The 71,453-nt window shown below is 49.2% G+C and overlaps 2 long non-coding RNA genes across 2 annotated transcripts; both read left to right on the forward strand.

Annotated features, from left to right (window-relative positions):
- The first annotated feature begins 7,497 nt into the window (after window positions 1–7,497).
- Window positions 7,498–26,746, forward strand: LOC140848757 (uncharacterized). The gene is made up of 3 exons (XR_012129873.1): window positions 7,498–7,587; window positions 7,927–8,056; window positions 26,539–26,746. It is a non-coding gene; the product is annotated as an uncharacterized lncRNA (long non-coding RNA).
- Window positions 26,747–27,858: 1,112 nt separating this feature from the next.
- LOC140848758 (uncharacterized) lies at window positions 27,859–32,889 on the forward strand. Its single transcript, XR_012129874.1, has 5 exons — window positions 27,859–28,167; window positions 28,253–29,129; window positions 29,236–29,337; window positions 30,694–30,947; window positions 32,634–32,889. It is a non-coding gene; the product is annotated as an uncharacterized lncRNA (long non-coding RNA).
- Window positions 32,890–71,453: the final 38,564 nt, after the last annotated feature.

The following is a 71,453-nucleotide window of genomic DNA, read 5'->3' on the forward strand; positions in this document are numbered from 1 at the left end:
CCCTCATGAGATCAGGTGTTTTTGGGGGCCTGGTGCCACGCATCTTGATCCCCACATAGGAACAGAGTATCTGCTCATCTAATCTCCATATCCAGTCTAGGTCCTACCACTACCCTTTGCTCATGCCTAGAACCTCGGCATCACTTATATTGCTCTTTCTCTCACCTCACATACACCCCCACAAACACCAAGCCATCAATTTAACCTCCAAAATATTCCAACAATCCTTCCACTTCTCTCCCTTTCCACTGCTACTAATTCAGCCCAAGCTACCATTACTTTTTACCTGGATTCTTGCAATAACTTTCTAACTGATGTGTCTGCATTCACTCTAGAACTCTGTATCATGTAGAATTAGGTTACAGCATGAGTAACAGGGACCCAAAATTACATGGAAAAGTCTGTAGGTGAGCAGTTAAAGGCTAGTGTGGTAGCTCTGCTCCATGGCATTGTTGGACACTGGAGCTCTTTTTTATTTTAGTCTTCTGCTGTTTTTACCTTGCCACCTCATGGACCAAGAGGGCTGCTCCAGCTCCAGCTATTAAATCTGCAGTCCAGCCAGCAAGGAGGAGGACATTCCCTCTGAGGATATTTCCTGGATGGTGCACCCACCACTTCCACTCACATATCATTGGTTAAAACGAGTCATCTGGCCACACCTAGTTACAAAAGGGACTTGGGCTGGAGTCATGTGTCCATTGACATATCAAAAGCACTGAGGAAGAAGGTGAGTGGTGCTACTGAGGGATAATTAGTGGCTTCTTCTACAAAGCTCAACAACAAATTCCTCCTTTCACTCCTCTGCTTAAAACTCCTCAGGGGCTTTCAAATTCTTTCAGGGTAAAATACAAAATTGTAACAAAGGCTACATACAAGATTCTTTATGACCAGATCCTATGTCTTTTGCCTCCTCAGGCCCTTCCCCAAACCCTTTGTGCTCTAACCATGTTGTCTCTCACCTTTAGTCTTTTTCACATGCTGGTCCTGCTGGTCAGGAACATTCTTTGTTGCAAATGTTTTCTTTGGTCTCATTTTCATGCCCTTTCATCCCAGCTGATTGCAGTGCTGCTCTCAAGGACTCTTCCTTGCAGCCCTTTACTGCCCCCCTCAAATCACAGGCTTCATTGTTTCCTGTTCCCTGCTGTTGGGCTTTCTCCAAAGCTATGGAAATCACTGACCTGTGCGTATGCACAGTCTGGAAGGGTAGGGAAGGTTATGGCTGTGGGGACACCAATAGGGGCTAAGGGTCAGTAAACCAATATCCCCAACCTCTGTCCCTAGCAAAACAATTCTAAAGATTCTGAAGTGCATTCCACATGGTTTTTTGCAGGATTCCAGCAAGAGTGAGCTCCAGTTGCCCCCAGTGTAACCAGCTCAACCATGTACCTTTACTGGTTTTTCTCCTTATTTTCTCATTCCTATTCCTTAACTGTGGTTTCCTGGAATGATCTTCCAAGTAAACTACCTGCACCCAAAACCTTGCCTCAGAGTCTGCTTTATGGGCACCCCAAGCTTGAAAATTAATACTAGAAGTAGCCCTAGAAAATACACTCTCCACCATAGGATTCTGGAACATCCCTTACCAGTTAGATGGCAATAGGGACTCTATTGCAGGTGGCTAGTCGGGGTGTGATAACTTCTGATGTATGTAAGCATCCCAATTACTAAGACCTTCACTTAGTGGATTGGGTGAGGTACAGTTAGAGGGCAGACAGTGCCGAAACCCAGGCCCAGGAGTTAATGAGAAGGCAAGCAAAGATGCAAAGGAGACCGAATGTGCACACTCCACAGGTCTGCTAGGGTCAAGTCAGGTCTCTGATAGAGAAGGAATGGGACCCCAAGACCAAGATGGGGACATTTGGTGATGCACCTGAGGATATTGAACTCCTAGGTTCCCCTGAAGCCTCTTGGCTGGCAGCAGCAGTCCCTGGGCCTTGTTAGAGCAGATCAGCATCTCCTTGTCTGAAGATGATGCAGAAACCTCTCCTGAGATTACTGCCTTACAAGGTGATGATTGTCTAACCTCAAGATCTTCCCCCTACCTCCCGCCCAGATCAATAACTAGAGTCAGGTCTGAGCTTAGCTCAAGGGAAGAAGAATAGTCCCTGTTACTAGAGGAAATGACTTACTCACTGAAAGAGTTGCAGGAGGATATGGCTAATATATGATAGTAGGAACTGGGAAATCTGTATCGGAGCAGAATTTGAATGATTAGACATGGATGGGGTGGAATACAGGCTGGAAACTGATTTATTGATGTGGGGACCCTCTCCCTTGACTCAGGATTTACTGTTTTGGCAACGCCTTCTGGAGCCAGTCCTGACCTGCTGCAGGGACAGCTCCTTCAAGGGCTCAGAGCGGCCAGCCCTGAGGAAGGGGTCAGAAGGCTCAGAGAGGTGGGTGTATGAGAATGGGTTTATCACGTGAAACCAGGAAGCCCACCACCTACATCTGTATACCCTGAGAGAGCCTTGCGTGGAACTGATAAGGAATATACTAATGAGGGAGGCTCTTGCGTCATCAAGCAGCCTTGCGGGTGGTGGCTGTCCTCTGCAGGCCAGGGCTGATGGTAAGAGACGCAACCGTGGAACTGGTTTCCTTATGTCAGTGGGGATGAGAAGATTCTGCACTAGCAGGAGTCTGGTGGTGGCATTCATCATCAGAAGCAAGAGGAACATTATTATCATAGTGAGAAACAAGACCAGAGGGGTCCCCAGGGTGCCTTGACCCACTGGAAGCTGTAGTGATGCTTAGCACATTATGATGTTCCTAGGGACTAGATAGATAGGTGGCTAACTAGGGTATTCCATGACTTGTATAACCTGGAAAAAAAGCAGGTTACCTAATTGCTAATATCAGCCACTGCATTAGAAAATCATGATTCCTCACACACCTTCCAGATCTGAGCTAGTTCTCAGATCCAGTGCCCATCAATTGATGAAAGACTAGGTCCTCTTGAGGAAGAACCTGCAGTGCCACAAGTATACGCAGGAAATGTTCCTTTAGTCCTTTCCTGAAGGGACTTATGACCATTCACCAAAGAAACAGGAATAACCAAACCTTCTGAGGGCTGTTGGGATATGGGGTCTGATCTATCATCGTTGCTAGAGGACCTGTAATGCCATCAAAGTTCCCCAGTTAGACTGCGGGTATGAAGACCAGGGGACAAATGAAGTCCTGCCTGTGTTCACCTCACAGTACATCTAATAGGTCTATAGACTTTTCTTGTGGTCATTTCTCTAGCCTTTGCATACATTACTGGGATGGATATACTTAGACATTAGCAGAATCCTCACATTGGTGTTTTCACATGCAGAATAAGTTTTTATGCTAAGAAGAGCCAAGTAGAATCTCCTGAAACTTCTCCATCTCTAGCCAAGATTCGAAAGCTATCCAGGTGGAATTTCAGAGATTAGTGCCACCCTCAGAGATCTAAAGGATGCAGGGTGGTCTCCATCATATCTCTATTCAATTCACCTGTTTGGCCTTTATTGTCCTAGGTTCTGTTTACAGTGCCTCTGTTAGTATTGCTATCTGAAGGATCAAAGCATGCCTGATTCATCGGTGTGGGATCACACGAAAGCATCATCTCAGACCAAGAGACTCATTTCATGGTGAAGGAGGTCATTGTGATCATGAGACATGTAATTCACAGGTCGTACTGTATAATACAGCGTCTGGAAGCACGTGGTCCAATAGAATGCTGGAATAGTCAATTAAAGGCTTAGAGAAAGTGCCAGTTTGTGAGGAACACATTGCAGGCTTGTGGCGCTGACCTCTAGGATATGATATATATATTGGATCAATCCCTAGTGTGTGCCATGCTGTGTCCTCAATAACTAGAATGCACATGTCTGGGAAACAGGGATAGAAGTAGGATCGGGTCTACTCATCATCCTTTCTCGTAACCTCTGTGGAGAGTGTGTGCTTTCTTCACCATAGCTCTAAGCTCCAGTGGAGTACAGGTTCCTCTTGGGAACATGTCCACCAAGAGATAACCTAGGGTTCTGCTGTGTGTGACACCGAGGGTGCCTGCTTACTTTGTGTTCTTCATGGCAGTGGACGAGCAGGCAAAGAAAAGGTACGGGTAATCAAATGTAATTTTCATAAGGAGCTGGGGTTTCTGTTACCTAATGAGGGCAAGAAAGACGGTCTGGAGCACAGAGGTTCACTGCGACATATGTTTCCGTGCCTCATAATAGTGAATGGACTGTTGCAGCAATTGTAGCCTAATTAGGGCAAAGCACCCAAAGGCTTACAACCCCTCAGGGAACAAGCAAGCCAGGCCAGCCGAAGTACTGACTGAGGGTGAAGGAAATATAGTATAAGTGGCAAAGAATATAGATTATGAGTATCAGTGGTCGCCTCAGGACATGCTATAGCAGTTGGTACTATACCTCTACCTGCTTTCCTGCCTGAAGAATTTTTTTTTCTCTTTGGTGGTTAAGGCCAGCTACATCTTGAAAATTCAGTGACAAAGTGTACTTATTTTGGGTCACAAGCAGATATGAGCCCTACAGCGGGTGGACTGTAGCAGAAACTTTCTGTGCCCCATGTCACAGTCTCTCAGCTAACCTGGTTTCAGTGCAAGTCTGGTGAACAATTCTCGGCATGCTGCCAACATCTTAAGCCTGCAGAATGGTGTCTGCTTTTCTGACTCAGGGCTTTCTCTGAAGCCATGACAGGCTGCTCGGCCTGCCCATGTGCAGTGTGGAAGCAAAGGAAAATGGATACCTCTGGGGGACCACCCTCAAACAATGAGCATGGGAGTCAGAGGTGAATGCCCCAGCCTCCTTTTATTAAAAGGATTATTCTGAGGCTCATTCTTCATAGTTATTCAGAGGGTCCCGCGTTACAAGTAACTAGTTCAATAATCTGCCCTTTATTGGTTCTCCTCCTCCCTTGATTCACCCCTCCCCCACCCTCTTGCTCTGGATTCCTTTTATCCTCTTCCAAGTAAATTACCTGCCCCCAAAACCTTGTTTCATGCTTTGTCTTGAGAGCAACTGTAATTAAGACACTCATTTTCTCCTTTGAGCTTGTATAGTTCCTGTTCAGATATTCACTTATGTTCCTTCCTCCCTAATTCTTTCCAGACCACCAGGCCTAGGTGAGGGACCTTTCTTATTATGGCTAACCTCCCAGTACCTAATAGAGCGCCTGGTCTGTAAAAGGCTCTACATAAATGTTTGTTGAACAAGCGGCTCCCGAGGGAACTCTTCCTGGCAGGAGAGGAGTTACCGAGGACAGCTGTGAGTCTTGCAACCCTTCGGAATGTCGCTGAAATCCCCGATTACACCAGTGCCGGCTCCCTGTGTGGGACGGAAGTCCATTATCTGCTCAGATCAGACTCTCATACACCTCAGCAAGGGGCCTCGGTAACTAGGCTGGCTGAGTGCTGCGCAGAGCGCATCCCCGCTCCTTGGCCTCCTCTTCTGCTCCCCTCCCCCGTGCCAGCCGCATTAAGCGAGTAAGTAATGAGTGGCTAGAAATTGAATTGTACGAAAAAGTAATCTGCAGCTTAGAGAACAAGCAGGGAGGAAGGGGGAGAGGTTTGATGAGATGGGGGAGATGATTTTAAGGGCCATCAAAGGGAGCGAAGGAACATGGGAGCCAACGAGGAGAGTCATTCAATTAGGGAGGCTGAGACAGCCGCGGGATTTTGTCCCCCCTTCCTCTGTTCTGTTCTTTTTTTCTCCATCCTTTTCATCTCATCAATGGGTATTTTGTTTTCGTGTTCACGGGGCAGAGGGGAGAAGTACTAAGAGACAACAAGAGGGGAAGCAGAAGATGCTCAGGCCGCAGAATAAATCACTCCGACTGCAATTCAGAGAATACTGGGGAGGCATGGGGCTGGAGGGGGTGCAGGGGAGTATGGGGACACGGAGTGCTAGCATGGCCGGGACCCACCCCATCCCGTTTTGGACTCCGAGCTGGCCTCGCTGGCAGTCTTGGGCCAATCATAATGGGTGAGCCACAGCTGGACACGGTGTCTTCAAAGTAGGGAGCGGGCAAGGCTATGTACTTGTTACCGGGAGGAGAGCATGTTTGTCAGGCATTCTACGGTGTGTGAGCCCCTCACTGGGTGTGTATATGAGTGATCACATTACATCCTGACAGCAACTTTATAAGCTTTCCATTGTCAGGATAAGTAAAGTAAGGACTATAGAGATTAGATGAATTCCTGAGAACTCACAGCTGGTGACGTGATCAGTCCACTGATGGAAAACAGAGCTACCTGGATATACAGAAGCTGTACCAAAGCCTGTGCTGACCAGTGTTTATGCTTGTGATGAGAATGTGGGGAGGGCAGACCTGTGCCCTCGGTGCCTTGCTTACAGTTCACCAGCCTTACATGCCTACACACACCTCCTCTACCTTCCAAACAGCCTCCCTACATTTGTGTCTTCTCAGCTCCCCCCCTACATCCCCCGCCTCCCTCGCTGGGATTCAGGCTTCTCACTCACACACCCACATGGCCCCTACTCCCTATCGCCATTTGCAAACAGCTAAGTGGAGCGCAGCTTGAGTGTGATGCTTGGTGATGATGAGTTTCCCAGCAGGGGAAGGGTTTGCTTTGCAGAGACAAAGACCAAAGCAGCAGCATTAAATCTTCCTGCTAGTCCACACTCAGAGCGGCAAGGAGGCCCAGACAGCCTCTTTGGGAAGGCAGCAGTGGGGTAGAGCCAGAGCAAACAGAAACTCCAGGGGGTTAAATGCAGCAATAGACATGCCCAAGTAGGGCTGATGGGATAATGGAAGTGGGTCTGTGCATGGCCATTAACAGGCAGATGAAATAACAGAAACAGAGAGAAAAGGTCACAGGGAGAGGAGACTAGCCTGGGAAGCAGGGGGCTGGGTTCTAGCCCTGCTCTGCCACCCAATCATGGAATGATTTTATGCTTGAGTCTTAATTCAACTTGTTTTCTTTTCTTCTTTTTATGGGAGGGGAGGAGTGGATTACTTTTAACTCCAGCTAACCTGGAGTTTAACCAAAAAAACCTGAGTTACTCTAGGAAAGGGACTATATTTCAGTGCAGTTACTGCAGACAGAAGGGCCTCAGTGATTTACTCAACAACTGTAGAACTGGGCCTTATGCTAGAGCCTGGATACACAGTGTGGAGCAAAACTGCCTCCTCGATCTCCTGTTCCAATGGGAAAGGAGATGTTAATTAATAATCACACAAATAGCTATCTCATTACAATCACAATTCCTTCTCTGAAGGAAAGGGGTAAGGTGATATGAGATAGCATTATATGGGGATTTAATCTGGGCTCTAAGTTTAGGGCAGCCCTCCCTGAAAGTGAAGCTGAGATCTGAAGAAAGAACAAGAGTTAGCCCTGTAGAAAATAGGAGGATAAAACTTCAGGGATGGAACCAGAAGTACCCTGAGATGGGAGGGTTGTCTGGCTGGAGGAATGGACACAAGACCTGTGTGACTGAAGCAAAGGAATGCGGGGCCACTGCAGAGGAGAAGGCTGGGAGGTAGGTGGCACGGGGAGTGGCTGGGCCTGGTTGGCCGCCCTGAGGATCTCTGGGGAAATGGGTGGAACTGTCCGAAGTGCTGATTGGGAAATGTGCTAAGGTGCCAGGGAGACCGTGGGTGTGATGAGAGCGGGACGCTTTGGGTGGCTGCAGCGTCATGAAAGTGGGGGTGGGCCCCTCTCCCTACAACCGCCCAAATCACTCTTTTCCTGACTTTTGTGTAATATGACACTTCACAGGTCCCTGATATTTATCACTTGGAATATTTTATATACTTACCTCTTGTCACCATTCCCTGAGGGAACTAGGGGCAGGGAAGATTGCTGCTGCTGTAGTAAGGCAGAAAATTGAACAACTTAGTGATTTTTCTCATAAGGAAAATGAGGGGCTTGGAACCCATTAGGCAATCATTTCCATCTGTTTATTCATTCATTTGCAGGCTCTGGAATCAAAGGACATAGGGAAGCTCACGCCAGGTTATGAAAGAGAAACCTAAAGGCCCCTAGGAACGTAACAGAAATGAGTGAAGTGGGTCATGTGTATGAAAACTGAAGGAACACTAGGGAGAGGTGAGGTCTGGGGCAAACTGAAGTGACTATATCTAAAGGAGCTGTTGTTATGCAGCACCACATGGTTGCTGCTGTGGAGGGATGTGGGCTCAGTGTTGTCCCATCTTCTAATTTTTAAAGAGGCCTGACATTTCGATTTTTAGATGAAATTTCCTATTGTATAAATATGAAAAATAGAATTAAAAAAATACTAGTCTTGTGAGCCATATAACCCCATCTGTGGGGCCAGTGGGCCTCCAGTTTGCAACCTCTGTTGTGGTCTACTTTCCTTATTTGACAGATGGGTGTGTGGGTCTAGAGGGAGGACACAATTTGCTCAAGGTATCAGGGAATGTGTGTTTTCATGGACTAGTATGTACCGGTTCTAAGCTGGGGTGTCTACTACGTGCTAGGCCCAGTGGACACAAAGATGTGTTCATCATGATCCCAGCCCTGGGCAAGCTCATGGTTTGGTTGGGATGGGTGGTAAGTAGGCCCATCCCCTCCAGGACATGGCATGATAGCTGTTAGAGGTCGGCACTAAGGAAACACAGAAGAGGCACCCAGAACTTTCTGGCATGTTCTAAATATAATGAGGTAGAGCTCTTCAAGGAACTTTATAGTTTCCTGCAGCCCTAACAGGCAAAAAGCTTTCTGGTGCTCAGGAGCCCAGCCTCCGGTGGGGGTTTTGCCAGCAGATAGTTCCTGAGGCCAAGGACCACTCAACATTGGAGCCTAGGACACAGGAGTGTAGGCAGAAGCATAGCTGCACCCACAATTTACAGCCCACTCTCTGCTGCCTAATTGCACCATCAGCACTTGATGTCGCAGGGCCTGGGAGAGGATGGATGCGCCGCAGTTAGGGGCCTAATGGCTGCAGTAAAGCGTGGTATTTACAGTGTTAAATAGCCTGGCCCACCCATGTTTGGGGGCCTACCCTCCAGCTCCATGTTGGGGCCAGGAGCTCAGAGCATCTGGCTGGGTTTTGAGGGTGGCTTGAGAAGGGGCTCCCCGTGAACCCACTCTATCCCCTGCATCTCCCCTCTAATCTAGGCAGCAGAGCTCTGTGTTGGGAATATGGGCCTGGTAGCTGCCCTTTTCTGCTCCTCATTCTGGGTCTCTGAACCAACCGGCAACTCCCTAAGGGTAAGGGCATTGCCTTTACTAATGGATTGCGGCCCCCCAAGGCAAGAGCTATGTTTCTCTGACAAGATGCAGGACTCCCCCTGGGCCAGATTTTATACTCCTCATCCTATTTGGGGCTTTATCTTCTTAAGTGGACTGGGGCTGCATGAATACGGCGTATATCCCTCCGCTCCGCCAGCGGACTGATCTCTCTAAAAGAATGTGTTCTGTCTCCCCACCAGAGTCCTTGGAGATGAGGACTCCATTCTTTGGTGCTTTACCTCTCCAAGTCTCAGCTTTCTCATGTGTAAAATGGACTCTTGACAACCTTCTGGAGATTTTTTTTTTTTAAGTGGGGATTCAGTCTTGTTTCTCAAAGCATGGTCTCCAGACCAGCAGCACTGACATCACCTGGGGGCTTGTTAGAAATGCAGAATCTCAGGTCCCAACTCAGACCTACTGAATCAGGATCTGATTTTAACAAAATCCCAGGTAACTGTTCTGCACACTAAAGTCTGAGAGCTGCTGATTGACAGGGCACTTTAGACAATGCTTGACATACAGCAGGCCTCCATACGTTTTCATTCTCTCCTTCCTCACTTTTGGTTTCCAATGGCAATGTAGAGGCATTGCAGCTGCCATGAGTTGGTAGAGATGGGGAACCAATCTCAGGGGATGATGCACAGTAAGTACTCAATAAATACTTGTTGAATGCAAGAAGGGCCATTAAATCTAGCTCTCCAAGTCATTTACCCTGGCCACTGGACTTCGGCTTCTGTCCTGTCTCTGTTTCTCTCCAGAGTTTTCCCCCTCCTGCTAGCTATGGAAAGGAAGGGCTAAAATCTAAGAGCCAGAAAAAATCTGTGTCATGCTGAATGGTGCCTGTTCAGGCCACATCACTTGGGAATATGACAGAGGAAAGGTAGTGGACAGGCATCACATGCTGCCTTCGGAAAAAGGGCCCCCAAGTCCTTGGACACAGCCTCAGTCCACTCTGGGGATATTCCTAGGTATCCTTTCACATTCTTGTGTGGACTTGCTGTGCAGCTCAGGGTAAGAGATTATCTGTCTCTCTGGAAAGGGAGACCAGCCCCTCTAAAATATGTGGGCTCAGAGGTTGAGCTTCCTGACCTCACATTCAGTTCAAGAGCCCCCTCTGTAGGGCCGCTGATGAGGAAATGCTGGTCTCTGCTTTAACATTTTCAATACTGGGCATCCTGGCCTCACAGGGCAGCTTCTCCATGGGGACTGCTCTCATGGTTTCCAGGAGGGGCCCACATTACAGCCTCCCTGTATTTCAAGTCAGTTTGACCCAAAAAACAGAATTATAGCATGGGGTTAGGCTCTGAGAGGATAAGACACTGTCTCTGCTTTCAAGGAGTGTTCAGGGAGGTGGGGCAAATTAGACTCCTCTAGAACAGGGCAGAATGTGATTATGAGCTCGGTAAGAGAGGTCAGTGGTGTGGGGATACAGAGCAAGAAGACCATCGTTGTTGTGGATGTGGAGGAAATCAGGGAAGCTGCATGGAGGAGGGGTATTTGAATTGGGCTTTGGAGACTGGGCATGACTTCAGTGGACGTGTTGACTATTCTTGCATGTCTCTCAAATCTACCCTCCTCTCCGTGTTCCCTGCCTCTTCCTTGGGTCCAGCCTCGGCCACTTTCATCTGGTCTGGCGGCCTCACCACTCCCTCTCTCGTCTCACCTCCTCTAGCCATCCCTCCCTCAGCTGCCAAAGCAAGTGTTTGTTCACAGCTGCCGGTGAACAAACCCCTTGACACTTGTTCACAGCCCCCTCGACACTATGAGACCCTGAGATTCTGTGTCTCCCCACTATTCCCCTACTCTTTGCAATCCAGCAATCACAAACTGCTCCTCTGTGTTCCTTGTGACTCTGAGCCATTGTACATGTTATTCTCTGTTTGAAACACCTTTCCCCCAGCCTTTGTATCTACCTGCTAAATTTCTCTTTATCGTTCAGGATAAAGTTGCTGCAGGTGTCCTTGGTAGCTCTCTCTACCATTGCAAACAGCACATTGTATTTTAATTCTTTTTGGTGAGATGGTCTTCCCCTTTTATATCAGGCAGGGGCTTGCTGATCTCATATTATTCAGGATTTTATTAGTAGTGCCAACCGGAGATACTTAATGCATGTGAAAGGAACAGATGACCGAGTTACTAAGTGGCATTCCAGGCAGAGAACACAGCCTGGGCACAGGCATGGAGGAGGGACAACACGGCTGGAATGGGAAGTGAGGAAGGAGGTGGGGTACAGGTGGAGATGGCAGCCCTCAGGGTCCTCATCCTCCCCTCTGCAGAGGGATCTTCAAGCCCTGGGTCCTCAGCTGGGAGCCTGCGCAGGACCTGCCAGCCTCCTCCAGCTTTGCCTGCCCTGAGATTCCTCCCCAGAGAAGAGGGGGCGGGGAGATGACTTAGGCGCGGCAGCTCTCAGATGCACCCTCATCCAGCACAGGGCGCCCGCCAGCTGCCCGTTTATCAGGGGCTGTGTCGTCTTGTTGCTTTCTGGAAAGGGAAGTGGGAGAGATAATTGTGTCTCCTTGGGAAAAATACTGGTGCAGGCAGCATCATCTTTCTGTCAGCTTTGGGCAAAGAGATATCTACTCAGCATCCTTCCCCAGAGTTGGGTGGGGCGGGGAGAAGTGTTTAACACTTTGCCCTTAAATGCTCTTTGCAGAATCAGTTTCCAAAGGTGAATACAGCCTAAGGAATTTAGAGTCATTCAAAGATGTAGTTGGGAAGAGCCCTTGGGGTTAGGAGGGCAGAGAGCTGGTGGGAGACCATGGAGCTCAACGGGACAGCTGGCGGTTCTGGAACAAATATCAATTTAGAGAGTGCCTTTAATGCTTATTTTGGTCTTCCCGTCTATCCCAATATCTGTCTCTGTAGATTCTCCTATTCCACCCAGCCTGGGCTTCTCCAGGCATCTCCTTCCTGTTTCACCCACCCGGCGTCTGAGCCCTGGTCCAAGGAGGGGCTCTTGCTGCAGGCCAGTCAGGCCTCCCTCTCTGTCACTCGATTAACTTGATTTCCAAATGAGCTTAATCATGCCATCCTTCTTTATGGCCCAATCTGCAATTTCCACTAATTAATGATTACAAATTGCTAAGTAACAAACCACTCGATGGTGCTGCTATTATTAATAACTGGGGGTGGACCTAGATCAGACTGTGGGAGGAAGGGTCATTAGCCTTGTGTTGAGGGATGTGTGCTGGGGACAGGGCCAGTGGCCCACGGGAGGGCAGAGTGAGGCTGTGACAACCCCTGGGTCCTATCTGTTCTTCACCAGCTGGGGGCTAAATGACACACCCTGGTAGCAGCCCCAGGATCCTGATTGAGAGGATCGGGGACTGAGGGAGGTGGTGCTCAGAGCTATCTCTAGACAAGGCAAATTGGGAAATTGCACGGGCCTGCTGGAGTAGTGAGTGATCCAGCAAGCTGCCTGGGGAGGGCTGTGGGGAGGAAGGCTGGGCCAGCGGCACATGCTGAGCACCGACTCCGGGGGTTAGAGGCGTCCCAGCCATTCATGAAACATCCACAAAGGGCTGGGCTCCAAGGCAGCCTGCAAGACATGCTTAGAAGGGCCGTGACTATAGGCCTCTAGGGCTCGAGGGGATGGAATCATTTATTCTGCCCTGGAGAAGGTTGGAAGTCTCATGGAGAAAGCACTATTTGGGTAGGAACTCTGAGGATGGGAAAGACCGAACCAGTGGGGAGGGAGGGAAGGGCATTTCAGGAAGAGCTTCAGCAGAGCAAATGCTAGCATGTTCTGGAAGCAGTGAGTGCTCCAACATAGCTGTGTGTGTGTGTGTGTGTATGTGCACGTGCTCGACACACATGTGGGATAGCTGATGAGGAGTGAGACATGAGAAGGCCAGCTTGTGCAGGTGGCAGCAGCCAGCTTGGAGCTGCACCCTGCGGTGGTGATGGGTACTGGACGCTCGGGACGCAGACCCATATAGGTTTGAACCAAGCTCTTCCACTTATGGGCTATGCTCTGGACATGTTGCTGAACTTCTCTGAGCCTCATTTTCCTCATATATCCTCCAAATGAGGGTAAAAGCAGTACCCATCTTACAATAAAAAGATCAAATTGCTGTGAGGATCAAATGAATTAATACATCTAAAGTATTAAAGTATTACATGTACTTATGTGTATAAGTATTACATATAAAGAATGGTGCCTGTAATATAGAAGGTGCTCCATGGAGGTTAGCCATTATTATTATAATTCTTCTGTAAGAAACAGCACCATTGCAAGATTTTCTGAGGGAGAAAGACTTGGTCAGAAGAACTGGGGACAGAGTGCCCAGAAGGCATCCAGAAATGGGGTGTTTTGGGTTTTCACAATGACGGGACACCCTTGCTGGTATTAGGAGGGGGCAGAGGGGCTAAATATCTTCTCAGGAACAGGACATCCCAACCAATGAAGTACCACATCCTCCAATATGCCAGTGGTGCCCTGTGGGGAATTCAGCATGGATGGCTAGCTCTGGCTCTGGGGTCAGGTGGCTCGGAGAGGATGGCCGCTGCAGCGCCTGGTGCACGACTGTGTGCTGGGCTGGCTGTCTAGCCACAAGCTTGTCCACATCCCTCCTTCATTCTTCTTTCCTTTCTTTCCGTCTTTTCTTCCCTCCCTCCCTGCTTGATTTCCCTTCCCTCCCCACCCCTTTCCTTCCTTCTTCCTAATACAGTCAAATTCTGAGGGTAAAATTGTGAGCAGGTCAGCATCATGTGGAGCTTAGAGCCGAGAAGGGGAGACAGACAGGCTGTGGTGGGGAAATGTAACAAGGCATTTAACCCAGTTCTGGGCTGTGTTTAAACCTTTGGATTATAAGGAACAGAGACATTTACTTGAGTTTCTTCAATGACTTATTGGAAGGCTGCAGTAACAGGGTCGGCAGGAATCCCATGGGAAGTACAGAATCCAGGCATCACAGACATTGAATCTGGGAAAACACTAAGGGTCCAGGGCAGCTACTGGATCTGGTTTTCCTGCTTCCCCAGCAGCTTTGAGCATACTCATGAGATCATGAATATGCTCAGCTCTGCCCGGCATAGTGGCTTCTCTCTGGGTCTGTCTGCTTCCTCTGCTGTCCACACCTTCCTTCTCTTTCCCCAACATCTGTTTCTACTTACTTGTAGCTTTAATTCATTCCAGGCAGCCTCCTGGCCTTTCCAACTTTGTGTATGTTTCAATTCAAATTCTGCAAAGAGAATATGACTATACCATCCTAGTCCTTTTAGGGGAGGGCTTGCTCAGGATGGCCACCTCTCAGGAGCCCGCACTTGGTCTAATCGGTTGTGACCTGGTTGAGTGGCCTGGGCCCATGTCAGCACAGTGGGCTTCACCGGCTTGTCTAAGATGTTGGACCTTGTGATTCAGATCCGTACACGTGGTGGTGAGGGTGTTGCCTCTCTCTCCAAGAAAGATAATGACCCAAATTGTAACCATAAGCAGAGGGGAGTTCAGACAGCCACTTTCAGAGCTCCCCTCCAAAAGATTCTTTTTCCCTACAACTTGTCTAATTCCTGCTGTCCCTGGTGGCGAAACTCTGGATTTTCATTCTGGCTGTATTTAGCCTTCATTCAGCCGCACAAAGGCCTGGAGAAGTGGGACATATCACGATTTTCCAAGACCCTGCTCATCCCTGGTGAGATTCTTGCATTTCCTGGAATACAGGATGGTAGAAAATACAAACTTTGGGATCAGACAGTGGCTCTTTCTTTCCCAGGTGACCTCGTCCAAGTCAAATAAGCCTTCTTGAGTCCAGTTTCTCCATCTGTAAAGTGGATATCACAGTACCAGCATCACTGATGACTCCTGAGTGGCCAGCTGATAGTGCTGCCCTGTAGGTTATTGCTCTCTCCTCTGCTTAAGGCCAGGGTCCTCATCAGTTGACATGGTGGAGGTGGTGATGTGACCAAAAACCCTTGGATGATATGATCCCACCAGGCTCCCAGCCATGAATTTTGGACTGGTTAAGTTGGGAGGAAGGAGTTGAGGGGACTTAACGGGATGGACTTCTCTCTACCTCAGAGCTTCCCCCAGTCCTTTTCCCCCTGTTCTTGTGTATGCCTCACGCAGCTCAACCAAGTACCTGTCACCTGCTCCAATGCCACTGTAAACGCAGTGCCTCTGCTTGGCTCTGCAGGCTGCATCTCTCTGCTTACAACAGCTCCCTCTGCATGCGCCCGGACCAACTACGCCTCTTATTTTCCCCAAATGCACTCCCATGAGGCTTAATACTCCCCAGCACCTTCCCAGTTCCTCTGTCTCACTGTCTCTTCATTTCTTTGTGTGTTGTTCTCCGCCTCTTTCTTACTTTTGGTTCTGTTTCTGTTGGAATACATGGCTGAGATGCTTCTTCAGAGCCTATTCTCACTTTTGCTAAAATCTCAAGGATGGATAGACATGTGGAAGGACGTACTGACATCACATGTCACCAAAGCAGTTTGTTGACCTTTCTTCTGAAAAGATAGTTTGAGGGAGACAAATGCTGATCTGCACATGTCTCAGGGGATCTGGGGTCATGGGAGGGGAGCTGAGTGGGATTTAGGACTCTGCTTGGTGGATTTGAATGCAATATTGTTCTCTGATCATTAATTCTTCTCCATTACTGTTGGACAAATTAAAAATCTTAAAAAAAAAATCTGACACTAAACACTCTCAGGGAGAAAAGCCCACCCCAATGAACAATAAGCCATTTTATGTCTTCTCATCCCCTCCAGGTTTGTTAATGCACACACTCATTTTGTTTGGTTGTAACCAATGTGTGAAAATGCTTCTGCTTTTTCCACTTAACAGTATTTTACCTAAACGTTCCTATTGTATGCACTTCATCTACAGAGCTGTCATTTTTAATAACTACAACACATAAATATGACCACAGTTTGCTTGCTGCTATTGTTGGGCATTTGGGTGGCGGCCAAATTTTCAGTCTTGCAGTGTTGCCACGAACATCTTTGTCAAGCTTTTATTTTTTTTTCTCTGCCTTTGGATTATTTCCCATGGGTTGATTCCCACAAGGAGAACTACCAGGTCAAAGGGCACGAACAGTATCACAGCTCCTAATCCACACTGCAGGTTGTTTTTCCAGAGAACAGACTTGTGTTGTAGCATGACCACCAGCAGGCACAGGAATGGAACTGTCCAGTGGGGACAAGGGCTGCTGCCTCCACCCTCCTGTGTGACCTTGGGCAAGTTGGTTCTCCTCTCTGGACCTAAGTTTTCATAATAAAAGGAAGGAGTTGGAGGAGGTGATATGTGATGGGGACATACTAGGCTTCTTGACTGCAGGCTGGTTTGATTGGCAGACCCTGGGATCTCAGGCTACCGGGTTTGAGTACCTTTCCTTGGCAGTGAACACAATGCCAGGATGATTTGCTGTTTGTATTTCAGATGGATTGTGTTGTGTGTATGTGGGATGGGGGCTGTGCTGGGCTCTGGGGAATGCAGTGTGGTGATCCCATCTGTGGATGCCTGGTGCCCAGTTGTTTAGCTGTACTGGCTGTTTACACTCTGTCTCTTCTGCTTGGCTGACATCCATGCTGTGCTGGTCATTGAGTGTTTTGAATTTCAGTCCTGGATATTCAGGAAATGTTTGGGAGTCAGAACTGAGTTTGAATCCAACCTTGGCACTTATTGCTTTTGTGAGATTTGAGCAGATGATTAATATCTTGGAAACTCGGTTAACATACCTATAAAATGGGAATAAAAATGCTCACCTTATATAGATTGCTCCAGAAAGTTAAGTAAGGTAATGCATGTAAAATACTGTGACAGTGACTGATTCGTTGGAACATTCTATATTAGTATTATTTTCCAAGGACCTTGTGCCTCCCCAGTCTGGCATGATACTTCTCAAGTAGGATGTACACCACCCAAGTTATTTCTGCTTCCTGTCCTCTGAGGAAGAATAAATTGAGCAGGGTCCTGAAGGGTACCAGGGAAGAAGGGCCTTATCTTCCTTGGGGCTAGTCCAGCCCTGGCCTTTTCTGGATTCTGTTCACGATGAGCCCACATTAGGTGGACCCTCCTGCCAACCTCCCTTCCCTCCACACACACTGACCCCTTGCAGAGCTGCTCAGCTCCAAGGCAGAGACTCCCAGAGCCCAGTCAGCACAAAGGCAGCCCGTGCTGGGTTCTGTCTGTCTCCAGCTCTGATTCTGGCCTTCGATCCACACCTCTGCCTTGTCCTGGAGCATTTCTCACAACCGTGGGCTCTCAGAATTAGGACCATTTGGAACTCTCTCCAACTTCTTGAAGAGCCTGGAGCTCATGCTCAGAGCCAGGGCCCTGCTGCTTGCGACTTGGCTCTCCCGTCCGCCTTTGCAGGCAGCCAGGCTCTGCTGGACCCAGCTGCTTGGACTCCCCCTCATTCCTCATGGTCTGCGAGCTCCACAGAGTGCTTGCCTGGCCAGCACCTCTCTCCCCACCTGGCCCTGCCATGGCATTGTCTGTCTGGGGGGAGGAACTGGTAGGAGAACCTCCCAGGGGCAGCCCACCCACTGGGAGGTCAAGCCAGGGCCCCAGGCCAAGAAGCCTTCAGAACAGCAGGTTGGTCAAGGGTGGTAGCACCACCACGGAAGGTGTTGGGAAGGGGAGTGGGGAGGACAGGGGGACTTCTGGATCAGGGGCCCATAGAGGACTTTACCTACCCTGGGACAAGTTCCCTCCTACACTGTGCTAATGCCCAGATAGGAGGAAGATCTGGCCCCATATTCCAGGAACTATGCTAAGTTCACGGATAGGGAACATGAGAGGCCCCATGCCTGTCCTCCTGGAGCTGAGAGTCTAAGATTCAAGTCCCCACCTTCCTTCCCATGTGTTCACCATCAAGCCCTCTTTTCTTTGCATCCTGCTTCTCACCGAGCAGGACTTCCTAAATGCCCACCTGCTAGGAACGGGGGACTGAAAGGAGGCAGCGTCCTGGGGTTTCCCCATACCAGGGGTCCCAGAGCTATGGCCTGTGGACAGATCCGGTCCACCACCTGCTTTTGTACATAAACTTTGGAATGCAGCCATGCCCATTGGTTCCCACATTGTCCATGGCTCTGTTCCCTCTACATGGCAGAAGTGTGTGGTTGTGACAGAAACTGTATGGTCTGCAAGTTGTGAAATATGTGCTACTGGCTTTTTGGTGTCTGTGCTATTTGGGGAGTGATTAGAGCCCCCCTCACCTTCAGGGCCTTGCTATAGACTAGCTGTAAGGGTCTTAGGGCAGCATGACCCCAGGTGGGCCAGGCTGGGACTAGCAGCCCCAGGGCTGACTCTGTTTGTCGGGCAGACCCCAGGGTGTGGGGTGGCAGCCCTAGGCAAGGACATTGTCCACTCGGAGGTTTTTTTCACTCTCTGCTGGAGCCTCGGGCCATCTCCCCCTCTTTGCACACACTTCCCCCTTCCTGAGTGGAGATAACTTTGGGTAAGAAAGTGCCCTAGTCCCACCCTATCCTCGCCACCCTCCTTGTTGGATTCATCATAGACAGGAATACTGGAAAAACTGAAGCTGCCAAGCTGCTAAATCATTGTGTCCTTTTTTGGTTTCAATTTGTCCATCTGTCCATGGGTCAAGAAGACCTGGGTTGTTGGCTCTCCCTGAGAAGAATGCAGACCTTCACTCTGCAGTCAGGATAGCTGCTATTGCAGTTCTCTGGTCAGGGAGGGGAGGGAGCAGGGCCTCCACACCCACAGACCCACGGGTTTTCCTACAGTGAGCCCAAGGCAGTAAACTACCATTCCTAAAAAGTGTCTTCACAAGTCATGGAAACAATGCAATTAGCAGCCTCTTTGTTCAGGGTGTTAATTAACTTGTTTTTTTTTCTGAATCCACCTTCTTCTAGGTACAGCCCATCATCTCTGGGGTGCTGGCAGGGGGAAGGCAATTAGATCCTTGTTACTGTGCAATTAATTATGGTTTGAAAACTGCTTGAGGAGGCTGGGAGGAATTCCTAGACAGCACAAGTCCCAGGAAGAGGCCTGGCTTAGGAGTAGGTGCTGAGCTGAGCCTACTTTGAGGGACTGGAGAAAAGGCTATGGAGCGCAGCTCAGGGCATTGCAGAAAGGCAGATCTGGGCACATCACTCCTCTGCTCAAGAACTTTCAGTGGCTCCCTAGTCCTACCCACTTAAGACTAAACACCCTATTTGAACTTTCAAGTCATCTGTCATCTGGCCTAGAGCCATCTTCCCAGAGTTATCGTCCACTGCAGATACACAGTCTATTTCCCCAGCAAACCCAGGGCTCATATTATTTGATGTGCTTTCCCTGTTTGTGCTCACACTGTTCCCTCACTTCGGAGTTCCCCTTCATCTTTGCTGAATGGCAAGATCACTGTTGCAAGTACCTGTTCCTCCCTGGAGTCTTCCTGAGGGCAAGAAGACTCTTAGAAAGGGTAAGGGCTTTGGATGCAGATGAACTTGAACTTAAGTAATTAACCTCCTACAGCTTTATTACCTCCCTTCCATTGCCTCCAGTGCAAAGGGGACTCTAAGACCTGCCTCAAAGATATTGCATGCCAGTGTCCAGCTTGGATGAGTCCCCTCTGAACCCCCTCAGTGCTCAAGCCATGGCCACTAGCATTTGCCTCCGCAGCAATCACTGCAGCTAACTGGGCCATAGGCTCTGCTGTTTTCAAACTAGTCCATCCTTTGTCTCCTGTGTCCTTCACCTCAGTCCCCCGAGGTGGGCAGCTGCATTCTGCACACAGCCTCAGAGGGTCTGAGGTAGTGGTTCTCAATGAGGTCAGTACCGCCCCCTGGAGGCATTTTGGACCACCACCATGATTTGAGGGTGCCCTGGAGTTTGGTGGGCAGGACTAAGGATGTTACAAGTCCCGCTGGATGTCAAAAAACACCTGTATATTTGTCTGAGGCTAGAGCTTAGCTCTGTGGTTGCTATGTTTTCAGTATTTTGCAGCATGATTTGTATATTTATAAATGCATATTTAGTGTGTGTGTATACATATATAGACACATAAAGATATATATAAACATATATATATATAAACATATATATATATACACACACATATATATATACACACACACACACATATATATATATATGTTTGGACTCAGATAAACTTGGACTTAGGTAATTAACCTATACATGTGAACAATTTCCAGGAATGTAATGACCAAGTAAATTGAAGGAAGATTGGATTTCGTTTTGATGAAGATTTTATGAAGGTTTAGCAGTTGGAAAACCACATCCTGGTTGGTAGATGGCAGTGTTCTCATGGTGTCTCAAACCTGAAAAGAACCCACCTAATCCATCAGCATTTGTAGGCTTTCTGTCATTGAGGCATTCAGGTGCAAGTGTTTGACTCTGGTGTGTCTTGTGGGTGGTTGTGCTCAAGCTTTCACGTACTGAAATACATATTACTGTATTATAATCTCCCCCCCCCCACTTAGTTCTCCTTTATATTACAATTAGGGCATTAAAATTTACATATAGAAGTAGGTTATACGCTGATGGACAGTGACTGCAATGGGGTATGGGTGGGGACTTGATAATATGGGTGAATGTAGTAACCACATTGTTTTTCAGGTGAAACATTCATAAGAGTGTATAACAATAATACCTTAATTATAAAAAGAAGAAGTAGGTTATATGCTCTATTAATATCATTTCATTTTTAGAGGGCATCCAACATGTTTGTTCCGAGCAGGATGATGATAAACCTGAGATGATTCCAGTCTGAAAAAATTCTTGTTTGGGCCCCATCCCTGCTTGGTCAGGGACAGGGACCAGGTGGCAGTTCTGGGAGCCTGTCGCTGCTTTGAGTCCCCTCCTCCCCCACCCCCTGCGCCTCCGCTGCTCTGTGTGTGTGTGTGTGTGTGTGTGTGTGTGTATGGGTATGACTGTCACCTGTGGGCTTTTCAGGGTGTACGCCCGAGGGTGAGCTAGGCTGACTGTGCTCCTGAGCAGCAGAAGTATGTCTATGTATGGCAGAGTGGGCCTGTGAAGACACATGCCCGCCCCCACAGCACACCTGCTTCCCGTGTACCTGAGGGAGTCTGGCCATCAGCAGCTGTAGCCTTCGGTCTTTCAAACAAGAGGGGAACAGTTGTTCCACTTCAGGGGGATCCTGCCTCACAGCCCTCCTGGTCTTGGCCTGAGAAGTGACAGCCATTCCAGCTAAGGGGAGGCCTCCGTCTTGGCAGCCCTGCTCTTCCCCAGGCCACCTGGCCCAGTTTCCAGTTCCTGTCACGCCCCTCCGCTCCCACCTCCTCCCTGGGGAAGTCCTCTAGCCAGATAAGGAATCATCAAGCTTAATTTAAGTTTAGCTAAACCAGGAGGAGCTCCAGTTCCCCACTGGATTTGGGCAGCTCCTTTCCCCTTGATGGGCCTTAGTTCTCCATCTGCACAGTCCAGGTGTTCCTTCTGCACTCATGTTTCTCTAGTCTATGACTGTTTTTCCGTCTCAGATCTTCCCCCAACATCCTTCACCCCTTCCTTGCATTCCCAGACTGGGCTCCCTGCAGTGTATGAAGTGATACCCAAAGAGTTAATAAAGGGCTTCCAGAGGTATATTGCATCTTCTCCCATCCCAGGCCAGCCCCTACCCTGCCAGTCCTTCCAGGCTGTGTTTGTGTTTGCAGTGGAAAGTAACTCCTAATAGGAAGCTAATGCCCCAGTAACAGCAATGCCCACCTCTCAGGAATGCACAGCTCTCCTTATCCTACAGTTGATTAGCAGATAGCTTTGGGGGATGTGGTAGGGGGAGGGGGACTGGCAGCCTCATTACTTGTAAATTTTCAATCTCCAAAGGAAGTATCTGTCCCCGGACTTGGGAGAGCAGGGAGTTGAGGTATGCTGTAAAGTGCTGGAAATATTAGCACATGTGTGTCTGGGTGTGCACACACAAGTGTCTGTTTTTGTGTGTGTATGTGTATATGTGTTTAGGGATGGGCTGTGGGATGAGAGGGATATATGTAATTGCCTGTGGGATAATTGTCTTGAGCTCCTTCTCAGGTTTTTGTCTGGATGGGGTAAGTGTCCTGCTCTGTGACCCACCATTTGGGGTTGGACCAGCCAACTTCGAGGCCCAGAACTCCTGGGCCTGGGTCTGCCAGTTCCAGGTCCTTATGGTCTGTAACCTGGCAGCCTTGTCTTCATCAGCTGATCTCCCCCTCCCATCCTCTTACTCTCTGAAGAATGGGAGCCCTGCTCTGCTGCTGTGGCTGTGGGACCTGGGGTGGTAGTCTGGGTTGGTGGGGTGCTTTGAGGTGGTGGAAGCAATGGCTGGGTCACTGGAAGCTGGTGCTACAGACTGCTGGAAGCTGGTGCCCTGGCCCTCCTTTGCAGATGGTCTCCATGTACAGATATACCTCAGAGAGATTGCAGGTTTGGTTCACAATAAAGTGAGTCAACATTTTTTGTTTTTTTTTGAATTTTTGGTTTTCCCAGTGCATACAAAGGTATGTTTATACTCTACTGTAGTTTATTAAGTATACAATGGCATTATGTCTTAAAAGACAATGTACAAACCTTAATTAAAAAACACTTTTTGCTAAAAATGCTAACCATCCTCTGAGCTTTCAGCAAGTTGCAGTCACTGATCTCCGATCACCATAACAAATACAGTAATATTGAAAAAGTTTGAACTATTGCAAGAATTACCCAAATGTGACATAGAGACACAAAGTGAGCATTTTCTGTTGGAAAAATGGTGCCAATAGACTTGCTTGCTGCAGGGTGGCCACAAACTGTCAATCTGCAAAAAATGCAGCATCTGTGAAGCACAATCAAGTAAACTATGCCTGTATTTCAATCTGAAATAGCCTGTCCTGTTCACCTCTCAGAGGCAGCAAGAGAGAGTTTCAGTGGAAGGACCCTCCTGCTTTCTGAGGCCCAGAGGCTAGGAGATCCTTTTTTCTAATTGTTGGCCCATATTGAATGGCATATAATTCTTCTAAAAAATTATTTGTTGTTGAATTTCCGGTTTAACTGGGCATCCTGCATTTTATTTCCTAAACCTGTCAAACTTGGAAGGTCACCTGGTCCATTGAAAATGGGAAACCTAGGGTGATGTGCCTTGCCCTTGAGTTGTGCTCCTGACCTTTCTCATCTGTAAATGGTACCCTGCTGACCAGGTGGGAGAGTGAGGAAGACCATGGATTCCAAGACTTGGGCCTGACAGCCGCCTAGCCTCCTCTTCTGCCCCTGGTGTATCCCATAAGCTCTGGGAAGGTCAGGGCTAAAGAGGACTTCAGAGATCACACAGCTTCCCCAGCCTGGCTGATCCCCATTCCTGGAAGCATTGATTCCCCAAGCTAGGGTTTAAGTATATGTGTTTTGACAAGCTGTGAGGTAACTCCAAGGCTCATCTGGGATGGGACAGGGCATATCCAGTCCAGTGTCCCCCTGCACTAAGGAGCGCACAGAGGCAAGGCCAACACCATAAGCGGTGGCTGAGCCAGCCCTCAGGCCCAGTTCTCCCTCTTCCAGCCTGGGGCCATAGAGCTTGTTCTTCCTGCCTCATTCCAAGGTGAGCCACAGAACGAGGTGCTGGGAGGAACAGAACACGGGAGGGCCTGGTTGTTTTAATAGGCCTTTGTGTGTCCCAGGTCCTTCTGTTGGCATTAGGGCCAGGTGGAGTCATTTGTGGTGTGGAAAGATGTGGTGTCTGGGTCTGTGAGCCAGGGCTGTGCAAAAACTCCAACCCTTCATCCACCATTGCTGTACCTGTCCCCAGCCTGGACTCGCTGCTTGCACAAGTCCTCTCCTCACTGCCTTGTGTGTCTAGCTCCCACCACCAGGTCTTGTTCATACCATTATCCCCTCCCTTCTGCCAGGCCCTTTCTCATCTTGAAATTCTAGACATAGCATGTCAGAGCTCAACTAGGCATCCCCAGTGGCTAGAGTATTACATGTTGTAGCTACTCAATAAGTAACTGCTGAATGGCTGGCTGGCTGGATGAAAGGACACTGGAATTCCTGTCAGGAGACCCAGATTCTTGCTTCAGCTTGACCACTGGCTGTGTGCCTTAAGACGAATCACTTGATGTCTCTGGGCCTCCATTGCTTACTCCCCTTAAATATTAACACAACTCAAATGAAATAACACAGGTATATATCCTTGGATCTAAATCCTCAAGACATTTTCTTCCTTTCACTTAATTGCATGTATCCATAGGAGAATTCGTGACCATATCCTGTGTGTGTGCTGTCTTCCAAAAAAGGTGGGGTCCAGAGACTCTGCCACTTGTCCCCAATAAATCACCTATGCACCGAAGCCCCTGATCTGTACCTCCAGCCCAGCCTATCCTAAGCTATCCTAAGCTATCCTAAGACCTCTCCATCTATTACCTGAAACTCAACACAACAGAATCCAAATCGGCATCCTCTTCCCCATAGCTGCTCTCTACCTCTGCAGGCTTCTTCCCAAGCAATGTCCCCACCGTCCACTGACTTGTTCCATCAGAAACCCAGGGATCAGATTTTCCACCACACAACAGGTACCAAGTCCCGTTGACTTTACTTCTTCATCTCCTTTGTACCTTTGTCGTGACCTCTGCTCCACCTCCCAGACCCTGGCCCTGGCCTCCTATCTCCAGTATTAACCTCTCTATCCTCACACCTGAAATGTACATCTGATTCCATCACTTCCTCATTTAGAATCCTTCAGTGTCTCCCTGTATTCCTCAGGGTCAGGTCTAAACCCTTTCAGAGTGGCTCACATATAAGCCAGCATGTTCTGGCCACTGTGTTTCCAGCCTCAACTTCCAACACTGCCACCCACTTCAGACTCCTGACTCCATTGTTCTGAATGAACTGCCTGCAGTCTCATGAATTTGCTGCCCACTTTCCCATGGCTGGACCTTTACCTGGCTAACTGCAATCCAAACTGCAGGTATCTGGTTTCTGGAAGCTTCCCTGACTGCCTGTGGCCCCTACCCCCAAGGCTTGATTAGGTGCCCCTTCTGTATGAGTCTGCAACACCATGCTCCTACTAAGGTCTCATCACATCCTACCTTACCAACACTTACCATAGTGAGTTGCTGAGTCCCGTGTACCTTCCTCAACAAACTGTGGGCTCCTTGAGGCGATTGTGCCTGGCTCATCTCTGTGTGCTCAGTGTCTAGCACTGTGCCAGACTAAGGGAGGTGGAGGTAGGTAGAATGCAGTGGTTAAGAATCCAGACTTTCACCCAGTGCCATCCAATACAGTAGCCGCTTGCCACATGTGGCCGTTGAGCATTTGCAAAACTGAGGGTCTACGCTGAGAAGTGCTGTGAGTGTGAAATACACACTGGATTTTGAAAGCTTAGCATAAAGACAAGAATGTGAAATACTTCATTAATACTATTTTATGTTGATTAAATGTTGAAATGATAGTATTTTGGATCTGTGGGTTAGGTAAATTATCTTATTAAAATTAATCTTACCCCTGTTTATTTTTGCTTTTTAGAATGGGGTTCTTAGACAATTTAAAATCATACACATGGCTCATGTTACACTTCTGCTGGACAACACCGCCCTGAGCTGGACCCCCCAGGTTCAGATCCCTTATCCGTTACTCACTGGTTAAATAGCTTTGGGAAACATGTTTAGACTCTCTGTGCGTCAATTTTTACATCCGTAAAATAAGGATGGTATTAGAATCCTCCACACAGCGTTGTTATGAAAAGCAAATGAGTTAATTTGTGTTTTGCAGATAGGAAGTCCAATATAAATATTAACCATCATTTTGATTAGTTACTCAATTAATATTTGTTGAATCAGGTGTTGAATTCTTGAATCCTAGCCTCCTTACCTTCACCCCATCCCTGCAGCTACCACTTAAGCTGTCGCTCAGCATTTATTCAGCAAATATTTATTGAGAAACTACAACGAGTCAGGCATTGTGATCGACACTGCAGGCAAAGAGGAACATTTAATTGATCAATTAATTTATTCAGTGAATCTTTGTGGAGTATATATCTTTTGTGCCAGGTGCTGGCTAGACTCTGGGGTACATGGAGGTCAAATGCTGCCCTCCGGGATTCTCGGGCACACCGAGGAGACAGATCCTAGCAAGGTCATGGTTGGCACTGTGGGCTGCATTCTGGGATAGTGGGTGCATGGAGTGATGGAGACAAAAAGGACAGACCAAACCCAGCTTGGGAAAGGAGAGTGTCAGAAATGCTTCCTGGAGGGGGCGACTGATGCATGAGCAGGGTCTGGCCAGGCAGAGGGAGGCCACGCAGGGAGAGGAGAGACATTCCTCCCTCATCCATCAGATGCCGGGTAGAGAGAAGCGGGGTCACAAAACTTAACCTGAAATGCGCAACCACATCAATATCAGTCGAGGCGGCTGTTTGTTCCTAAGTGGACAAGCCAGCTGGTTGATTGAATTTTTCACTTATCATTAGGATGTCGAACAGCATCTAGAAAACATAGCCCTCCAGCCAGGATCCTCAGCATCCCTGGGGTTGAGCTTGGGCCCCCAGACGGCGGCACCTGCCTGCAGCCCCAAACCCTAGAGCCAGCCTCCCTTGCCATCAGTGCACAGCTGGTAAGTTAAAAGCAGTTTAGAGATAATTCCACCTCTGCACTGAAGACTTCCAGCCACTGTTAATGAATTTAAATGCTGGGGATTTTCTCTGATGCCTCATTGCATATGCTCCTCACATTAAGATGCTAATGAGGGATCTGTTGGATGCAGGCACTGGACCTGACCAGGGATGGTGGCCCGGGTGGGGTTGCTGACTGGTAAGGCATTTCTCATTTCTCACCCATGCTTAATCAATGAACTCTCCAAACGGGTTAACTGCCCTGGGCCTCCATGGGAGTTGAAACTCAGTCAGCCAGGGCTGGGTGGGGCTGGCTCACAGAGGCCTTCTCTGCAAACCAGAAAGCTGCTGAGCACAGGTCTTACCATGCAAACAGGGATGTCACTGCGAGACTCCAAGGCCTGGGGCTGGCCCCATCTGAGAGGCTGTGTCTTCCTCAGGGACCTAGATGGGCTGTGGCGAAGGCTGAGACCACACGTGCACGTTCTTGGGAGGCCCCCCTCTTGAAGGGAAGCACTGATTTTCATCTGTCCCATGGCTCGGGATGGAGTGGGGGAATGGAGGATGGAAGGGCTGGGTGGAGGACAAGAGAGGGTGGAAGGAAGGTGTTCACCTGGCCCCGAAAGGCAGAGGTGCTTCTTGGCTGGGGGATGGCGAGGGTGACACTTGGCGCCGCCCCCGGGGCCAGGTAGTTGGCATTATCCCCATGGGGATGGAAGGAAGGAACCTGGGTCTCCTTGGTCTCTCCCTCTTTTGACAGTTGCTGAAGGGAAAAGTCAGGGAGAGGCAAGAGAGGATGTAGAATAGCCAGGAGGTTAGCAGTGCCGACTTCTGGTGCCAGACAGCCTGGCTCAGGTCCCATCCTGTCTCTGCCACTCACATGGCCTTGGGCAGTAAGTGTCTTGAGCTCTCTGTGCCTCAGGTTTCCCATTTGTGAAACGGGGATAATAATACCAATAGCACCTGCCTCATTTATGAAGATGAAATGATTAGTTTTATTTGTCAATTATGCCTCAGTAAAGGTGAAAGAAATGTAAAAAAAAGATGAAATGAGTTAATGTATGTTCAGTGTTCAGCATGCTGGAAGCACTTTTTCACTATCTTAGAATCATTTCTATTAGTGGCTGATGTGGCTGACTGATTTCTAGATTCTGCTAGAGAAGGCACGAAGAGGAGGGGTGCAGAGCAGCAGGGCCCCGCCAGGCGGCGCTGGGAAGGGGCTGCGAGGCGGCCTCTTCCCTCCCTGCCCGCTTCCCCCAGAAACCACCTCCCTCGGCTTCTTGCAAATCCATGACAATTTTGTAAATTTGCTTAAGGATTAAATTAATAAGATGCTCTTCCTCGGCTCCCTCAGCTGTGTGGACCAGCGCTTCTGTGCTCTAAGTGTCTAGAGGAAGTAAAGCCACTTCTGAACTTGACTTCTTCAGGGGCAGCCCCAGGATTGAGCTTGGTCTGTTCTTCTGCAAAGCGCTGCTCTTCTCAGCACTGGTATGTACAGGTGTGACAGAGGACAGGGGGCTCTCGCGCTGTGTGAGGGTTTGTGAGTCCATCTCTGTCTGTCTTCTCCCCTCAGACAGGGTCCTTGACCTCAGAACTCCATCTCCCACATAGGACTGGGAGCCCCTACAGGTAGGGTCTGTGTCTCCTCCGCTGGGCTCTTCTCCTCGGATGGGAGCCTCCCATGCCTTCCAACAGGTAGGTTTAGGGCCCGCAACTCCTGCCCAGGCCCAGGTGCTTCTGGATGGGGGGGAATATCAGGGGGTGAAGGAAGGAGGGCTGCCAGGGCTCTTAGCCCACCCTGCTCTGGACATTCTTCACATGGCAACATCCTACCTAAATTCTGAAGGTGGGAATGGTACTGCGGGTTGAGAGTAGAGCTGTTCTATATATACTACCCTTCCTCCACTTCTGGGGCTGTTGGCTCCCAGAGGGAACACAGGGTGACATGGTTGAGGGGAATAGGGGATAGTAGGGGTCTCAGGGTGGACAGCAGCCTCCCCCGCAATTTCCAGATGGCCCCTGTGTGCCACTCCTACCCCCTGAGAATAGGGGGTGTGTTTGGGAAGCAAAGACTTGTAGTCTTGATGGTCCATGTCTCCTGCACTGCCGGGGCCTGGACATCAAGGTCCCCAGTGTTCCCCTCCCTTGCCCCAGCACTAGCACTCAGAGCCTGGCTGAGAGGCCTCCCAGGTGGCCGATGCTCTGTGAGCCTAGGTCTCGTCTGGACCGTTTCATGTCTGCTGCCTCTGTCTTCCCCTCTTGCCTCTTGCCACCAGAGGAACTTTCTCCAGAGTAATAGCTGAAGAAAACAGCTGCATCCATGCAGCCACTGTGCTCCAAGCCTTTGATGAAAGGTCAGAGGGTTAGCCCATTGCCATTCAGCACGCAGGCCTCACTGGGGGCCTCTTGATTTCCCTTTCCCCCAGCCAGCGGCTCTGCCAGAACAACAGGTGAGATGAGGCTGTCTTGAGGCTCTGTGGGGCCAGGGAAGTAAGTTGGGTCCAGAGGCCCCATTAATTACCAAGTCTCTCCTGCCCCAACTCTGGCTCTGTACAGCAGGGGCACCCCAGCTAGGGCACCCCAGCCACTCCCAGAGAATCTCAAGCTCCAAGAGACTGCGTGGGAAGCAGGCCTAACCTTTCTACAGAAATTCTCATGGTGAGTAGCCAGGGTGTGCTAATTACATGTTTCCAGGGATGGGGAGCTCACTACCTATCCATGCAGCCCATTTATTCTGGAGTAGGACAGTTCTGTCTGTTAGAAAGTTCTCTCTTATTTCAAACTGAAATCTATCTCCTATCTCCTGGTAACATCCACCCCCTGGCCTGGTTCTGATCTTGGAGACATCGGAATTAGGCATGTCTCTGTTCTGTGACTGGCCTTCACACATTTCGAGGCAGAACTATTTCCTCCTTCCTGGAGAGCATGCTCTTTTCTTCCTGTCCGGACACTCCACTGCCCCCCTGTTCTTCTCTGGACACTCCATTTTGGAGTCAGAGACCTTGGTACGTGCTCTGCCTCCCAGCAACTTCGTTCTTCAACATAGCATTTCGCATTTCTGAGGCTCAGCTTTCTTATCTATAAAAAGGGGACAGACTGGATAAGAATGGATATGAAGCGGCCAGCACGGTGCCTGGTGCTGAGCAGGTAGGTCTTCAAGGCTCAATGGCCCCTTCTCCCCCTTACATCGAAAGTGTCTCCCTCCTGGGGCCTCAGCCTCACGTAGACATAGCACCCAACCGGAGGGCCCACCTTACCCACGTGCTGCTTCTGTCCCAGCCAGGCTTCCCTCCACCTCTCTGCTCCCATCCAGGGGCAAAGGATCCAGCCCTGTGCTGTGGTCTAAAAACGGCCCTTGGTGTTAACAGTTCTCGCCAACATTAGACCACCAGCTGCTGCAGGTGGGCGTCCATTGTCTATGGCCGAGGCCTCTCGGGAGAATTCTACAAGGCTGGCTGGCTGCCTCCTCCGCTGCCACCTTCTCCTCTTGCCCTGAGGAGTTCCCAGCTGCCACCCTGGGCTTGACGGGCACAGGGGCACACTACTGTGGTACTGCTTCAAGACCTCCTGTCTCCAGAGGAGGTTTTAATTACCCCTGGTGACATGTCTGAATTACAGATCCCTACCGGTGTGTGGCATACACTGTTTATGTTCTGCCTTAAGTAATTGTATCTTTGGAGGATTATGCAGTCTTGTGGAAAAATACAAATTTGATGGTGGAAGTAGAGATGCTAAGACAGTCTCGCCTGCCTCCCAGCCTGCGTGTTCAGGGACTGCACGCCCCAGTCAGCACCAGCGGCTTGGGGACACACTGGCATTCCCACATGCTCCTCATCGTCTTCCATCTTCCACTCCACAGTGCGGGCCGGCATTCATCTGCTCGTTTCAGTGTTTGATTTGGCATGTGTCTTAGTGTGAGACTACCCTGCCCACAAGGAAGATTGTTTAATAGTCACAAATCCCTCCCATCCCTGCACCGACACCCCTTTACTGCAACTCCCATTGTTTCTCCAGCCCCTGAGTGGCCTGTGACTTGCCTGGACCTACAGAATGCAGTGGAAAGAGTGGCATTTGAGATCCGGAGCTCCGGCCTCAAGGGGCTTGCAGCTTTCCCCTTTGCCATGGGGACTCTCCTGAGGTAGTATGCTAGGAAGCCATTGTAGCTGCTGCAGGGTGAGAAGCTTCAAGGAGGAGAATGGAGTCTCTCCAGCCAAGAGCCAGCACGGAGTGCAGTCAGCTTTGACCTCCCAGCTCAGCAGACCCTCCAGGTGAGACTAGGCAAAACCTCAGACAAACCATGTACTGACCCACCCAGAATCAAGGGAAATAAGAAATTGTTGCTGTTTCAAGCCATTTTGGGGTAGTTTGTTAGTTATCAATAATAAGTGAAACAGAATCTGGGTGCAAGTAATGTATTGGGAGTCATCCCAGGAAGCATTGAGGGGTGGGGCATGAGATGGGGAGGGAAGGGCAGGCAGAGCGTGTTAATGTGGGGCTATCTCTGAGGGCAGCTGGGCTCGGCTCATGGGGACCCTCTGAGACACTGTGCTGGATGCCTCCGATCAGTCCCACGGACAGGGGAAGAAATTCGGAGACTTATCCTCATCAGTGGTGGGTTGTCTCTGGGCTGTTAATTTCCCGGCATGATTGGCCTGCCCTACACATGGGCTGGCACATCCAAGGGCCAAAGAAGCCCCAGCCCATGGCTTAGGAAGCAGCTGGTGCCTGTCCCTCTGCAGGTGACCACATACTGGGACGAGGCATCATGGTCTGGGTGCAGCAGGCATATACTCTGGCAGCCGGTGTGTGCGGGGCCCCCACCATATATCCAGCTTCTTCTAGGTTCTGGGGTCACACTGATGGACGGGACAAGTTAATCCGCCCTTGGTGGCTATAGTTGGGTGAGACAAACTAGAACAAAAATAGTCCATGCGTATGACACTGCCATCCCTCAGGGAGAGTTTTGGGAACAAGTGGTGGCATTTTTCATGGCCACAGTTACTATAGGGGATGCTACTGGCAGTTAGTGGGAAGGGCCAGGGTTGTTAAAAGCCCTTCAACAATGGAGTAGTCCAGCACAGTGAAGAATCAGCCCACACCCTGCATGACTTTCAAATACCCTGGTTGACATTCAAGTGAATGAAGAACCTATTTATAATTATTTGAGCCTGGAACCTAACTCTGTTTTATATATAAACATAAAGTATTTGTGTCACGGATTTAATATACACTGAATTTTCCTGGAATACAACTACCATGTAAATTGAAGAAAGATTGTACTCTGTTCTGTTGGAAATATTGCCAAGAGTTATTCATCATTTTTGGAAAATCACATTGCTGATTGCAAGGCTCTTTGTGGTATTTGAGTCTCAGATACAATCCCTGAGTGTCAGGCTGCTCGTGGGGCTGTGGCCCTCGTGGTGATCCAGTGTGTGGGTGCAGAGCTCTGACTTCTTCATTATGTCTTCTGGTGTCATCCAACTTGAGCATTTACATATCGAAATACATATTTTATTATAAATGATCTTCATTTTACTTTTATATTACAGTTAGGGCATTATGTTGATTTATTTTCAAATGATGTGTCTGGGTAGGTTATGCTATCCATGAATTTCATTTCAGGATTGTAAAGGAGCCATTACAAACTATTTGTTCTAAAAGCAGGGGGATGTGATAGGGCTGAGAACTAAACGGGCATTTCAAGCCAATAGTATTACCATGCAGGTGTGGACACGGAGCTTCGTGAATGTGAGGAAGGGTAGACTTAGTGTAGGAGTGTGCTGGGGAGGGGGAGGATCAGGGAAGACTTCACTGGGGAGGTAGCATGTCAGCAAGTCCCAAAGAATGAATCCACAGAGGCCCTGTAATCCCCAAAATGGTTCTGCAGAGTGGATAGGCAGGAACTCAGTGACCTTACTATTCATAAATAAATGAATATTTATTCTATTTCACAGATGAGCAAATCGCAGATTGAAGCTCAGAAAGGTTAAAGGACTCATCAAGACTGCATATCTCTTAAGTCCCTGAGTTCATCACATAGTCACTCAGCAAACATTTTGGGGCCATCTAACTACATACTGAGTACATATAGGTCCTGCCAGTCAACATGTTTACTGTGCATCTACAAGGTAATGATATTGTGGACATAAGATAATAAGACAGACCCTCCCATTGTGGAAGGAATAGAGAATAAACATGCAAACCAGGATTTCTCAGCCTTGGCACTACTGACATTTTTGTGGGGAGGCTGCCCTCTGCATTTTAGGATGATCATCAAGGAAAAGGGAGCGTTCCCTCCATCATCATCACATCGTCATGGTCGCCGTCATTGCTTCTGATCGCATCGCTCCTCCACATGCTGGGCACTGCTCGTTACACATACCGACTCATTCAATCCTCTCAACCTCCCAGTGAGGAAGGGGCAATGATTGCCTCCATTTTACAGATGGGGAAATGGAGACACCGAAACAGCAGCAAGAGCAAAGTTCTTGTGCTTGGCAAGCTTTAGGGGCCGAATGATGGTGGGCAAACCTGGGAGGGTGGCAGGACATGCGATGGGGGTGAGGAGTCAGATCAGGCGGTCTTGTGGGCCATGTGGAGTGGAGGCTGTGGTGGGCTGCACTCCTCCAGGGGCCGGAACTCCCAGAGGGCCTCTCTGGGAGCGCAGTCAGCCTGCTCCGTTTAGGGAAAGGCCTCGGGGGAGACAGCCCACGACCGACCACAATCAGTCAGGCAGGGTATGAGGCTTGACCTCCTTGCCTGGGGCAGCTCTAAAGGGCCAGCCCTGCTCCAGAGCTCCTGTGGGATTTGACTGAAGCCTCTGTTACAACTCTGTCCCAGTTCAGTGTTGCCCTCCCTTCCTCCCCTTGCTCCACAGGCGTGATCGTGAGAGTTCCTCAGTAGACTTCCTGCACGCTGCATCCCATCACAGAGTCTGTTGTAGGACACCATGATCGGGTATTGGGCTTTTATGCTGCTTGCAACAGGAAGCCGCTGGAGAGTTTAAGCAGGGGCACAGTGGGACCCGATTTACACTCTGGGAAGTTTATGAAGCAGCAGGAAGGCCAGAGTGGGACAGATGTAACAGTGCAGGTGAGAGGTTAGCACTGGGCTATAGCAGTGGAGGTGGTGATGAAACGTCAGTTTGGGGACGTGTTGAGGAGGTGGAGCTGACAGGACTCACTGTCTGTTGTGGCAGAAAGAAGAATCAAGGGCAACTCTTCGTGCATCTGAGCCCCTGGTGGGGAGTGCTGCTACTTCCTGAGTCACAGATGCTTATCGGGAGAAGAAGGAATGGGTTTGTAGGGGAAATCAAAGGTTCCTTTTTGGGCCAGTTGAGTCTGAGATGCCTCAGATGTTTAAGGGAAGATGTTGAACAGGCAGGTGGGTAAACAAGCCTGTGGGAAGGTCAGAGCTGCAGATACACACGTGAAGGCGGTGAGCTTCTGGATGACACAGAAGGCAGTGTGAGTTGCTGAGACTGCCCGAGGAGAGAGGGTTCATGCAAAGCTTACAGGGACTGGGGCACCCCAAGATTTAGGGCCCAGGGAGAGGGGAAGCCTGACAAAGAGAAAGAGAAGGAATGGCCCTGAAGGGAGAAGAAAACTAGGTGAGTGTGTTATCAAGAAAGTAAGAGAAGCGATAGCTTTCAAAAGGGGGGAAGTGGTCAACCATGAGGAGTCCTCCCGAGAGATAAAGCCAGGTGCGGACACACAAGTGGACTTCCATTAAGTGCAGGTTATTGGTGACCTCGGTAACAGCTGTGTCAGTGGGTAGGTGACGATAAACCCTGATTGGAGATAATGAAAGAATGGGGGGAAAGGAGTCTGGATAGTGAATATGTGCAACTCTTTGGAGGAGTTTTGCTGTGAAGGCAAGTGGGAAACATGGGGCGACTGCAGGTGGGTATGTGGGGGCTGGAGAGGCATTTTTAAGATGCGCTCTACCAAGGCTTGTTTGTGTGGTGATGGAATGTTCCAGCAGAGCAAGGAAGGATGGTTTCACAGGAGAGAAAGGGGACAATGATAGGTGCAAAGTCCTTGGGCTGGCAGGAGGTGACACAGAGGGCTCAGTTGGGGAAGCTGGTGGTAGATGGGGGCGGGGGCTCTCTGCATTTCTGTGGGGGGCAGGATGGGGCATGTGGGTTGAGATGCAGGTGAGGAAGAGAGAAGTGGAGACTTTCTATTTCTGAGTCAATTGTTTTCCTATGAAATATGAAACAGAATCATCAGATAAGAATAGAGGGATGAGAGACGTGTTAAGAGATTAGAGGAGAGAAGGTGGGAAGTGGTCGTCTCAGGCAGTGAGAAAGCGAAGTTTCTCGGGAACTGGGAGTGTCTGGCAGCTTTAAGAGCCCGTGAGCATGAAGCAGGCCCAGTCATATGACTGCCTGATTTTCCATAGCGGCTTTCAGCTGTTAGGGGCCAACACAAAGTAGGTGGATAGCTGGGTTAAATGAGAGTCGGGGTCTTGTCAGGTACTGTGACAAAGGCAGAGAAGGACGAAGCCGTTGGGAACTCTTGCAGTGGAATGGCTGGAGTGCTGACCCATGGCCTCCAGGCTGGAAAGGCTGTACATGTCAAGGATGATGGACTGTGACAAAGTGGAAGGCTATCTCACTGAGGTCAGTGCACTGCTGGCATTGGGGGCTGGAGGAGGTGAGGCTGAAGGAGAGGAGGTGAAGGTCAGAGTGCTCACAGTAGAGACAGGGGTGTTTGTTGATGGAGGAGATGGTGAGTGAGTGCACAGCTCATCAGGGAAGGAGCTCTGGGCCCGGCGGCCTCCAGAGCGGAGGCGGGTGGTAGATGTCTGACGTAGCACCTCCAAAGAAGCTCAAGGAAGAAGCCGCGGAAATTGCTGGGAAAGGAAACTTAGGAGCAAAGAGGCATATACAGTGTGAGAGAAAATAGATACCACTTGAGAGGGTTGGAGGAGAACATGTGTTCTCAGAGGAGGACCAGTTTTCTTCGAACAAGTAGGTGAAGGGAACCTTCAGAGAAGAGGGGGAGGGTTGACTGCATTTGCTAATGACCCATGGGAAGTTGAGAGGGATTTCTGGAGGAAGGGTCAGGCTCTGTGGGAAGGGGTGGGAGATGGGGTCTGTCTAGGGGATGTGCAGGACAATACTGGGATAAGCCCTGGGGCTAAGCTAGATGATTCGAGAGGCCTGGGCTCAGCTACTGACTGCATCAACAGGAAGATGACTGGTGGGGTGAGGAACGGCAGTGAGATCTGCGGTGGGATGTGTCCTGGGGCCCAGGTAGCTGGTCTGTCCTATAACATCCGGGGCCTCCCTGGTAGGCTGAGATAGGTGGTTTGTGGGAGGGGGTTCCTTGGAGAGCTGTGGCAGCTGGGAGCCACATTATCTTCTCGCTCTGGTGGAATCAGGGTTTTCTCTGAAGCACTGATGCTCCTGCAGCCCTTGTAAGGAAGGTGGCTTTTTCTTTCTTTTCCACCTTATGGCCTGGGGCTGGGGTCCATTTCCTTCCTGCCTGGGAGCTTCAGGCTTCCAGGGCCTCTCCCCACAAGAGAAGGGGCTGACCTCCAAAGCACTAACTGCTAAAAGCTGTTTTCCCATTACTAGTGGCCTGCAGGTCCACCACAGGCACTGAGAGAGGGAGTGGGGTCCTGCCTTTGAGGAAGGCCCCAGAGGCTAGGATGGACGTTTGTTCAGTGCAGGGGCGTGGATTTGACCTGAGCAAGCACACCAGTCTTCCTGGAGAGCCGAGGGTGTAGAGGCTAGAGAGGGGAGGAGAATTGCCTGGCAGAGCCTCGGCTCTTAGTGATGAGAATGGGAAGGAATAAGGGCCAGAAAGGTGAGCCTGGTGTCAGCCACACGGTTCTCTCACTCATCTGCATTCAGTGGGGAGTGAAGTGGGGGACCACATCTGTGTTCTAGAAGGCTGGCCTCAGAAGCGGTGTGGACGAGGGAGCAGGGATTGGTGAGGGACGCGAGGAGCACAGACCCGGAGAGGGTGCGGGTTCAGACTGAATCCCAAACTGGGAGTGAAGCTTTCAGCTCCCGGCCCAGCGGTCTTCCTGTGCTCCAGGCAGCTGGGGGCCAGGGAAGGAGCTCCTTCCCTGCTGAACACCTTTGACTTGCTTCTTGGTTCCCTACCTGCCTTCTCCTAAGGAAGGGCTGAGAGGCTGGGGATAGGGTGTTACTATTCTATTCAACACTCTTGGAATCCTGGGATTTGCTTTCTCTGGTTGTGGGACAGAAGGAAAATGGGGGGATTGTTTTGGAGCAGGCCTCTGGGACTTTGGGGTCCAGAGTCAGGCTTGCTGGGGAAATCTTCTGTGATGGCTCCAAAATACTCCCAATTTGTCTTAATCCCTAGGGCTGGCTGGAGCCAGTGTCACCCTCTGACATAGGGAGATACCTTTGGGTGCAGATGGCCTTTCTCAGATATGATGGCAGCAGGGTAGGATGCCCCAGGGTTATACCTCTCAGTTGGCCAGTTCCTCCCTGACCTTAAGCTCCCCCATTTCATGTCTGAGGGTGAAAGCCTGCTTCGTGGAGGGGGTATGGCTTGTGCCAGGTGACGCAGCTTCTCCCTGCTGGCTCCAGAATTGGGGGCTGCTCGACCCTCCAACCCCCCTTGCTGCTCTGCTGAGGGAGACCGGGTGAAAGCAGGGGATGCACAGCACCCAGGCCTGGGTGTAATCTCAGTTCTGCAGCTAACCCTGCTGATGCCGCCCTCATCTGGCCCGGGCAGGAATCACGTCGCCCGTGTCTATTACTTAAAACCTCCCTGCAGCTCCAGAAGGTGGGGCTTCATTTGTGCCCATTTCATGAACGAGGAAACTGAAGCTCAGAGAGGTGAACTGACTTTTTGGAGGCCACTTATGTAATAAGTGAAGGAGGTGCGTTTGAAAATAGGCCTCCTGACTCTCAATTAAGTGCTCTTTCTGCTTCACAGGGCCTTGGTCCCCCATCTGGTCAACGGAGGAGTCTGGATGGTTCATGTAGAAATTTCCTCCCTGGTCTATATTTTAGGGAATCTTGGGGGAGTGGGCATTTTTGGGAGCAGTGTTTGCTATGGAACAAGGGAGTCGGGGTGGGGCTGAAGGGTCAGGAGAAGTTGTCAGGCTGTGCCTCACATTCTCACATTCAACTCCTGATATTTTCCCACATGAGGTTATTTCTCCTGTCTCAGAGCTACCCTGACTGGCTCAAAAGAAACTGTTCATCCTACAACTTTCAACTTGGTCCTATTACCAGACCACACCATCTGCAGTATATTATGAATTAATTAAAAATAAACCTGTAATTATCTTGTTAATAGGGTAATTATATTACATTGTAATTTTTGTGTTAAAGCATTAAATTGTTAAATGTTAAGATGTAATATATACCATACTTTTTGTAAGCTGATTTTGGCAGCCTTCATTGTTTGCACACACTGGGAACCTCGCACTGTGGGTGGCCTCTGAGGGGTCCTGTGGTCACAGGCTCTTTCCCTGAGCCTGGCCAGAACATTGGGCCAGAGAAGGAGGCAGGCTCTGTATTGTTTCCCAGAGTTCTCTTCAATTATTTTTTCCTTGCAAAGAGGTGCCCTTCACTGGAAGTCCACAGGCTATCAAAGGACCTGCAAAATCAAAGCAGAAGAAATTGAAAAAGAGGACAGAAGCTCTGACTGCAGTTTCTCTAGTAGGCCTCAGGCGGGGGTCAGAGGGGGCGTGTGGTCAATCAGTGGAAGACATGGGCTTGCAGGGCAGGGGTGCACCTGGACAAAAACAGGCTGGAGATGGGAAGGAGATGGGTATGACAGTCACGTATTCAGGGTTCAGGACCAAGAACAGTCTTGGGAACTTCCTGGAGGAAGTGGTATGCCTGCATTAAACTGGTCCAGAATCTAGCATGGAGGTGTTAAAGCCTCCTTTATCCTCCTCTCCACAGCCTTGTGGCCCCCATCCCTTCTCATCTCCCTCTGAAGGGTGCCCTACCCCAGGAAGAATTGAGTTAGTGCTGCTTGTACCCTCCCCTAACTGCTGTCCCCCAAGAAGCAGATAAGCCTGTGGAGAAATAAGCTTCATTTGAAAGCCAGAACCCTAGGCTGGCAGAGCTGGAAGGGACCCTAGCCACCACCTTGCCTTAGTCCCCTTGCCCCCATTTTACAAATGAGGAAACTGAGGCTCAGAGGAGATTGCTGACTTTTTCATGTGGTATCTCCTCAACACTCCATTTTCTCAGTATCTTCAAGAAGTTAGTAGAGTCTGGGATGGGTGGGATGGAGGTCGGGAAGCTGGAGGCATTTGCAATTTCTTGGAGTTCTGGGCCTCCAGTAGCAAAGCTTGCGATAAGCTCGTGGAGAGCTGGCTGTTGTACCATGCCCCAACCCTAAAATCTGTTCCCTGTGTTCCACTGTGCTACAGGCCAGCTCTCTGGAAAATCAAAACAGTGCAGTAAGTCTGGAAGTGACCTTAGGGAGCATCTTCACTCCACTCTGCACATCCCCACTTCTCCTCCCCACTTTATTTTCAGAGGAGGGAACTAGGACCAGAGAGGGGCAATGACTTGCCCAAGACAGCAGGCCCCCAGGAAGTCTAGTCTGCACTCAGTGCCACTTCTGTCCATCTCCACCCTGTACTGTTCTAGCACCTCCTGCCCCAGTCTCTGCCTTTCTGTCCCATACACCTGCTTGGCCTCCCACCCACCTGTATCAATTCCTGTCCTGTCTTTTGAACAAAAAATGGCTCCCTAGCTGCCACTCAAGCCCCAGGGATAATGGTAACATTCACTGCACAGCACTTGATAGTTTGTGGGGTGCTCCCACAGCCATATTCTCAATTAGCTTTTTGTACTCACACTGTGTGGCAAATACTGTCACGGTCCCCATCTAATTAACTGGGGGACTTAGGGGCAGACTCCCTCAGAGTATGTTTGGAGGGGTAGGGCACGGACTCTGGAGCTCACCTGTCTGGGTTTGAGTCCTGTCTGTGTATGACTCTAGGCCAGTCATTTACCTTCCTGGAGACTTACCTGTGGAGTGGATAATAACTGTTTTTACTGGGATTAAATGAGTTGATTCATTTCTAGTGCATACAAAGGCCTGACATACAGAAAGTCTCAGTAATGTGAACCGTCATCATTGTGACTGTTTTAGGGACTTTTCTGCTTGCACTGCCATCTGGGCAGCATCTCTGTTCCTGGCAGGAGGACTGATTTGCATTGGTTCTCCCCTCCAAGTCCCATTTTGGACAAATGTGAGAGGGGCTGTGGGAGGTGGCCAGACACCTCTTTGTGCTTCATGTTGGACCAGCTTCTACCTTACGTGGGAACTGGGGAGAGTCACTTTCTCTGCATCTTGGTGTCTATCTGTGAAATGGGGAAAGACTGCAATGCTGTTGTGGAGATCAAATGAGAATGTGTATATAATGTTGCACAGTTATTATACAGTAATAGTATTTACAGTGTGACTATTGACTGGTGATGAACAGTTTGAAAGGAAAGGACTGATTCTAACAGGAAGACTTCCTGGAGGCAACAGTCCCAGTTCCCAGGCCTTACATGTGCTCAGATCCTATTGGCCTCATGGGCCCGCCCACATCAAGAAAGCACTGGGCCATTGGTGGTCCCTGGCTAGCCTGAGGTCCCAGCCCCGGGAGTGGCCCCGGATCCCTGCCCCAAACTGGCAGGGCTGGTGGGGAACCAATGTAGAGCATGGCTTTATCACAGCCGGGCTAACTGGGTTTTAAGCAGCATTTGCTTCCAAGTACTCATTTCTCAGGAGGAGGAGGATGAGGAATGCTGGTAGTTGGATGCAAGCCATTCTTTATGCTTGAATTTTTCCTGCCCTCCCGTCCCTCTTCCCTCCTCCCTCCCTCTCCCTCTCTCTCCCTCCCTCTCCCTCCCTCTTCTTCTATTTAATGCTCTGCCACTGAGGAAACCCTGGCTCCGCCCAAGGCTGTGTTCAGGCTTGGGAGTGAGTGCTGGGGAGGTGGGAAAAAGGCTCAGGAAGCCAGGCACTCCATGGGGAGCCCTTGAAGCTGCTGTGCCTCGCTCCCTGCCTCCTTCCCCTCATTCATTCATTTGTTCACTCATTCACAGATCATTCATTCACTTGTCCATGTATCTTCCCATCATCTCCTTGGCATTCATTGAACCCATCCTAGATGTCCAACTAAGTTCTAGCTGCTGAGATGGTACCAATGAATCAACAAGTGTACTTATAGTTCACAGAAAGCTGTCTGTTCCAGGCCCTGATGACCTGCCCATCAGCCCTTGGAGACAGGCAGCCCAGGTTCAAGCCCAGCCTGTTTCCCAAGTCTGAGCTCTTTCCACCACACATGCTCTTTCCTGATGATTCCACCTCCACAGTGTCGCTGGGTTCACTTGCCATCCCTTTCCTCACGCCCTCCTTTGGGCTGCTTCAGGCCTCACTGCCTTTCTTGTTAGCTTCCTAACTGGCTAGGGGTAGCCAGTTCCTTCCTCTCTTCTGTCCTAGGTGTAGCTGCCACGTTAACCTTCTGGCCAGGCTGTCTTGCTGTTCTGCTCAGAAGCCCCCAGTGCCTCCCCATTGTTCTCTGCATGAAGTCCAGACTTTAAATCCTGCATCCAGGGCCCTTGACTTGTTGCCTCTGGCTCACTCCTCCAGTCGGATCTTTGTCTTTTCGCATTCATGCACATTGCCCTTCAGAAAACTGGGTCCATTTCCCACTACCCCACCACACCGCCGGACTCCCACCATGAGATGTTTGCTTATGCAATTCCCCCTGCTTGTGGTGCCCACCATGTGATGGCCACACTGTGTCCGCAGGTACACGTATTACCTATATTAAAGTCACGCTTAAGTGCCACTTTCCCTGTGACCCTTTCCTGGGTCCTACCCATCCACTAACTGGAGTCACCCTCCCTCCTCTGGGTCTCAGAGAACTTCACCTGTGCCTCCATTAGGACCTTCATACTTTGCAGCATGGAAGGTATGGACTTGTTTTAGATTTCCTTGAGATAAGAAACATGGCTTGGCCTTCTCTGCATCCCTGTAGCCTTTGCACAAAGCCATGTGTGCAGCTGGTACCTCACTATCTCCTTGTGCTCTTAGTCTTCCACTGCCCAAAGGTGCTCCTTTCCCAGAAAGGCAGCCTCTGGGAGGCTGGAAAGGGTCCTGGCCTTGGAGGCAGTGCAGTGGGATGGCTAGTGGTACTGGCTCTGGGCAGACAGACCTAGGCTGACTCCACAGACTAGCTGATGACCTTGGGTAGTTTACTTAACTGCTCCAACCTCAGTTTCCCTATCTGGATAACGACAGATGTTGATGGCACGGACATCACTGGGTTATGATTATGGAATAATACATGTGAGCCCCTAATCGCAGCACCTGCAGATCTAGATAAATGTTAGTCATTGTTATCAGTTCTAGTTCCGCTCTTACCAGCTGTGTGGTCTTCAGATATAAATTCGTTTTCTCAAGATTCAACTTTCTCATCTGTAAAATGAGAATAAAAATCCCTCCTGGCTTGGCTTGGGGTGTTATTAAGATTAAATGAGATAATAGGTGTTTTGTGAGTCAGTCCCTGTGAATGGCAGGATCCCAGTTTCATTGTTAAATAAACAAATGGGGAATTTCATTTATTCACATAACCCAGTCATAGTAAGGCCAGGACCAATGAATATGGGCACCCTCTTTTCATCTCTCATCTCTGTCTTCTTGTGCACAAGACTTCATCTTTGCCAGTGAGAAAGGCTGAAGCTGTGTCCATAGACAGTTCTAATCATCCTCTGGCCTCATGACCAATCTCAGGGGGTAAAATCCTGGGGAAGGCTCTGATTGGATCAACCTGGTCACATGACTATTTGTATCAGGCAACAGAAGGAACACAGTGCAGTGGAGAGATACAGTTCCCTAAGAAAAGAAGTTATTACTAGATGAAAGGGGCAGAGAATTGGGCAGACAAGTGGAATACATGTCTCCTCCAGATGCAAAATAATTTCATTCATTCATCCAAGATGAATCAAACACTATCATTGCCCAGAGTAGCCCCTAGTCTAGTGAGGGAGTTCTGTAAATTAAAATATGATTTACTGATATGAGGTGATATTACTTCTATTATTAATATATGATTTAGAATGTTTGTGAGAATCTCTGGGAGTTAGGAAGATGGGAAAGAAAGAATTGGAGATCAAGGTAGGAACTTACGGAGGCCCAGAAAGAGAGAGATCACTTAATAGTTTGTAACAGGCTCTTTTGTACATATTTTCTCATGTCATCTTCACAGTAACTTTTCAAAGTAGGAAATATAATCTGTGTTTTAGAGGCGAGGGAAGGGAAGCATGGGGAGGAAAAATTACTACCAGAGGTCACACTGCTAGCAAGTAGCAAGGCTGGGATTTGAACCCAGGTCTGCCCCAGCTGGACTGCATGCTTTTTACTCAGTCCCATGGAGTGGCAGGGGATGGTGGAAACAAGTCTTCGACCCCTCCTTGGAATGAAGCGGAATGTGCTTAGAAAGAGGTTGGAATGGCAGTTGGGAGAATCAAGTGTGGAATGAATAAGCAGCCAATAGAGAAAATAATTCAGGGGGCAGAACTGAAAGGAAAAGACTCCAGCAGGGCTATGTGTGTGGGGATCCTACTCCGGACTCACCCTCTCCCTCTCATACTTCACCGTTTTTCCTCTTCAACCCAATGCCAAGTGGCAGATTTATTAGTTTTAATTAACAGCCCAAATGCTGGGAAACCGTCCAGATTCCAGCTCTCAGCATCACTGGGTTTCCACGGGAAGGGGAGCGAGGGGGTGATGCCAGGAATAGCAATGAGTGGGGGTGGGGCAGCAGGAGAGGTGACCCTCCCTGCCTAAGCCTAGCCTGAGACTCCCCCACCCCTCCTCCTTGGGCCCCAACCTGACCCGGCCTTGCTGTAGCTGTAGCTGGGCTAGCTTTATGGGAAGGGGGAAGCCCAGTGCACTGTGGGTCATGGGGTTTGGGAGCACTTGGCTCTGGTCTCAGCTCCCCGGCTGTGTGACCTTGTCCAAGCCACTTGACTTCTCTGGGGTGATGGTGAAATTCATCTCTAAAATGAAGATGATTCCAAGCCTTCTAAGTGTCCTGGCAGCTCTAAGTTCCTTCCAGATCTTATTTATAACTTCCCTCTTTCCCAATTTCTCCTCCTCCAGGGAAATGCCTTAGAGTCCACTGTTGGACTCTGCTCATCTCTTAGAGTGGTCTTCCAGGTTGGAATCTCCACCCCAACCCAGATCCAAAGCCTCCTCTTGAGGTTATGAGCATTCCTGCTTTTAAAGTCTGTCAGCCCTGGGCTTGAGCTTGGTTCCATCGGCCCTTAATGGCTGGAGGTCTCTGGCAAGTCTGTGCCTCTGTTTCCTCATTGCATATTGGGATGGCAATGCCTACTTCCATGGTGTATGTGTTGCGGGGGAGGGGTGGGGGGGCAGGCTAGAGGAGGTGGAGATTCAGTGAGGTAATACCAGTGCAGTGCTGGGTACATTGATCAACACTGGACCCACATTAAACATGGGACCCACCAACGACCACACAGGCTGGGAGCCACCCATGGGCCCTTTCCCTTCGGAGGCCACTCAGAGTAGTGCACAGAGGGAGGGGCTGCTGTAACTAGTGGTGGCCAGCAACCATGGGTATAGGAAATTCCAGTCCTTGGCAGAGGCCAGCTTGTAAGGAGCTCTTTCGATTCCAATTCTACACATCCCCCATGGTGCAAGCCCTTCATCTTCAGCTTGGAACTCTCATGCTGTGCTGAGATCATGCAAAATTATTCAACTAAAATCATCCAGCAGGAAAGGCAACAGAGCAATCACAGTTTACTGCTGAGAAGCCATGGCCTTAACCTTGGCTGGGCAGCAGGGGCCCAGCAGGGCTGGGAGGTTGGATTGTTTCAGCCTTTTCCAGAGGTGGGAATCAGGCCCCACCGGGCTCCTCTCCTTCAGCAGGTGCTCCGCAGTGAGCCCCAGGACATAGGTCCAGGCAGTCTGGACCCGCCTCAGTGCCAGCCCCCCACTCTGCCAGTTGGAGCTGCTGGTGTGGGCAAAGGGGTTCAGAGCTCCCAGCCATTGTTCCTGGGCTCAAGAAGCATCCTGCCCCCTGGGGTCTGGAGGCCAATAGGGAAAGCGGACAAAGGAGGAAATGAGGGTTCAGAGTAGGAAAGCAGGAGAGGGGAAAAGAGGAGGGGTGCAGGAGGAGTTCCACATCCAGGAATACTGTCTGTGAAAGCCTACTTAGTCTTCTCTGGGCAATGTGACTTGCTCGTAGGATTCTCCAGATGTGTGTGTGTCTCTCCATCCCCACCTGGAATGCAGTGGAGAGCCAGAGGATCCTTGGCTGTGAATGTACTCATCCTTCCATCCCTCCCTTCTCCCAGCTGACCACCCATCCACCAATCTGTCAACCCATCCATCTACCCATCTACCCATCCACCCATCCACCCATCTACCCATCTACCCATCCACCCACCCATCCATCCATCCATCCATCCATCCACCCACCCATCCCTCCACCCATCCCTCCACCCATCCATCCATCCCTCCACCCATCCATCCACCCATCCACCCATCCATCCACCCATCCATCCCCCCCTCCCCCCCCCCATCCATCCACCCATCCACCCACCCATCCATCCATCCCTCCACCCACCCATCCATCCATCCCTCCATCCATCCATCCATCCATCCATCCATCCATCCATCCATCCACCCATCCATCCACCCACCCATCCACCCATCCACCCATCCATCCACCCATCCATCCTCCCATCTATCCACCCACCCATCCACCATTTATAGAGCTCACACTCCATAGCAGGCCCTCTGCAAAGGATAAAGAAGTGAAAAGTAAGATGCTAAAGTTTTCACAACAAAGGTCCTCTGCCATCATGCCTGCTCTTTCCTATCTTATATTTTGTTTCCCCCATCTGCTGAGTTCCCCCAGCTGGAAACCTCAGCCTGTTCTCTGAAACCTTGCCCGCCTCCTCACCCCAACCCAACTCTCATTTTTCCTTCAATTCATTTCACCTTCCATCACCCCTGGCTTCCTTTGATAGCTTATCCACCCATTCATTCACCAGCACCATTACCTCCCTGCCAGAGCAGGAAGGAGCCAGGCTTCAGGAAGAGATTGACTTCTTTTCTTGTTTCCATGCCAGGATTGGGCATGGGGTGAGACTAAAGAGCTGTGGAGTCAGGCAGCCCTGTTTCTAAGCCTGCCTCTGCCACTTCCGAGCAGTGTGACTTTGGGCAAGCTGCTTACACTGCAAGATTCATGTCTTCCTTTGGGAAAATGGAGGTGTTAATATTGTTTCCAAATGTGTGAGGAGGCTGATTCAACCAGGCAGATGAGTGCCTCTGCAGTGCTTGGCACACAGTAGGGGCTCAGGAAGTGCTGGCTCCGCCTCCCCACCCTCTCTCCCTTCTCCCCTTCCTCTGTGCAGGTGTGAACTTCCCTCCCTTCAGGCTGCAGAACTCTGGCATGCTGGGTCAGCCAGACTGGGACTGGCACCAGCAGACAACTGGAGGGCATAGTAGAGCTTGTGATGACAGGAAGAAAGAAATTCTGCTTAGCCTCTGAGTTGTTCCTTTTTTTTTTTTAAGGCAAATACTCAGAACTGACCAAAGGGCTCCCTGGTGGGGTTGGAGATAAGCTTGGAGAATGTCAGGGTTCCCGCAGATCTCCAGACAGGCAGGAACCCCAAATCCATCTCCAAGGAGACAGAAAGAGGCTCCCCATGGTCATAGCACCCTGGTGGAAGGGGATACCACCACTTCCCTGGAATGAGGAAGAAGGAAGGAAGCAGCACTTTGAGAAGGTATGTGCAGGTGCCTTCTGATACCTGCTTCTCACCCCTGTACACACAGATCTCCCAGCAGGATTTCCTCCTGCTGCTGTAGGATTCTCGACTGTTCCAACTGGGTGGGCCCAATCCTCTACTTTACAGAAGAGGAAACTGAGGCCCTCAGAGGGGAGTGGAGGCAGATCCATGCCTCCCACCTTCCAGGTCAGTGTTTTTCATTTCTTGAATTCCCAGGTAAGTGGGCTCAGTACAGGATAGAAAAAAATCCTCTCCTAAAGGCCAACATGTGGGTTTCCTGAGTGAGGAGGGAGGAGCTGGCATAAGTATGGGTGGCTTCTGACAACATCCTATTTCCTGGAGCTTGGGAAGTGGTTTCCTGGGGTGTTCACTTTATATAACCTATTAAGCTCTACAGTTATGGATTATTCACTTTTTGGTATTTGTATTATATTTCATGGTAAAAAAAAAGAGCATTAAAAACCCCCAATAAATCTCACTGAAGTCAATTACACATAGAAAAAGAAAGCTCAAGAGGCCTGAGGTGTGCAGAAGGCCCCATCCAAGTTCCAGTCCTGGCAGGTGGGCTGTGCCCAGTTACTCCCCCTGTGAAATGGGTGTGGCCGGCCTCCCCCCTGCCCCATGCTGTCTAGGGAAGTAAGCATGGGGGAGGCAGGACATTTGCTAAAGGCCTCTGTTCTGTTCCAGGTGGGCAATGGGCACCATGGCTCTTGGATTAGCAGTTAGGTGAGGTTGCTATGAAGACTTGGTTGTAAATGACATCGCTGGCCTCATCTTCAGGGCCAGCCTCCTCTGGGAACCCACTGTACTTCTGATCTTCCAGAGCAGTAGTTACTGGGAGTCTGGCAACCAGGGTCCCCTCTGGGTTCTTCTTTCCCTTTCTGTAAAATGGGAGGATTGAAGAGAGGCAAAACCTCATGTCTTGTGGGAGCATTCCCAGAAAACCCTAGTTCTGTTCACCAAGAGGAAGTGTGTCACCCAAAGGCTCAGAGAGGTCACCTGACTTTCCCAAGGTCACACAGCACTCAGGATCGAGGACCCTATTCCTAGGACTTCTCAGGGAGGCGTACCTCTCCCCTCCCACTCCACCAGCCCCTGCCCTCAGCCAGGACCCTGGTGGACCTAGGGCAGGGCTCTGCTTGAGAAGCTGCATTCCTCTCTCCTGTCCCTGGTGATGCAAGGCTGGCCCTGAGCACTTGTGACTTTTAAGTTTCCTGAGATTTAAGGCGAGGCTGGCTGATGGCCTCCACCTCTCCAGGCTGAGGGTGGGAGGAGGGGGTATGATTCATTTTCCCTCTCCCTGTGCTTAATAAGAACATGGCTATAAATGTAACTGGGCCGTTTACGAGCTTTGCGGGCCGGTTGCTTCTGGAAGCCAGCCTCACGTTTGGCTCCCAGGCCCCCTCAGAGCTGGCCTGGCCCAGCCTGTGCTGCTTCTACCTGGGGAAGAAAAAAAGGGGTTCTCTCCTCAGGCCCTCCCCCCGACCCTGGGAACCAGAAGCCTCATGGAGCAGACGTGGGAGAGAGAGGGCAGCCGGGGTTGGATATTACTAATCCGTTCAGTGTTTGCTAAGCACCCGCTAGGCATCTGTCAGGCACAACTCTAGGGAATGGAGACGTACTGGCCATAATTTCTAGTCCCAGCCCACAGGAGCTTGCTGCATGTGGTGGAGACTCGTGAGAGAACAGGTAATTACTGTTCCCGGGATAGACGCTCTGACAGCCATCAGCATGGGCTGGAGGGCCAAGTGCACGGCCCTCTCCTGCTGCCTGCTCGGGGGGCTGGGAAAGACTCCCTGAGGGAGAAGATGGTGGAGATGGAGGTGTGGGTGGGGGTTGTACAGCTTAGGTGGGGAGGGGGATATTCTAGACAGGGCGAGTAGATTTACAGGCTAAAGGTTTAGGGGCAACAGGGAAGGTGTATGTGGGAGGTTGGGAAGGCGTGACTGGGAGGCCACTGGGGCAGGGCCACACCTGGGAGACTGGCCTTTATCCTGAGGCCATGAGGAGCCTCTAAAGAGTTTTATGAAAGGGTGGGACTAGGAATTGGGAGATAAATGAGTATCTTAGAAAGGTCACTCTGGCAGGTACATTGTCACTTCTTGCTTGTCACCAGATAATGTCACCCCCTTGCGCAAAATCCCTTAAGGCACACTGCTGTGCTTACAGTATGTGCTTTGCAGGCCACTGGTGACCTGGCCCTGCTTGCTTGGTCTCCTCAGTTGGGCTGTCCTGTGGCCGCTTGGACCTGCCGAGCCGGTCTCCCTGCACAGCCTTTGTCCATGCAGGTCCTCTGCCTGCCTTGTTTGGATCTCTGCTCGGATGTCATCTCTGTGAGCAGGCTTCCCTGACCATCTGTGTGGAACCCCCAATTCTGCTTTCTTTTCCTCCAAAGCACTTATTTCCTCTATGAGGTTTTAACATAGATGCTGCATTTTTTAAACTGCTGTTTCTCTGTCTCATGTGTAGGCCCTCCAAAGGCTGGAATGCTCTCTGTCTTGTCTCTGGTCCTATCTTGAACATGTCTGGCCCATGACCCACCCAAATATCTGTGGATTGAGTGAATGCATGGATGTGTGGTGGTCAGGCACGGCCAGGGCCAGGAGGCCTCCCAGGGGACCACGGAGGGCGTCAGTATCTCCCTGAGGCTCCCTGAGGGCTCAGGAGGCTGCTTCTCCCTGATGGGCTCTGGCGGAGCTGAGTTCTACAATGACAGTCCTTGCCACACACACACACACACCCTTCTTCCTCAAACATACACAGAGTCCTCCCTTGCACACACACAGTCCTCCCCTCACACACACACAGCCCTCCTTCACATGCACACACACACATACTGGAAAAACTGCTCGATTGTCACTCTTGTTTGATCTTCACAACTCTCCTCGATTTTCCTGGGTGTAAAGTAAGGATAATGCTCTTCCTGGGATTAAGTGAGTTAATACATGGAAAGTACTTAGATCAGTTCAGAAGATGGTAAACCTCCAAACAATAGCTTTGTGTTATTTTTCAGAAGTGAGAGGTAAGGTGGCTCATCCAAGGTCATAAGGTTAAGAGGTGTGGGAATGGGAGGAGATCACAGCCAGGTCTCCTCAACCTTACCTCATTGCTGCTCCCACAGAAGCCCCCTCCCCCTCTCCCTTCCTCACCCTGGCAGTTGGGTGTGGCTGAGCAGTCTCAAGACCTGGTAATATCCGCAGAGGGCTAGGCCAATCCGGAGAATTCCCCTCTAACCCCACCACACACATACCGGGAGTTGTAGGCATGCTAAGTCCCAAGACCCAGGTATCACACAGGGCTTTTCTGGTCCACAGGAACTTTCTAGCTCTGAGTTCTTGAGGTCTGCTCTAAAGGTGGGTTTCTGCAATGCCCAGCAACTGGATGACTCCATCAGGAGGGAGGGGAGAAAGCAGCAGACCTCCTATTTGTTGCTATGAAGACCAGGACTGACTGGCCCTGGGAATTGCTCACCCAGCAAGCACTCCTGTGTGCCAGCGCCCTCCTCTGTCCCCCATCAGTCTCTCCACCCTCCCAGCTCCCCTACCCTTCTGTGCTCCCTTTCCCCCTCACTGTCACCCTTGCCATTTGCTTTTGACCTTTCTGTAATGAGCTCAGAGTCTCCCCATTGGGCAGAATAACCCATGCCATGTCACTGGCCTCTGAGTGTCGTTCAGGTGTTCTCCATTTCACAGAGGGGCAGCCTGAGGTCTAGAGAGGACCATTTGCTGAAGGCCACATGGTGAACTGGACAGTGATAAAACACACTAGCTAGCAGGGGAAACAGTGGGTTCCCTATCTGGTTCTGCTGATTTCTGGCTGTGCAATACTGAACAGGTTTCTGAACTTCTGTGAACCTCAATTTCATCTGCAAAGTAGGAAGAGTAATGCCTGCCACATTGACTTGTTTTGTTTTTTGAGTATAGAATGAGATAACTGCCATAAATCACTGCACAGTGCCTGACACTACTAGATGCTCTGTATATGTTGGTTTCCACCCCTCCACAAATAGAGAAGAGGCAGTTGAGTTAGGGATGGGGTGGAAAGCTAAACAAAACAGAAAACCTAGCAAAAGACCCAGACTCCAGGAGCTGCCCAATCAATGCAACTGCAGGGCCAGACCATGCTATCATTGCTTAACCAATTTTGTAGGGTAAAAAAATCAAAGGATAGCTACAAATGAAAAACAAAGAGAGCAAAACCAATACTCATTTATCTAGAACTAGTTTTCTGTCAGAGGAGGGGCTGGTCCCTTTGCCTGAGGACCTGTCGATTCCAACTGTGCAGAAAGATGACAGGCAAGAGATTCACTTTCTTCCTCAGCCTCGAAGGATAAGGGCGAAGAGAAGGAGGGAGTTTGGCCAAAGAAGCAAGAGTGAGGCGCCCAACCTGCCAGCCAAGATGATAGAGATGTCAGGCCGCTCCTGCCGAACGCTGTGTGAGCTGCTCTCATCTGGCTAGAGGAGCATCTCTCAGTTTGCAAAGACATTTCCAGTTCTTTCCAAAGCCCAGGAGAGTCCAGATAAACACAGCCATTTCTGGCTGAGACATGCACCCTAGAGTAGGGCTGCCATGAGCCGCTGGGCACGTTGTGCACAGCACAAAGACTTCCAGCCAAGAGGGTCAGAGGGAGGTGAAATCCAGTGTGTTCTCCTCAGGGTCCTGTTCTGAGGGGGTGACCTGGGATGCCCTTTTCATCTCTGGGGGTCAAGGCATTTTATAACCAGCTCTGGGCTCTTTGGTAGATCCAGTCCATGGGGCTTTCTACTGGGCCAGATTGGAACCAAAAGTGCCACTGGGGAGTAATTATACTCTTGGCTTTGGCCTCAGGCTGTCTGGGGGAATTCTAGCTATGCCACTCATTTGCTGTGTGACTTGGAGAAATTAGTTATATTCTATATATAAAATATATAAGTCAACAGCAACCTGAATGGTTAAGGATAAAGGAAAATAGATAGTAGTAAGGTTTCACATTCTACTCGAAGTTGTAAAATAATGATTCTAAGTAGCTTGTGAAAAATTAAGTATGCATAATATAATCCTAGAGCACCCCCTTATAAAAAAGCTATACAGAGAGATATATAGTAAAAAGAAAAAGATTAAAATGGAATACAAAATATGTTTACCTGTAAGTCAAGAAAGGAGGAAACAGAAACAGACAATGAGGAATAAAGAGATTAAACAGGAAACTGATAAAATGGCAGATCTAAATCCAAACATATCAGTAATTACATTAAATGTGAATGGTCCAAATACACCCATTTAAATGTAGAGATCAGAATGGATTTAAAAAAAAACCCTGCAAATATTTGTTGTCTATGAGACACATCAAATATGTTGATACAAATAGGTTAAAAGTAAAAGATGGGAAAATATATATCATGCAAATATTAACCAATAGAAAGCTGGGTGGCTTTATTAATACCAGACAAAGTAGACTTCAGAGCAAAAAGAAATACCAGGGATAAAATGGGTTTTTACATAACAATAAAAGGATCAATTCATAAAGAGGACATAAAAATCTAAATGTGGATGCACTTAACAACGGACCTCCAAAATACATGAGGCAAAAACTGACAGAACTGAAAAGAGATACAGACAAATCCCTAATTCTAGTCAGAAACATCAACACTCCTTTCTCAATTATTGATAGAACTAGTAGACAGAAAATCAGCAGAACTGATGAATCAATTGGATCTAATAGTCATTTGCATAATACTTGACCCAACAAAAGAAGATATACATTCTTTTCAAGTGAACTGGAACATTCATCAACATAGGGGATATACTGGATCATAAAGCAAATATTAACAGATTTATATTGAAATCATACAATGTTCTCTGAGCACGATGGAATCAAGCTAGATATTGATAATGGAAAGAAGACAGGAAAATCTCCAGACAGTTTGAATTGAACACCTTACTTCTAAATACTCTAAATAGATAACAACATACTTCTTATCTAAATACATAAGAAGCCTCAAGGGCAATTAGAAAATATTTTGAACTGAATGAAAATGAAAACACAACATATCAAAATCTGTGGTATACAGTGAAGGCAATAGAGGGAAACTTATAGCATTAAAGACTTACATTAGAAAAGAAGAAAGGTTTCAAATCAATAATCTTAGACTCCATCTTAAGAAACTAGAAAGGGAAGAGCAAAACAAACTCAAAGCAAGCAGGAGGATGAAGAGAGCACAGAAATCATTGGTAGTGAAAACAGGAAAACAATAGTGACAACCGATGAAACCAGAAGCTGATTCTTTTACAATATCAATAAAATTGATAAACCTCCAGCAAGACTGATAAAGAAAAAGGGAGAGAGAGAAAAGACTGAATTACCAATATGAGGAATGAAAGAAAGGATATCATGACAGACATTAGAAAGATATTAAAGGAATAATATAAATAACTCCAGGCAAATGAACTTTGTCAACTTAAATGAAATGGACAAATTCCTCAAAAATCATCCACTACCAAAACTCACCCAAGATAAAATAGATAACCTAAACAGTCCTATAATTATTAAAGAAGTTGAATTTGTAGATAAAAAACAATCTTTCCAGAAATAAATATCTCAGTTAAGATGATTTCTCTGGCAAATTCTTCCAAACATGTAAAGAAGAAATAACACAAATTCTACACAATCTCTTTCAGAAAATAGAGAAGGGAATATTTCCCAACTCATTTTATGAGGCTGGCAGTATCCTGACACCAAAAGCAAAGAAAGCACAAAAAAAGAAAACTATAGATCAATTTCCTTCATGAATGTAGATACAAAATTGTGTGACAAAATATTAGCAAATTAATTCCAGCAATACATAAAAAGAAAAATGCACCATGAATAAACATAGTTTATCATAGGAATACTAAGCTGGTTAAATATTTGAAAATTAATCAATGTCAGCCACCATATTAACAAGCTACAGAGGAAAAACCACCTGATCATATCAACTAATGCAGAAAACACATTCAACAAAATTCAGTAGTAATTTATGATACAAACCCTCAGGAAACTAGACATACAAGCACCTAATTTCCTCAACCTAATAAAGGATATCTAAAGAAAAACTACAACTAATGTCATACTTAAAGGTGAAAAATAGAATGTTTTCCCTCTAAGACTGGCAACAAGTCAAGCATGTCCATTCATGACTGGAAGTTCTGATGTAATCAGAGGAGAAAAATAAATAAAAGCAAACAGATTGAAAAGTATGTCTCTCCTTTTCCTTCTACAGAGACCAAAGCTTGTCTCTGTAGAAAATTCTTAGGAATCTACAAAAATAAAAACTCCTACAACTAAGTTGCAATTTAGCAAAGTCACATGATACAAAATCAACACAGAAAAATCAATCTCATTTCTATATGGCAGCAATGAACAACTGGACATCAAAATTTAAAAACTGAATCATAATGGTGAAAAATATGAAATATTTATGTGTAACTTTAATAAGACATAAAGTTTCTTTATGCTGAAAACTACAAAATGTAGATGAAATAAAATAAATAAGGCTTTTTGGAAGAAAGCATAGGAGAAATTCTTGGTTAGGCAAAGAATCCTTAGATATGACATCAAAAGCATTACCCCTAAAATGAAAATTTAGTAAGTTGGATTTCATCAAAATTAAAAACTCTTGGTAAGTGAAAGCTACTGCTGAAACAAGATATAGACTGGGAGAAAGTATCTGTAAATCACATATCTGACAAAAGACTTGTATCCACAATATGTAAAGACCTCTTGAAACTCAGTAATAAGAAAACAAAAACTCCAATAAAATATAAACATAAGACATTTCATCAAAGACAATACATAGATGCCAAGCAAGCACATAAAAAGACATTCAACATTATTAGCTACTAGGAAAATGGCAAATTAAAACCACCATGAAATATCACTACACACCTATTAGAATGACTAAAATTAAAAATACTGACAATAATAAGTGTTGATGAAGATTTGGAGAAACTGAAACCCTCATACATTGCTGGTGGGAATACAAATGGTACAGTCAATCTAGAACACAATTTGGCAGTTTCTTATTAAACATACATGTACAAACCAGCAATACTATGCATTGCTATTTACCCTAGAGAGATGAAGACTTATGTTCACACAAAAACCTGTTGGTGAACATTTGCAGCAGCTCTATTCATAATCTCCCAAACTGGAAACAACATAGTTATTCTTCAATTAACAAGTGAATATGGTACATCCATACAATGAGATACTCCTCAGCAATAAAAAGGAATGAACTGTTGATGATAACTCTAGGTGACTCAAAGGCATTATGATGAGTGGAAAAAGCCAATCTCAGGGTCACGTACTGTATGATTGCATTTACATGACATTCTGTAAGAGGCAAAGCTATAGTGATGCAGAACAGATCAATGGTTGCCAAGGGATAGGAGTTGGGGAGAAGTTTAGGTACAAAGGGGCATATGAGGGACTCTTTCAGAGTGAGGGAACTGTTCCATTGCAGTGGGCTCATGAATCTATACATGTGCTAAAATTCATAGAACTGTAATCAAACAAAAGCCAATTTTATTCTATGTAAAAAATACTTTTCAAAAAAAGGAAAAGGGTGGGGGGAGCCTAGTAAACATAATGTTCTTCATGTAATTGTAGATTAATGATACCAAAATTTTAAAAAAAATTAAAAAAAAGGAAAAGGGGAAAAAGGATAAAAAAGGGGAGCAGTACCCCAGGAAGCCAACATGCCAGAGGTTCCAGGGAGGGAAGGGAGTTGCAGAGGGTTGTGAAATCACAGGTCCAGCCACCCCTTCCCATCCCAAGGCTGCATTCTAGAGCCATGCTTTGGAAGGACTAGGTTTTATTGTCATAAGGAAAATGGTTTCTTTTTGATTATTACTTCCCATTACCACCACCCCATCTGGTCCAGTTTGAGGGCCCTGGGAAACACAGCTTTATCTGAATTTACTCATTAAAAATTTGCCCTTAAATATCCAACATGGACATTTATCACCTCTATCTCAACTTCCTTTCAGGGGATCTTCTGCTGCTCCAGCCATAACTGCCTGAGTTAGACACCCGGGTGGCATTTTGGTGCTTCCTTCTCAGAAGTTCCTCAATGTATTTGGCATCTCCCCTGCCCTCTTCCCTGGTCCAGGTCACAATCCCTACCTCCCTTACCCCGGACAATGGTCACAGCCTCTCACTGCTCTTCCTACTGCAGTCCTCCCAGCCTCCATCCCTCCTCCACACATGGCCAGGATGCTCTCTGGACATGAGTACCTGCTTAAAGCCACAGAAGGTTCTTGAGGGATGGCACAGCTTCCTTAGCCTGGCCTGGGGCATCTGGCTTCTTCCAACCTCAGTCTCATTTCTGCTGCTCTTGCCAATGCCTTCCTCTCTTGGAAATCTGAGCCCTGTCCCTTCTTCCCCTGCAGAGTTTTGTTCCACTGTTCCCTTTGCTTGGAATTCCTCCCATCCCCTTTGCTGGGTTAATTCTCACTCTCCTGCCAGTCCTGTCTTGGACGTCTTCTCCTGGAAGTTTTCCTTGACCTCATCCTACCAAGTCAAGCTTTATGTACCTGCAGTGTAAGTGCTGGGCATTAAGCTTTGGATTGCTAAGGTATCCTTTTTAAAAGACATCTGTCTTGTGTAAACATATTGCCTGCTGTATGACACAGCTACTAGCAAAACAACCAGATAAGGCGCTAGGCTGTCCCTATCCATGAAGTTCTTTCTTTCAGGAAGCCCTGGGTAACCTAGGTAACTGACTGGTTGAGTGACCCTGCTTGTCCCTTTCTGCACCCTAATTCCCATTCTTATGCTTTAAATTAACCAGCAGTGGACACAGAAAACCCTAGACACCCCACAGTTGGACCCTAATAGACACAGAGCTCCAGTTCTGCACTCTCTCTCTACCCATGACCTTGCTGTGTGGGGAGGGCGTGCTGAGTACCCTCCAGGACTTGAATGATAACTCTTACTGCTCAAAGGTCCCCGACACCTTTTGCTGAAACCATTTATACAACATTGGCCCCAGAGGGGGCAATGTCTGTGGGACTTGCTAGGAGGAATACTGCCCAGGTGAGTTCCTCAGGCATTCCTAGCTGAGAGTATTGCCATCCGCCACAAGGGAACATACCCCCTTCTGGGGCTCCCAGGGTCCTGTGCACCTGTCTCCCTTCCCTCATTTTTAGAGGGTATTGAGATAGTCTGTAAACTTTTGAAAATGCTTTTGGGGTGGAGTTAGGGTCTAGTCTCCCATTCTTCCCCCAGCACACGCCTGTTGCAGGTCCTCAGTACATGTCTGTTGACTGAATGAGTAGTATCAGTCCTCTTTCCAGCACCTTAATATTGGGAAGAGGTGGATTTCACAGCATCCGGTGAGCTCTCATTGCATACATGCACGTACCTACACATACACCCTCCAGAATTTGCCAGGCTCTGCCCTGTGACTGATGACTCAGAGTCTATCTGGGCAGCCAGGAGGCACCCATGCCCCTTCCCCAGCTTAAAGCCACTTGGTGTAGGAGGAGGATTCCAGACTGAGCCTGAAGTCAGAGCTGAGAGTGCAGGCAGGCTCTCCCACCAGCCGGCACCATGGATGGGGAAAAGCACTCCCTCAATCCAGACCTGTTTTCTGTCTGTCCTACGGGACTCGTGAGACCTGCCCGGCCTGAGGCTCGGCGGCCTGAGCTGGCAGGTTTGCCAGCTGGGTGAGGAGGTCAGCCTTGGGTGAGCGGGATCACTCGGAGGGCAGGCTCTGAGTGGAAAAACCCCTCACTGGCTACCAGGGGTTGCTTGCACCCACTCCCGAAGCGCTCACTAGAGCCGGGCGAGATGAGGGAATGTTTGTGGGATGGTGGGATGCCCCCAGGCCCCCCTTCTCTCACCTTAATTGCAGGGTGGGCAGCTGCCATCCTCCCCACTCTCTCACCCTCCTTTTGTTCAAACCTCTAATTTGTCAGTCAAGGAAGCAACATTATTAGCATTAGCAATGCATGGAAAGCGCCAGGCAAAAATGGTTGTTCATTCGGCCAGGGGCTCAAGTGGGGAGGGGTGCAGAACTGTTTCGTTGCTGCCTGTGGAGTCGGGGACCATGGTGGGGCCTCTCCTCTCACACCTGTTAATTTCTTCAGCAGAGAACATGCTTGGGAACACAGGCAGGCGGCCGGCGCGCAGTGGGCTCTTTGCTTTCCTCTGATAGTTGCCATTAATAAAACATTATATTAAATCAGAGCTTGGAGGGGATAATTGGAGCCATTTATCACATCTGCAGCCAGAGAGATGGTTGGTTCCTCTGCACAGAGGCTGGTGACCAGGCGCTGAGAACCCGTGAGGACTGGGGGAGTATGGGGGATCAGTTCCCTGGGAAGAGGCAGAGTGGTCTAGGTTTGATGCCTCTGACCCTCCCACACATACCCAGAGTTTTAGGGGTTCTAAGGACCCTCCCTTTGGCCTAGCAGAGGCCATGAGGCCAGGCTGTGCTGCCAGGCAGGAGAGATTGGAATCCTGGCCTCACCACTAACTGGGTAAGCTCTCTAACCTTTCTGAGCCCCCATATCCTCATCTGTGAAACGGAGATGGTACTTACATCCAGGGCTTTTGCAGAGATTATCTGAGCTAATGCATTTGAAGTGCTTAGCAGTTACCTAGCACACAGGAAAGGCTTGGGAAACATTAGCTGTTATTTTTATTAGTTTGGATGGCCGAGGAGAGCATGGGGCAGAGGTTTGGTGCCACCCCCTTTCAGGGTAGAAGGTCACCATCACAAATTGGGGAAGGCACGCAAGTCATTCTCAGCCTGACCATCTGGGCACTTTCAGCCCCAACCACTCAGCTGCCTCCTCACCATGGGACTGTGGATAGGTCAGGTGCACACGACCCCTCAGACACTATTTCCTGTTTGCAAAGTGGGCACGTTCACAGCTACCTCCCAGAGCTATGTTCAGGTTCAAGTGTGAGAATGGATGTACAGCTTCTAGCACAATACTTGTCACATAGTAGGACTCAGTATGTGTTAGGGCTCCTCTTTTCTTAGAAGAGAATTGCTTTTATTGTTGAACAAAACACGCACTCTGTCAAGGTATGAAGAGGGCAGGATTCAGAAAGGAAGATGAGCTGGACTCAAGTGGTTAATCTGGCTCCTGCTTAGCTGGTTGGAGGGGCTCAAATGATACCAACTAAAGCAGATTGCACTCCTGGCCCCAAATCGTGACCTTTCTCTGTATCCATTCCCTTGGTAATAGGGCTTTGCAGTTCCTTCCACTTAAGGGAAAGAGTGGATTTCAGTTCCCTTTGACTCTGGGTTGGGCTATGGTACATACTGTGGCCCATGGAATGGGGCAGAAGTGACATTGTGATGTTTCTGAGTCCAGTCCTTATGAGACTTTGAGTGTTTCAGCTTACTCTCCTGCCTGTTTTCTGTTCTGTGAGAACTAGCTAGCCTGTGGTCCAAGGAAGATGAGAGCCATTGGTACAGAGCCACCTCAGCCACCTCGGCTGGCAGCAGAGGGGCCCAGCCAAACTTGCCCCAGATCAGACAAACCCCAGTTGCCCTGCACATCCACACAAATAAAGGTTTATTGGGGTGTGCTGCTCAAGTGTCCTGGTTGGTTATCATGCACAAAGCTAACTGCTGCGCCACAACCACTCCCTCTGCATCTCTCAGCCTTCTTTTTCAAGCGGGCACTGCCCATATAGTGGCAAATTGGTATGAATATATCCAATCTTTAACAGCCGAGACAGCCCAGCACAGGCCTCAGGAGGTCCTACAAAAGTCCAGGACCTGACTCTAATCAGCTTAAGTTCAGTCAAATGTCTGTCCTCACACTATCACTGTGGCCAGGGGTGTAGACTTCTTTGATTGGCAAGGTCTAGGTCATGGGGTTACCTGTGCAGCTGGGGCATGGGGTTAATCTAGAGCACCTCATCAAGCCACATGGACTGAGAGCTGGGGAGAGGTCATTCCCAAAGGAAACTAGGGTACCCTTATCAGAAGAGGGAGGCTTGGATGCTAGGCAGGTGAGAGCAACAGATGTTCACGATGGGATGGGAGGGAGCACATCATTACACACTCAGGAAGGAGAATTTATGGGTATTGATGACTGATTGGATAAGCAAAACACTGCCCCGAAGTCTCCAACTGGTAGAGGACAAGTGAAGTCATTTGAGCCAGAAGAGACCTAGGTGTGAATAGAGGAGAGAGAAAACTTCAGGACACAGAAATCCTGATGGTTTATTCAGAAGGGAAATCAGTAATCCAGTCTGGCTAGACAGGGGGAGTTCTACATTTGTGTTTAACTTGAAGTTCCAGAAAAGTCCCAAGAGAAATGGAGCATTTCCCATTTAACAGGCCACCCTGACTACATGTTTTTAGGGTTAATAAGGTTATTCCAGAAGGCTTATTCTTCTGGAGGACAGGGATGGAGTGGGGTACACTTTGATGGAGAAATCCACGTCTTGGGAAGGGGCATGTAGGTCCCCTGTCATGCATCAAAGTCACTGGGGATGGGCCAAGACTCACAGAGCAGGCCTGAGGCCTGGAGGGAAGTCCCCCTGCTCCTGGGGGTCACTTAGGGCGGCGAGGGCCTGAGATGGGGGTCTGGACACTGAGCCGGACTCTTTCTCTCACCAAAGCTCAGGCTGGGTTCCAAAGCCAATTTCAGATTTTTGTCTCTGACATGTGAGCTGTAGACAAGTCTACCATACAGTTTCAGATATAGATGGACCAGATTTGTTCTCCTGGGATCTCAGAGGTGATTGTACCACAGGAAGGTGGGCTTCTGCAAGCCAGGAAGAGAGCTCTCACCAGAAACCAGACCCTGACGGAACCTTGAACTTGGACTTCCAGCCTCCACAACTATGAGAAAGTAATTTTTTTTTTTGAGTTTAAGTCACTTGGTCTGTGGTCCTTTGTTGTGGCAGCCCAAGCAGCTACTTGGGGAAGAGAGTCGTAACTGAGCACCGGGACTGAGCTTCTTGGGTTGGGGGTTCACCAGGTATAGCCCCATGGGATCTTCAGGGTCCCCTTTGGAAGAAGGTTTATCACTCACTCTGCATCTGCATATGAGGAAACTGAGTCCTGGCGGCCATATCTGTCTGACTCTCCACGTCACCACACTCCAGACCCAAACCACCGGCAGCCTAGTTTGGAGGGAGGAGGGCCTTGGTGACCTTGGAGGTATCACAGAGGTGCTGCAGGACTTCCTCACCCACTTTGTGCCCTGAGAATCCTGCATGGGAGGTACTGTTGTCCCATTTTGTAGCTGAGGAACTGAAGTTTGGAGGAGTTATATGTTGTGCCCATGGTCACACTGCTAATAAAGATTTGAAGCTGCATTTTGGGCCACAGACCTGAAACCCCTGTGAGCGTACCGCCAGCGGGTGGGGTCCGGGCTCCTCCACACCTACTCCAGCCTGACAACGTCCCTTAAGGAAAATGGCAGCTGGCTCAGTGGCAACACAGAGGCCATAGCTTCACGGGAGGAAGATATCAGGCCAGGCGGGGGCTGAAGAGTAAGTGCCCCTCACCCTTTCTCCCCTGAATCTCATCTTCCCCTTGGGGAACCTCCACCTTGGGCCCATCCCTGTACTCTTGGTGACAGAATCACTGCTCTGAAGAAAACAGGTCCAGCCCCTGCCGCCCTCCCTCCCACCCGCCAGAACCCAGCCGCATGGCCTTCAGAAGGACGTACTTCTCCCTGGTGCAGGCCTTTGCCGGGTTGTGCCTTCTGCCTGGATGTTCTTCTCCTATCCCAGATTTTCACAGGACCAACTCTGGCTACTGAGATCTCGGCTCGGGTCCCGCCTGCTCTTGGGCCCTTCCCTGATCGTGCCCCCTCCATCAGTCCCGCTCCCCATCACCCTCTATCACTTGACTGTTTCCGTGACACTTGCTGCCGACTGTCATCTTGCTTGTTTACTTGTCTTCCCACCATTGTATCCCCAGCATCTAGAACAGACCTGGGCTCTTGGTTTTAGGTGCTCAGTAAATAACAGTTGAAAGAACAAATGAATGAAGGAATCTGTAAGGGGGGGCAGTGGGAAGTGGGGCTGGAGCACTCCATTCCTGGGCAGTGTCTTGGCACCTGTGGAGGCTGCTCCTCTTCAGAGGTTCTCGGTGACTGAGGAATGGGCTACTGGTGTGGACACAGCCCGTGAGGGAGCCTTGCCCTACCCTGCCATGCTGGGGAGACCCACCAGAAGCCATTCACTTTAGAGGAAGCCTTTCTGCAAGGCTCCCCTGCTCTGGGCCCCTCTGTGGCTCCTGGGTTAGGCAGGGCTGGGCTGGACGGGGCTGGCTGATTGCCACTTTATTATGTTACAATGACTTCCCCCTCCCCGGTATGATCAGGCCTTAATAAATAACATTTCTCTCTAATTCTGTGCCATCATTAATTCTGCTTAGCTCTCCTCAGAGAAAATTTTGTGGAAACATTCTCAGTGCTGCTATTTAAAGCTAAATTAATTTGGCTGATTATTTCTGTCCAAGTAGATTTTTGCCCAGGCAGTCGGGGCCAGCACTGAGGAGAAGCCAGGTGGGTGCTTGTCCCCCTCCTTGAGGCCTTGGCCAGAGTCCCCGCCTGCCCCCTGCCCTGCAGAGGGTGAGCTTGGGTTCTCGCTGGCAAGGGAAGAAAGGTGTGAGGGGGGTCTGGCCCTGATTTGGGGGTGGGCACAAACTCTCCCAGCCTCAGCTAAACCGAGGGTAGTGTCAGGGGCCCTATCAGCTGCATTTCCTGCTGCTCACCTCACAAAGCCTTGCACAGGTTCACTGCCTTTAGGGAAGCCGCTGGTGTGACGCTGAGCTTTGTTGAAGAACCTGGGAGTCTATGAACCAGGCCGGAGTCCTACCAAAAATGAGTTCAGTGTAACCCACTAAGTTTCAGGGGTTCTAAGTAAAAAATCAGGGTTCTGAGCCTCCTGGTGGGGTTTTATGCAGCCAAAGTGGGTTCTGTTGAACAATGATGTTGACAAGCAGTGGTCAGGCTGGCAGCAGGGCCCTGAAGCCCAGAGCAGGTGTCTGAGTCAACAGTGTGGGGTGATGATGGGGAGTTCTCCGTTATGGGTCAAGGTTGTGTGGAGCACAGCAGGTTTCTCTGGAACAAAGCAGGATTCTGTGAGTTCAGATTTCTGCATAATCACAGAGGGTTCTGTACAACCAAGTTTGGTTCTGAAGAAGAAGGCAGGGTTCTCTGTGGAATAAAGGCAGTCTCTGTATATCAGTATTGGAATCTGTTTTTACAGAAACCCCAAGAACCAAGTTCTGAGAAGCTGAGTGGGGTTCTGTAGAATCAGTGGAATTCTGCATTAGAGAGCAGGCGTCTGCGTCCATGAAGAGGGCTCTGTGACAAGTGCAGGGTTTTGGATGACAATGGCACAGTTATGCGTTTGGGGTTCAGAAAGCAGATTTCTATCTGGCAAAGAGGGGGCTCTGTGTAGAGGCTGACTTTTGGATAAGGTAGGGCTCTGCACAACAAAGCAGAGTTCTCTAGGGGCTTCAGCAGATTACCACTGTGAGCGACCAGGAGGTTTGCATGTGTGCTGTGTGCCGCAGATGAGGGCCTGGGTGACAGCAAGGAGCAGCATGCCTGCCATGATTGGGCCCAGGCCGGGTGCTTCCATCCTAGCTGCAAGGAAGACTGGGAATGTGGTTATTAGCCATTTTTAGTAATCATGATTAGAAGCAAGTGTTGCTGCAAAATGTAGGGGACTCCTCCAATATAGGAAGTAGGTTCTGATGAGCCATAAAGAAGGATGAATTTCCATTGCAATTGCCTCCAATCATGCTAAAATCCCCCCAACCACAGGGCCTTTGCTCATTCTGTTTTCTCTGCTTGTCTCCCTCTCTGCCCCATTTCCTACCCACCATTTACCTGCAAACCCTCCACACAATGTAGGGCCCAATTTAAACATCATGACCTCATGTAGGCTTATCCTGACCCTCCTCACATAACCTATTAGCTCAGCGATAGTACCTTATTCTTTTCAGGTTGTCCTTATCACACTGTGTACTTACATTTTTTATTTGAGTGTCTGTTCTCTGCAAATATTTTGTTCATCCCTGTGCCTAGAAGTGGGCTTCAGCTCCTTGGAGAGATGGCCCTCCCTCTGTCCCCCAAACCTCCCCTGCATCCTGGACACCTCCACCCCACTGTCCCAGACTGAGCATCATTCTCCTGGCCCAGGATCAGCTCTTCTCCCGTCACACACATGACTGGCTACATCATCATTCTTTTCACTGTCCAGACGGGACATCTTGGTGTCACCACAGACTCGCCTGTTTCTGTTGCCTCATCTACTGTCTCTATTCTTTATGTCCCATTGGTCCGTTTTTTTGTCCTCACCATCCTCAGGCAGACCCCTCTGGAGCAGCTCACATGCTCACACCACCTCCTGTGTGCCAAGAGCTTTCTCCTCGTGCTCTCTCCCAGCCCTCGCACCTGGGCTGCAGAGACTCGGAAGAACAGGGTTTCCGTTTCAGCCAGGAGCAGCTGCAGTTGCTGTAACTACAGGCCTAACTACAGCAGCTTAAGCAAGATCAAAGGTACCAGTATAAGACTGTATATCGATGATATTTCAATAAAAAAAAATAAAGGATACTACTTAAGAATTTAAACTGAAGTGAACTGATTAAATTCTTCACTTAAAATAGTTCATCACCATAAAAAAACCAAAAAAGATCAAAGGTCACTTCCTTCTCATAAGCAGTCCAGTTAGTATGGCTGCCCCTTGGTACGGCAAATCCCTTCTGTCTGACTGTCCCACAGTCCTCGGGGTGCTGCCCTCCTTGCCATGGCTCAGCATGGGCAAGATGACTCACCAGCATGTCCACTGGCTCTGCCTTCCAACTAGTTGGAGCAGTGGTGCTGGGGGCCAGCTAGCCTCCTTCCCCAAGAGCACACCCAGAGGGGCACATGCCACTTCTCATTCTCTGCTGGCCAAATCTAGCTGCAAGGGAGGCTGGGGAATGTAATTGCTTCTGGAGGTTCACGTATGCACCTAAAAACCAGAGGTTCTACCACTAAGGGAACAGGGAGAGACAACTAGCAATCTTCACTGCTGAAGATTCACTTCACAGGGGCAGGCTGCAGGGACTCAGGAACAGACTTAAAAAACTAAAATAACAGAGACACTAAAAACAAGCATTTCTTGAGCTCCTCGAAGGCATGCACTCTCATTTGACCCTCATGGCAATACTGTGGGCAGGAGTTATCATATCCTCTTTACAGAGGAGGAAACTGGAGAGAGGAGGGGTATTAAATTACCCAAGATCACAAACTTAAAAGTGACAAGAGGGGGTCCAAAGTGGTGGCACACGAGGTCAGTGCCCAGGATTTTCCCATCACAGTGCCCAGAAAGGATATTCCAAGGAAGGAGGGACATTGGCAGTTTCCTTCATGGTTCTATTCTCAGCACTTAAAACAGTAGGGGGCATATTATTAATACTCTGTACTGAACAAATTTCTGTTTTTTTCTTTCTGTTGCTACCTCAACCCAAGAGGATGAACTTCTACCCTTCCTTGGGAATGTGCCCTGTGGGAATGTGCCCATAGGGTCTCCCTTTCCTTACTTATCCCTGCCCAGTGGGGCACCTGCCCACTACAGCTTCATTTCCTTGCTATGTGTGAGGGGTGGGAGGGCTCACTCCACAGTGAGGTCTGGGGCCTCCGCAGAGCAGCATCTCTATGTTTCCCATGAAATATAGAGAACTCAGCTGAAAATAATTCTTGCTATGGTCTCTTGGACCTTAGATTGTCTCTGCTTTTCATGGAATTAGAGGATGAGTAATCTGGGGGGATTCTGTACCTCTCTAATCCTCAGTATCACATTAAAAGCTACCACTTATCAATCAGTCCCTTACCATGTGCTGTACCCCATTTACCTCTCATTGAGGCCTATGAGTTGGGTACCCTTATTAGACCTATTTTGCAGACAAGGGGACTGAGGCACAGAGAAGTTAAATAACTTGCCCAAGATGATACAGTAGGTGAGGAAGCCAGGATAAAACTCATACCTGTACCTGTGACCGCTACACTGGAACTGTGTAATAACTCACTCTTCAATAGTTAAACACATCATTTTGCAAGGCCTCCTTGTAGCTATGATGTATCTTGATTCACAGTGAAACTGATTTTCCTGGTGCAAAGACTAGAGCTCAGAGAAACTAGGTATGCTCCCAGTGGCCCAGCTTGCCGCCAGGCCTCCCCATGGCTCTGGGGGTCTCTAGTTGGTGGAAGCTGGCAGAAGACTCCATCCCTGAGGACCTTTCAGCTCTGAAGGCAGGTGTCTGGCTTCTGTCTCTCACTTCCCTCCAGGGGAGCTTCCCGGCTTTCCTCGGGGATCCTTACCCTTGGCAGACCCCTCCCTTCCAGCTGTGGCAGCTGTGCATGTGTAGCAGGGAGTGGTGGTGGGTGCTGGGTGGTGAGTAGGGGAACAAGGCTGTTTATTTACAATGTGACAATTTTGATGTATTAGCTAGGGGGAAAAACACCCCAGCACCACACAATTAAATTAAAAGACTGGCGGTTGCGGGCGAAGCTCGTCTACAGCTGACTTAGAACCAAATGGATTGGAGAAAAACAACATAAATTGCTTTGGCATCAGCTCCCCAGCCAGGCATAGCCCCCCTGCATCTCTTAGATGGTGCTCTGGGGAGGCCCCAGGTTGTTCAGGTGTGCACCCTGAGCAGGACCCTGCTTCGGATGGGGCTGGGGGGCCCTGGGAGCAGCCAAGGGTGCATGAGATTACATGTAGGGTGCCTCACTTGCTCTGTTGGCCTTTATGGTGTGATGGGCCTTCCTGGGGCATCATGGAACAAAGGGCCCCCATGTTCTCTGTGAACTGCACCATCTCCTCTCTGCTGTCCAGAAGTGTGGCTGTGAGTGTGAGCTTCTCCTCCTCCCGCCTCCCTTCAGCCAGTTAGTCGGCAGGTCCTGCTGGTTCTAGTACCTTTGTACCTCTCCAGTCCATTCCCTACTCGCTCTCCTCTGCTCATTGGGATGTTCCTCCTGCACTCATCTCAAACTTGGCAACAGCCTCCTATCTGGCCGCCCTGACTCCACTTTTACCCAATTAGATCTACTCTGCACTCAGCTTTTATTCTCCTACCTACACTGATCCTAAATGTCTTAGTATGTCATTCAAAGCCCTTGTATTGATCAGGTTTCAGCTATGGTAATGTCATGTTAACAACCCCCAAATCTCAATGGCTTACAATCACAAACACTTGTTATCCTCATTCATGGGTCTTCAGGCGGGCTGAGCAGCTGTTGTAAACCATAGAGTGGGTTCAGATCTGTGACGTGTGGCTTGCATAAAAGGACCAGCAGCTACCCAAACCACACTCTTCCCATGACAGATGGCAGAAGCACAAGGCACCAAGATGAACCACATGAGCAAATTTAAAGTCTCTGCTCATGTCAATCCCACTAACGTTTCATTGGTCAAAGCAAGTCATGTGGTCAAGCCCAACAGGGCAGGGAAATATACTCTACTTCCTCTACTAGGAGGAGGCAAATCACATGGCAAAAGAAGCAGACATAATTCTACTACAAGGAGGATTTGAAGAGTTAGGAATAATAATTCAATATGCCATAGACTTTCACAACTGTGGTTCTTAAAGGCATAATCGTTGAACTAGTAAATATCATCCTTACCACCTTGACTCCACCCCAGATCTACTGAATCAGAAACTCTGAGGGTGGGGCCTGGCAATTTGAGTTCTAACAAGCCCTCCGGCTATTGTTTGAGAAGTAGCACTGCACAACAAGGCTGCCGGTTTCTTTATCTCCCAGTCCCACAAGCTATGTCTCTTCCAGGAGCCTTTACCTTCTCTTTCACTGGAATGCTCCCTCCTCCAGGACGTCTCTCTACTCCACCCCTGCCCCAGGCAGAATTAATCATTCCCTTCTCTGTGCTTGCACAGGACTCACACAGGTGCACTCAATACAGTGGGCATCAGCTTGTATGACAACTGTGTGTTTGGGACAGGGGAACCTCTGGGGTCAGGACTGTGTCTTATTGGCTATTTCTTCCTCAGCATGTTGCATATGGCTGATGCACAGTAAGCACGCAATGACTATTCACTGATTTTGTTGCTGATTTTCAGGTACTGTTGCCAGGATGAGGGAGCATTAATCCAGGCTTCCCAGAATGTTCTGTGGGGAATGCTGATAGAGGAGGGATAATAGGTGAGGTTGGTCAGGACAGTCCAGTGTGGGCCCTGCTAAGGCTCTAAGTAGGGGAGAGGTCCTGGATCCCTGGTATGGGCAAGAAGCAGATGAGAGCATATGGTGCCCAGATGCCTAGCAGCTGTCCTCGCTTATGGCAAATCTGGTAAAGGCTCACCCAGAGACTCTGCAGGCTGGGGAAGTTCTGACTGTTTACTAGATGTTGGAAAAGCTGACTGACCAACAGTCTGGGGGATCTTGGGCAGAGCTACCACCCCCATCAGACCAGCAGCTCATCTGAGGCATGGCTGTGTCTCCTCTGTCAGGCTGGCAGCACTGGGCAGGACGAGTTGTCTCTGCCTCATCAGACTAGGGGAACCCTCCGTCTCCAGTTGGGCTGTCTTTCTCACTAAACTTAGGGCCCTGATGCAGAGACTGCATCCCTCACCAGACTTGGGTGGCCCTGGAATGGGGTGGGGGTTGTGTCCATTTCAGTCCTTTGCCCAAAGAAAGAGGCAGAGCATCCTCAATTCACTTTCTATAGCTGAGATTCTCATAAGACTATTCCTCCATCCCTCTGCCTGCAACCCCAACATGTCTCCAGAGGATCTTTTTCCTCCCTTCCTGAAACATCCTGAGAATGCACAGTCAACCCAAGGAAGAAGAGATTTCAGTAGCCACGTGGAGGGGTGGAGAGCTGGGGACTGGGTGCTGGGAGGAAGGCAGATGCAGTAGGCCAAGCCCAATACTCCAATCTTTCCCTTCCGGGCTGACAGGTACATTTCAAGGGAAGTTGAATCTGCACATTTCAGCTTCATTTGCACTTAAAGCATCTGGTGGGCAGTGGGCAGGAAACTTTTGACCTCTGCATCTTAGTGCCCAGGCCTCTTTCCTTTGAAGCCGGGGAGATTTGTGTTTCTGCCAAGGAGTAAACAGACGTGCATATCCTCCAGTACCTTGGTCTTTGGAGCCCCAGCTCCCAAATGCCCAGGGGGCTGGAGGCCCTACTTCATTTGCTCAGCCTTTCAACACTCGCTCAGGACTTACTATGTGAAAGCTTTCAGAAAACTGTCTTTGATGGGATGGGGGTGGAGGGGTAGGGAGAAACTGGTAGATTTCAGTATCAGACTCATCAAAGCTCATCCTTTTAAGAAGCAGGGGAAGGGGGCCCATATCTTGCCAAGACTTTTAGAGTGGCTTTAGCCTCCCCATGATTTCATTAGCCTCCCTACCTCCCCACTTACCTATAAAGTCATCCTTTAAAGTGGTGTGCTCTTTTTTGACATGGGCAATTGATGGTTTCTCAATCTCATGGAAAGTGTGAATAAAGCATCTTTAGAAAGCATGGGTACTTTTACTGATCTGAAATGATCTGCGCAGTAACAGCATGCTTGCTGTGCAAAGGCAGCCCGAGTTGCACGAGTCGATTGGTGCCCCCGGAACCCCTTCTTACAGACACAGGAAAATTCCTTAGCCCCTTCTTTCCAGGCCTGCTGCCTGTGCCTCCTGGCCCCTAATCTGATCCCATTCCCTTTCCTACTCCTTTTGAGACTCTGGAGGGAGAAGTCCCACTTTTGGCCCCGACCCATGGGAAGGCAGGCTGGTAGGAGATGAGCAACAGCTTCTGTCATTCTTCTGATTGAACAATTAGCGGCTTGTTGGGAAAGGATACCCCAGGCCTCCTTCCCAGCTCACCCAATAGGCATATGGACACCGGGATTCAGGGGGCTCTTCTGAAAGCGGGATGGCTTTTGGAGCTTCAGTGGGGTCTGAGACATCTCTGTGTCTCTTTTACCCCATATCCAGATCAAACATTTCCATGAGGGCTGGGGGTCCAGCTCTAAGAGGCTGCAACCCAGCCTGGTGCTCCAGGGTCTAGGTGGGGTGGTGGCGTCTGAGCCTAGTGACCAGGGGTCCTGGGGGATCTTCTGAGAATAGAGGGGAAGCAGCACTGCTGTGGGAAATGGGGCCTTTCTGTGGGGTTGGAGACTCACCGTGGGCCTGGTGGGGCTCCATCCTGATGGGGAAGGCACAGCTCTTTAGGCGGAGGAGAGGGGCAATCTTGACTATCCCATAGCCTCGTAAGCAGAAACACCTGGAGACCTCGGCCCCAAGAGCAGAGCGCAGAGTGGCTGGAATTGTTCCCCTTCACTGTTTTTTAATTAAAGTTGACAAGGCAGTCAGGAAAAGGAGCTACCTGGCTCTCCTGAGGTCTGAGCAACAGAATGAGAGTGATCTATAGGATGTCTGGGATTTGAGCTATAACTTGACAGGGCCTGAAGAGTCACAAACTAAGCTCCTTTGACCTGGGGTGGGCACACAGAGTGGAAGTGGGAGACTCAGGGCTGGAACTTGGGGCCCTTTTCTCTTAGCCTAGTGTCTTAGCCCCTCACATTATAGGTTGAACTTGGGAAAGAACTTCCTGCCTCTGACAGCTGACAAACACAGAGGCATCTCAGAGTTGGCCGAGAGAGACCTCACCTAAGGACAGCTTGAGAGTTCCAGCTGAGAGTCAGGAGGGCCGAGCCCTGGGACTCCAGCTGCGTGCACCCACCAGGCCTATGCAGAGGTTTGCTGTGGCTCAGAAGGGCCGCTGGTGGAAAGCAGGCCTCATTCAAGAGCCGAGGTCACCGTAGGAGGGGGCATCTGGCACCAACCCCCTGCTTAAGAATAGACATAGAGTCATTACCCAGCAAATAATTATCATAATCCTGGAAGATGCACGGTTCCCCTCCAGTGCCTTCAATCACCACCGTCAATGGGAGCGGAAACTTGAAGCAGGCATCAAACCCACGCAGATAGAAGCTGACAGCTCCATCTCCCAGCCTGTTTCCAGGCGCTCAGAGGCACCTGGTCTGGTGAGGGGGCGGTGCTTCATCCTCATCAGCTCTGGGCTAGCTGGGGGAGGAAGAGGGAGTGCCAATGGGTGGGAGTGTGGGCACTGGGGTCACCAACATGGGAGCTTTGGATCTTGAGCAGGCCACTCACTGGCTGTGCGACTGGCCTCAGTGCCCTCTGCATGACAGTGGTGCTCATACCCATCTCTTGTTTAACAGAGGGTTACAGGAGATGACATGTGGGATGCCGCAGGTGTGCTTAGAGCTCTCTCCTCTCCGTGTGCCGAGTCATCTCAGCCCCTCCACCCCACCCAGACCCTGAAGGATAACTACCACTGGCCCAAGGCAGCATCGATCCAGTCATCCTGCATCCCCCAACACCCTCCAGCTGGTCCTGGGCCTCTCAGAAGGCCCTGGAGCCTGTGGGGGGAGGAGCTCCCACAGGGCTTGAGTGCGTTGGCTCAGCCTCCCACAGGCTGGCGGGCCTGGCTCTGTCCCCGTTCTTTTCTGCATCCCAATTTCTCCACCTGCCAAATGCAAGGAGCGTGGGCTGAGAGGATCCCTAGTGGTCATCCAGATGCAGATCTCCTGGGCTCTTTAAGCCTTTCCTGTGGCCCCTGGAATCATTGAGGTGACAGGGTAGAGGACCCCTTCATTTCCCATCACTCAGACCTCCTGTCAGGAGGGAAGGATCCAGGAAGTGGTGGGGGTTGGCTGCTGCTGGTGGTCTCTTTCATGGGTCAGATCTTCTGCATAGTTGGCAGGAGGCCATGCCTCCTTCCCCATTGGCCCCCCAGGGGCATGGTCCATGGCTGCTAGAACATCTGACAAGGGACATTTAGCCCAAGGCTTCCATTTCATGCCATGTGATGCCAGAAAAAGAAAGAAGTTTGGGGTCAGACAGACCTGAGTTAAAATCCCAGTTCTACTGCTTGCAGGCTGTGTGGCTTTGAACTAGCACCTTCTCCTAGCTGGAGCTCTAAGATGGGGACAAAAGTACCTTCCTCACAGGGCTGTGT

The sequence above is a fragment of the Manis javanica genome, chromosome 4 (assembly GCF_040802235.1).
Source record: "Manis javanica isolate MJ-LG chromosome 4, MJ_LKY, whole genome shotgun sequence".
Lineage (NCBI taxonomy): Eukaryota > Metazoa > Chordata > Mammalia > Pholidota > Manidae > Manis > Manis javanica.